The sequence below is a fragment of the Rutidosis leptorrhynchoides genome, chromosome 1 (genome assembly GCF_046630445.1).
Source record: "Rutidosis leptorrhynchoides isolate AG116_Rl617_1_P2 chromosome 1, CSIRO_AGI_Rlap_v1, whole genome shotgun sequence".
NCBI lineage: Eukaryota > Viridiplantae > Streptophyta > Magnoliopsida > Asterales > Asteraceae > Rutidosis > Rutidosis leptorrhynchoides.
In genome coordinates this window covers 466887497-466959585 of record NC_092333.1, presented here as the reverse complement: position 1 = coordinate 466959585, position 72089 = coordinate 466887497, and the positions used below count along the sequence as shown (strand labels likewise).

Below are 72089 nucleotides of genomic sequence, written 5' to 3'. Positions count from 1 at the left end.
TTCATTCAAATAAATCCTAAGGAAATCATAACTTCCGGGAAATCCGCTATAAAACTACATTAGAAAATGCGAGCATCCAAGTCAAGTATCAAGAAGATCGTCGATGAAAAGGAGACCTCGAAGAGAAAAGCAAAAGATGCTCGCCAATATATATATATATATATATATATATATATATATATATATATATATATATATATATATATATAGGTTCTGAAGAAAGGAGCAGAACCCAAAGATTTGAGAAAAGTACTCCCGGCAGTCAAGAATAATGATGCTCAGTTTAAAATTCCTGATAAAAAGCTGAAAGGATTACCGAAATCAATCCTTAAAAGAACTCCTATCTATCCAAAAATCATCACAACCCAAACCACCAAACACCATTCCTTCACAAAATAAGCCGAGTATATAACTGAAAATTCTCTCAAATACGTTATGGAGATTTGAGTCTTGATCCACTATTTAAGCACCAATTTGCATCCATTTTCCACACACCTCGTCACACTCTCTCACTACAATAAAATTTCTCTCACTAGAAGCTTGCCTTCTCACCTCCAAGCGAGAAATTAAGTACCGGAGGTGAACGCTGACGATTGTACTAGGAGTGGTCTAGAGGATGTCAGCACTTGTAATGGTCCAGATCTCGTCTGTAAACGGTGAACACCTTCCTTAATTTAATAAAGTTATTTTGTTACTTTAAGTTGCTTTCATCTTGCATGCTTGTCTATCCATTACAAATGTTTATTATATGTTAAATATTTTATCTAAAAGTTATGCTATTGTTATGCTGAAACCTTGACGGTTTAAAAGTCTAATTTACGGACCACCCTTTCCATTTACTTGCGTGGCTATAACATAGTATTAGGACCTGATCAACCCTAGGATACAAGGTAAGCAGTTATGTGTGCTTAAAGTCACAATAGGGAAATAGTACCTACGTATGGTTAATCACTTATCCGTAAAAGAAGAGCTTCCCATTTAGGTTGTGATTAGAGTAGGCAATATAGAGTTCAGTGAACACTGGCTTACTCAAAAAGCATGATTCACGTTAGAAGCAATGTTCTTGAGATGTTTTAAGATGATCTAGAGTTGAGTAAGTGATCGCAAAGGAGAGACCTTTAACCCAATTAGCAGTACCTTAGAATATCTAAGATTGTAGATTTGTTAATGTTAAGACATAACTTCGTATTAAGTGGAGCAATGTTACTGTAGTTAAACCAACTAGGATTAAGAAAAGCTAAGAATTTCCTTTAAGGATATATCACTTTATTCATGTACCTAGGATTCCATCCTCAAGGTTGTTTAAACCCATATGGTTAACGTTCGGAGTAGGGATATCCGTCTTAGCCAGAATCTTCAAAGCCTAAACTCTTAGTGACAAATTCATTAGGTTCTTAACCCGATTGATTTAGTTTTAGTGTTCATTCTAGGAGGTTAAACTCTTTTAACAGCTCTCCATCAGTATCATATTCTCCATTCCTATCCCTTTTATCTTTATATTCCATAATACTTTAGTTAAATCTTTTATATCACCACTTGTCATTGGGGTTAACTATATAGGCACTTTTGTCCCACATTACTGAGCAAACATACAAAAATACGAACTTAAGTTATACTTACCACTTACTCGTTGAAAGGAATACAAGTAGGTGAAATTTAGCTAGGAAAATCTAGTTAAATATAAATAATAAAACCATTACTCCCTTTTAGTAACTAATCCCGAGGTTTTGCGACCTAACGATACCGCATAAATAAAACCGTCTGTTTTGGTCATAGTGGTCATTCAAAGATTTTAAGGTAAAATCTAAACTGGCTAGTTTCTGTGCAGTCTTTTTTTTTTTTGGTTAAAGTGCCAGTAAATTTTAAAAATCTAACAACAAAATATACAATAGAGTTTAGTAGTTGCAAAAGAAATAACTCAACAACTACACTACCAATCATATTGTGACCTTATTCTTATATAAACTATTTATGTAGTCACAATATGATATAATAACACTACCAACCATATTCCTCCAAATTATTTCTTTACAGATGGTGCTTCAACTTCATTGACGGAATAATTGTGTTTTAAGTTTTTTGTATTGTATTAATTTTAAATGTTAATATTATTTGTGTTAGCTATATATAAATTTAAATGTTATTTGATGTTGATGTTTTTTATGCTTCTATAGTAGTTTATCTTTTGTTTACTTTATTTGTATAGTTTACTTATCAATTTGTTTAAGATTTGATGTTAATAATTTGTATAGTACTGTAATAAACCCTAATTATTTGATTGAACCCTAATTAATTAAATTAGACCCTAATTAAACCATAACTACTTTTCTCTGTCTATATAAAAAAACTCATTTCTCCACCTACAAAAAAACTCACATACACCAACATTTCACTATCTTGAAGGTCCCTTTTCTACCAAATATGTTCTAGTCGGATGAAAAAAGAATGAGAATGTAAATCTAGAAACAAGAACTCGCACATGCAAACAATGACAGTTGTCCAGACTACCCTGTGAGTACGTAACGACAAGATATTTTAATCTACAAGATGTTACAGTCTCTTAGAGAGGTATTTCGCCGCTAAGACTTACCAGGTTGTATACGAAGAGTTAATTTAGCCACTAGACCATAATTCTGAAATGTGTGGATCAAAGGAATCTTCAAACTGTCAATGCACTAATAGTTACTAAAAGACAAGCTGGTAGGCCAAATGGGACACAGTGTATTCCCTCGAAAGGAGAAGAGAAAAAAATATCTCAGTGACGCTATAGTCGTTGTTTGAAACCTGTCAAATAACATCGGTTTGCTCGGGTAGCTATGACCAATCAGCTCAACCAACTAAAACAAGGAAGCCAAGGGCAAAATTAAGCATGGAGGGTAAAGTAAAAGCATTAACTTCAATCAAAACCCAATATTACCTAACTCCCAAGTTGAGTGATGATAAAACGTACAACATTGTGAGCTACTTCGTTGTGTGATGCGTTGTGTAATTTGACATGTAATAATGTTATGTTTTAAGACTTTATGCGTTTCTAGATTCATGTGTTAGAAATAAATTGTAGTGTGTGAAAATCCTGATTTCGACATCATTAATTTGAAGGTTTATTGTATTCGAATAAACTTCCTTTCGAACACACTTATATAGTTGTTCAAACATGAATTCGAACAAGAATGTGTTCGAACACAATACATTGTGTTCGAACGCAGTTAACATGTACAAGCAATATTCGTCGATTGCGAAGTCATTTACGGTGTTAGAAAAGCTAACACTTTGTTCAAACAAAATCTTATTTGAAGTGACAATGTATAGACGCAAATTTTGAAAAAATAGGGTATAAAATATAATAAAGTTTTTATAAAAGTGTATTCACTATAAGAAAAATCGTTTGTGACTATATTTTAGTGAAGTCTTGTTATTTAGTCGCTGATAATGTTTTTTAGTTACTACTAAAAATTCATCACTAAATTTTGATCATTATACGATTTTAGTGACTAAACAAATAGTATAGTGACCAATTTTAGTATCTTGGTCTCTAATGATGTTTTGTGACGAATATATAGTGATGAGAAGTCACCAACCTATTTTGGTTACTAATTTGATTTAGTGACCAATTTAGTGTTATTAGTGACAAATAACCCTTGTCAATAAAGCTCATTTTCTCGTAGTGATTTGAGTTAATTACCCGATTGTATTCTACACTATAATAGAGCAATCCTTCTCTAAGTTACATGAAGCTAGCGAGGATCGGACAAGAAATACTAATTGTGCCACGTTTGAGCTTTCGGAGATTGATTTTTTTTACCATCAAAAGAAAATATTTTTATATTGAAAAACCCTCACTAGCAAGGCGCTATAGAGGGAAACCAAACAATTACAATTACAATGGCTTAATAAGTTAACCGTCCCACATAATATTAAACTTTCCTCTATTACAAATGTAACATCCTGACGACGGGCTTTGGTGAAATTCACCTTTTTGCCCTTAGGATTTATAATGTGCGTTTTATATGTTTTTATTTTAATTATATGATTATAATTATTTTATTGTTTAGTTAAGACCAGTTCGTGGCAATAGTCACATAACTGGTTCTTTTGTTAAATTTGGACTTCGTGATGATCGCCTAACGAGGTACGTAAGATTTCAGATAACAGTTAAACACCTGTGTGTTATCGGGTAGGGATTTTATCACATATTTAAATAACAATTAGTTAGGATTCTTTTATTTTTTTCCTTGATTCGTGAATTCTTTCCCCCTCTCCCTCTCTTGTTCACGACACATACACACATCCACAAACCCTAGCCAAAATTGATGAATTTTATGTTGAAATCCAAGCCCCAAATCCGATGTTGTGCATCTCTAACATCTAACAATCAGGTTTGTTCTCTTAATTTCGTTTTGATTCTTGATTATTTGGGGTTCTTGATAAAAGTTAGACAAATTGAAACTTGTGGCTTGAATCTTGAATTTTGGGTTGTTAATTGTTTGATATATGTTAGCTTAGGGTTCTATAATTAATTGTGGACTTGTAATTAGCCAAAAAAATTGGGTCGAACCCGGATGTAGCTGCAGCTCACGGTTGCCACTGTTTATGTTCAATTTCCAGGAGCGGCGCCGCCGCTTGCGGTCACCTGCTGCCACCAGCCACCACCCATTGCCACCACCGACCACCTGCTACCACCACCCCTGCCCTTCCCCTGTTTTTGCTGGTGGCTGCTGGTGCAGCTCACTATTTCTATTTCAGGCACCAAAGCTGCTTCTGCTGCTACTATTTGACTACTGACCGATGCTGCTGGCGGCAGCCGGTGACCATCGGTGGTGGTTGGCGGTCTGTTTGTGGTGGTTGTCGTTTTTGGTACTCAGAACGGTTTATTTTTGTTTGTGTGAACACTGACTCATTTGTATAATTTATATTTGAGTCGTTTTGACCGTGACCCATTTTATTAGTGTTAAATTTGGTTATTAGTTGTAAATGTGGACATTAGAAAGATATTGTTAGTTTTGGTTCGTGACCCGAAAACCGTGGCTCGTGCCTATGATTCGTGTAATTTAAGATATTTGGGTCGCCCGTTTAGCCCTCGACACGTTTGATTAATTTAATTGAATATATATATGTATGTATATATGTATTGGTATATATATATATATATATATATATATATATATATATATATAGTGATTAACTTGTGCCCGTGTTGTTTTTGACCCGTTTATATGATCTTGGTACTGCGTATAAAATATGTATACACTGTATATATATGTATGACAATCTATGTATATATATTAGGATATATATATATATATATATATATATATATATATATATATATATATATATATATATATATATATATATATATATATATATATATATATATATAATACAAATACGTGGATACATATATATGTGTGTAAATGTATATTTATAAACGTGACCGCCCGTATGGACCTTTGACCCGTTTGCATAATATTATGTTAATCGGATCACTCATTTGGTCCATGACCTATTTGGGTGATATTGTATCGTTATAATTATGTTTATAAATATATGAATATATGTATATATTTATATGTGTATATGTGTATATATATGTGTGTATGCATATAGGTTTATATATATATATATATATATATATAGTAAATAATATTATATTGTTAGTAATTGGGATACGAATTACTAACTGTGAGTATCGTTCTCAGGTGATTCAGACAAGGTGAAGACTCAGTAATATTAGACCACTGAGTTCTGCTAGTGTCAGTGAGTTGGCTTATCTTTACGGATATTGATATATAGGAACAAGTGTAGTTACTGCTCGCCTTTATACTTAATATAGAATGTGATAATCTATGAATGCATGTTGATTACTGTTATAATGATATGTACTAGGTTATACTACAGTATGCCTAATTAGATTGCTTTGTGGTTTTGGTAGCCTTACCAACTAAGAGGGTTGTAGTTGGTCCTTGTGCACATAGGAGACGAAGAAGGTCAACTGTAACTTGAAATGATGGTCTCTAGTTATTATTACCGGTATACCGAAGTTGACACATTTATGTATCAGAAGGGGTATATAGATCGAAGTTGATACAGTGTCAGATGAGGTATATGTGTGACAATATATACCAAAGTTGTAACAACCCTAATTTTTTCGTTACCTTCGTTAACTGTCTGTTAATTATTTTAACGGTGATTACTTGACTTTATATGCGTTTAAGTATATTAAATGCATACTTGATCCTTAGTGGGTTACTTGAATTAATATGGGTTAATATTAATTGATAAACTTATTTCGAATAGTGATATACGATAAAAACGCAACGGTTTGAATAACTGCAAAAAACTATTTTTCGAGAACACTCGGGTTTATTTTATAATTATTTTAATAATAATTATTAACTTTGAAAAATATTTAATTTATTAATTGTTTTAATAAATTAGACTACTTGGTTGCGTTTTAACGATCGGTTTAGCGTTCTGGGACTTCGGTACGTTTAAACATCACTTGAAACAGACCACAAGTACACGAAATTGGAGAACGCGAGCCCGGGAACACCCCTTGGGCCATGTTCGGCCGCCCCCTTTCCCATGAGCCTTATTGGACTACTTGTTGGACTTGTGCTTAACTAGTGTACTTATTAGGCCCTAAATTATATACTAGTAATCTAAAACACTACACATAATAATCCCTAAACCTAAACAGTCGATCCTCTCCTCCTCCTTCTTCCCTCTTGTCGTCGATCACCATCCCAACACCATCACCGCTCAATTTTAATTTTTAGCTTTTGCATTCAACACTATGATTACAGAAACTTGAACTTGTTGAATGTTAAATATTATTACATATTCAGAATTCTCTCGAAGAACTAATAATTTTAGGCTTTGAAATTGCGTATTTCCGTTACCATATGTGCAAGATATGTTTAATTGAAGTTTTGTTGCAAATCTGTGATATAATTCGAATTCTGGACAAATGACTAATGAATTGAGCTATGAAATGATTTCCATTGTGTAGATAATTTAAAAAACATTCAATTTAGACTAGGATATCATGCTATTTGGAGTTGTAAAACTCATTTTATGCCTAAATGATTGTTCTTGGTAAAACTAGTTTACCCGGTAGCTTAAAGCAAATTCTAAAAGCAATTTGAAATGTGTTATTGAATCAAGTCTTTTCATTTCTTTAAAATTCATATGTTTTAGATAAGTTTTCATCTAGGCCTTGTGATAATTAGATATGTATAGCTTACGTAATGTGTATGTCAAAAAGACAACCTGAATTCTGTCCGAATCTGCTAAGTATGCACCTTTAGCTCTATAAGTTGAGTTGTAGATAGTTTAAGGACTTGAACTTCTGGATACTTACACTTTATATGTTATAGAGAAAAAGTCTTGTTTATGTCAAACCTTGTAACCTGATACATTATGCACAATGAGGCCAAAGATGATAACTACTGACTTGGACTGAAACAGAATGTTTGACATGCCGGAATAAACTGTACCAAAAGGCTAAACCAAATAACCTAATCTTTTGATATGTGTTGGTTTAGCTTGTCCTTGAAATTTAGCCACTGACCTTGATTGATTTTCATGCTCCTAGCTGTAACATCCCGCCTTTTTCCGTTTACTTTTCCGTTATACTATTTTAAACTCCGTTATATGTTTATAACATTTCCCGTTAATACGCGTTTCAAATTATCTTGTTAGGTAATTTAACGCACCCGATTGGAAGTAGAGGGACTTGTTTCGCCAAAACACCAAAGTGGTGACTAGCACTTGACTAGTCAACCATCTTTCACCTCCCTTTTTCATTTTCTTTTCTCTTTTCATTTCCTACTTCTATATTTTCTCTAAATTCTTCAAAAAGTAAATCATCATCCATATTAAATCGATCAAGCTTCGAGCCAAACAAATTACATATTCGGAATCCTCGCATCTTCCTCTTCGATTCCATACCGATTTCATTGCATTTGGGTAACTTTCTAAAATCACTAATTTTATGTGTTCTTGAGATTTTTGAGTTATAAGGTTGTTAATTAGTGTCTATGGCTCAAGTCTAGTATGATTATGTGAATTGTATGCTTACTCTTGCTATTTTGATGTAACTAGTTCATATTGAAAGATGACATGCTTAATCTTGTGATTTAGGTGTTCATATGTTGTTTGATGATGAAAGTTCATGTTTTAATTGTGTTCCTAACATCACTAGCTTCAATTTGGTATGTAGGTTGACATGGATTAGTTTCATAAGCATGATTGTTGAATTTGTGATTTTGGGTTAGGGTTTGATAGAAGTAAATTGAATATTTGTTGCATTGAATGCTTGCCATGTTAGCTTGTTAGTGTTTAGTTGTATTATATGCTTGATTATCTACAAAACGGTATGTAATATGTATGCATTAAATGCCCGATTCATAGATGTGCACTTGTCAAGTTGAAGCATTAAATGTGTGCATTGATTGCTCATTTGATTTGAAAACTCGATTGTTATAAATGATGACTTTGGTTGATGAATTGTGTTTAGTTGCACTCTACGTCAAGAGAGCTTTCTAACGATATAAGGTGCGAGTCCTAAGTGTTTGCGGTTTGTGTTTTATGCTTAATTGAAAGTTTGATCAAGTTTGAACAAGTGAAACAGACCAAGTGCCAGCACCCGGCCATTGCCGCGGCGCGGCCATTTCCTGTCGCGGCGCGACACAAAGGGGAGCCAGATTCTGTCTCCCATGTTCCAAATACGAAAAATGTTTGGCACGTTCTAGACCTCCAATTCACATGCAACTTGTTCTAACATGCTTATATATGAATAATTAGCATAGAAAATTTGTCCGGGACCCGACCCGAACATGTTGACTTTTTCGTTGACTTTGACCGACCAAAGTTTGACTTTTTGTCAAACTTAACCAATTAATTATGCAATCTTCCTAACATGATTCTATACTTGTATCTTGCATGAAACTTGACAATTTGATTCACATGCTACATAATCGAGTCGTGTCGAGCCATAGGACTAATTGAACATCTTTGGCCCTTCGTGACTATCGTTATTGATACAACCTATTTGTTTAGGTCAAGACTAGCATTGTCCTTGCACACGTTACTTGTCGAAGTACTTATTTACTCTTGCAATCAAAGGTGAGATCATAGTCCCACTTTTACTCTTTTGAACTTACATTTGGGATGAGAAAACATAAACGATTCTTTTAACTAAGTGAACACAAGTACATGAAAACAAACATTCTACATACGAGTTTGAACACAAATCCTCAATTCGATTATCATTAGTTACACTTGACGGGTGTAAGCGAGAACTTATGTTATATGGCCATATGGGTTTGACAAACCTCACTTCGGACGGTTCGCTACCGTCTACGGGTGAAATATATTTTCGAGAAACAGTGTATGTTCTAACACTATTATGATGGGGTTCAATGGAAGGAAACGTTAAGTCTTGATAATTGAGTGCTCGTGAATATTAACTTTTAGAATGTATTACTACTTTATCAATGTTGCAAATCTTGTGGTTCGACTTACCTTTACTCACTTACTTACTTAAACCTATGATTTCACCAACGTTTTCGTTGACAGATTCTCTATGTTTTTCTCAGGTCCTTGAACTTAGGTGATACATGCTTCCGCACATACTTTTTGATACTTGCATTGGATGTCGAGTATACTTGCATACGTGGAGCGTCTTTTTGGCTACTTTAAACTATGTCGCACGTGTTTCATATGAATTATAACAATTTGTTATGTACTTGTCTTGGGAATTACTTTTGTAAACATTGAAACATCCTTTTATGAAATGAATGCGACTTATTTTCGGTCAAACTTTGTTATAAAGACTTATGACCATGTAATGGGACCATACGTAGATGACGCCGTCATTTGACGATTTGTCGGGGTCGCTACACTAGCTCCGGTTATACTCAGTTTATAACTGATGCGCAGATTGAAACTGATTTCGTGCAATGTGTATTGTGAATGCGATTATGTGCTTCGTGCTAAGGACATAATTATGAACTTTTGAATGGTTATAGGTTGACTACTTATCATTAGCATGTGTTGAGTCCCCAAAGTAATTAAGGATTTAATTATGACAAAACAAAATTTATTTGCACTAAAATGTTATGTGCATCCAGCACAAGTTTGTTTATGTATAGACAACAAATATTGCTATGTCAAGTGTTTAGTACGCTGCCTAGTCTACCAGCACAAGGTAGAGAGTATTCTTCGAATCAACACAGGATGTGTACCCAACAATTCAAGAATATCAAGTGACTCAGCATAGAAGAACCAGTATATCTGGTAAGCAGCATACAACACTAGACAGCTATGCTCCATTACAAGCATAGTGGTTTCCTGAGTGGTCTACATCAGCTGTACTATTCAACAGAAGTCAAAGACAAAGTTGAACAGAAAAGGACACGCGTCAGCGGCTGACAAGTGACCTTACAAGACCACGTGGGAATGCAGAAGTTTAATGCATGTGCAGACATGGGTTATCCTTTGTCAACGCCTAGGGAACACAACATTCTATTTATTTAAACAAATAGTGGTGCCAAACTGAATTGGGGTGTTCCTGCAAATAGCTACCAAAGAGGAAAGAAGGGAGCACGCTCTCTCACACAATTGTCCCCACAAGTACAGACATCCTATGAACCAGTGGACAATGAAACAATTACACGGATAATAGGACTACTATAAATTGATGTATCCACTATTGTAATAACTAGTGGTGTGGGTTTTATTATTTAGAGTCCAAAACGTGTAATAGCTTTAAGTTTATCCTCATAGCTATAATCTAGGTAAATCTGTATCAACCAACTATCATTCCTCCAAGGATAGTTGTAATTCTTTGTGATTCAATCAATAAAGAATAAACCGTTGAAAATTACCTGTGACTCTACTTAATTTACTTACTTGAATACTAAATCGTGTTTAACTGTTAAGTTAATTAAAAGGAATTGTATTCACCCCCCTCTATAATACTCCTGTTGTTTATCAAGGGACCAACAGCATGTGACAAGTGAAGCTTGATATGTCCATATGTGTCTTTAGTTGCACACTACTTAACATGCGTTATGACAATGAAATCGATAATCGATCAAACTTGAAACTGAAAATGAATGATATGAACCAAGTTTGACTATTTGACCAACATTGACATGAACCTACTGATGTGTTGACTTTGGTTCACCACTTTGACCAAGTTTGACTATTGTTTGACTTTGGTTGACTATTGTTGACTTGCATGAACTAGTTGACTATGTGTTGACTTTTACATTGAAACGTGTCGGTCTGAGCAATTAGGAAAACTTACTCTATGAAATAACTATTTTATAAGATACAAGTATTGACCAACCTAAATACGTATATCTAGGTTGCATTACTCGGCCGTAAACCGTACATTTTTGCTTACTTTTCTTACAGAGCTTTTCTAAGGAGAGTCTACAGTCCCGCTTTTTATATATTTTCTGGGATGAGAATGCACACTGGTTACATTTACATTTTTACATATGCTTTTACTTTTGACACGAGTACTATTATACATGTTGAGTAATTGTTCACAAAGCCCCTAGCTTGAATACTTTAATTACCTTCGGGTAAGCACAAATTAGATGGACGGATCCATTAGGTTAGATAAACCTCACACTACTATAACTGTGGTGCATTTACTTTGAACTATAAGTACACTCGAACAAGTGTATACGATTTATGGGGTAAAGGATAGTGTATTTGATATGCCAAAATCGGATGGTTTATTTATACGGTGTCGTTAGGTCGCAAAACGTCAATTCAGGATATCAACAGAAGAAGCTGATTGTTTAATTTATATATGATGGGCCTAAATCTATTATTCCTTCCTATGGTTTAGCAAGGGCAAATATGACCTAGGGTCGTTCCTTGAGCGGTCGAATTTGAAACGGAGCTTGTTCAGATAATTTAGTAATTAAGATTGGGTTTGTGCACAATTTAGTATCCAAGAATAGTGGCCAGGTACACCTTGTGTGGAGAGACATGATCTTTTTGGTCCCAATAAATTGGCGACTGTTCGGAAAATCCAACAACCAAGTCCAACCGGTTTATTCTAGACACCACCGTATCCGAAATATCAAATTGTGTAAAAGCTATAGTTGAGTTGATTTGATTTATAATTCTATTTAAAATATTAAAGAAATATAATTAAAATAAGCTAGCTATCATGCAATAGCTAAGGACAGAGAAGACATGGTTCACCATGATTTAAGATAACGTAGTGTCGGGATGATTGCGAGATACTCATTGGATAGATATATCTTGGTGTAAACACTAGATTCCCCACTAATTGATTTCTCGATTAGCATATCACGAGGAACAAGGCTATCGTGACTCTGATCGGATGGATTATGCTCAACTCCCGACGCTTTATCTGGTTTAAGGATAAAAGCGGCCCATCTTCGATGCAATGCATACCTTGGGCGCACGAATAAAGTAGCATAGCCATATATATATATATATATATATATATATATATATATATATATATATATATATATATATATATATATATAATATCTAACCTTTCTTAACACCTTAGTGTATCACCCGAGTGAGTGGTTATGATTGTGTTTTGAAATCCTTCCTGTCAACGATTTGGTAAAATCTAAGGGTTTGTAGACAAATTAGAACCTCTGATAGTTCTCAGCCATCCTAAATAGTAGGTATACTCGAAAAGCTTAGTAAAATTTTAAGTTAAGAACATTTTCCGAGCATCCCATAGCTAATTACGGTGTACTACACCGCTATCCCACACTTAGAGGAACATTGTCCCTAATGTTCATTCTTAGATTTAGGGAGCTAAAATCCCACACTTGGTGTTTAAACATGTCAAAAAATGTATCTAAGCTCAATATTGGGTTGGAATCTCACACTTAGTGATAAGCTTAGGATATGGCATAGTTTAAGGATATAACGAAGCAAAATAAACAAATGAAGAGAAAGAATCGAATTACTCCCCTTGGGTGCGGTTGTGAGCTAAGGATCTGAAGGTAGACGGAGTTTGAACCATCTTCTGCTGGATCTGAATTGGGCTTCTTGAAGTGTACTCGAGCTCATTAGGGCGTTCTCATCCTCCATACACCATCCACCAATAACTTGCAATGAAATAATCAACAGGTTTCTTTGTCGTTTCATCATTATTCAAAGAGTCTCCACCACATGCATCAATTAATGTATGTTACTTGTAAAAATGGAAAAGATCGAACATAGACAGGTGATTAAGCTTTAGGCCATATACTCACTGATTTGCGTTTTGATGATGAAAAAGTTATTTGAAAACTTGAGGGTTTCAAAATTAGGTTTTTGAAAATTCAACAAATCAGTTTATGAAAAAAAAAGCATAATCCCACACTTATTTAATTTTAAGACTTTTGAAATAATGTAGCAAATAATTCACTTAAGCCCAAGATAAGTAGGAGAAGTGAATTCGTCCTGAGAAACGTTGAAAATTTTATTTTGAGTTTCATTTTTCACTTATTCAATTAACCTAATTATCTTAATCTAACTACTACTAAGCTATAGAAAAATAAGCACACGGGTTGCATCTAGAGAAACGCTTGTTTTTGTTCGAGTCACGAGCCTGACTCTAGCCTTATTTCTCAAGAAATCTAGAAGGCTCCCTTGCATCTATCAGTAGACACAAGAGGTAATATTGGAACATACCAATGAGATTGAAGCGGACATAGTATACGGTATGTCCAATAAGAGGAGAAGGTAGTTTGAAGTGAATGCTTTGCTTAACTTGAGGTATAACAAATCTATCAACTTCTTTTACCTCCTTTGTTTGAATGGGATGGTCAAAGGGGTCCTCATCGCTCCATGATGTGTATGCCATTATGTAGTGCAGTGATGCTTTATAGGGTAGCCCTCTCGCAAAACCCGTATTTCTTCTTTGTGACTTCAGGTTGGTCGTAATGTTGTACTCTAAGGATGGAGGTGGGACGATGTCCATTGATGTCTCTAATATGGTTGCAACATTAACAACTACTTTGGTGCTAGAATCCTCCATCTCTTTCTTCTCATCTGGGCTTTCCATTTCAATTTCTTCATCCACCTCCTCGTCACTCTGGTCGTGAGATTCAAGTATAATTGGTTCAGAGGGTTCTTCTAGAACGAAATCTTCTCCAGTCATTAAAAGATCAAAATAAGGTGGGAGTGAAGATTGGGTTGGTGTGGAGTGGTTATTCTTCTTGTCTTCTACTTCTATCTTCTTCTCTTCATTCTCGGAATAAAAGGTGACTTTCCTAGTGGAGATGGTATTTATTTAGCCGATATCAGTAGTGTATACTATACGCAGGTCTTTATGCTAGTATTCAAGTGCTCATGGTTGTATGTACATTTTTGCAACGCTTGATTTGTGCTTATTGAAATCTCGTGGTCAAATGCAAATGAACTATTTTTCTGAATAATGTTTTTCAGATACTATTTTATGTTACTTAGAACTGTGGTTTACAAACAAGAGAAATAAAAATTAACATGGTATTGTCTACGAACATTTGAAACTTGACATGATATTGTCTACAAACATTTGAAACATGACACAATGCTGTCTACAAACTTTAAATATGAAACCTTTGTAGTCTCATACGTTGCAATTGGTTACTTAAACTTGTGTTTTACAAGCAGGAGAAACAAAACATTTTTGAATGTCATACACAGCTGAAACTTGACATTGATGTTCACAAACAGACTAAAACTTGACAAATGTTGTCTACAACTTTTAATATTAAACCTTGGTGGTCTTTCGCTAATAAATGTTTTCTGAAAATTGTTTCTTAAATATATTTTATTGTTTACTTAAACCTTTAGATTCACTCAACATTAATGTTGACCCGTTTTACGTGTTATTTCTCAGGTATTAATTGTTTCTGCCGTAGAACATTGTTGTTGCGTAGAAGTCAAGCCAAGCACTGGACCAGAGTTAACACTCCGTTAATGGATTTGACGGGGTGTTATAGAAGTTGACACATTTATGTATCAGATCGGGTATATAGACCGAAGTTAATACAGTGTCAGATGGGGTATATGTGTGACAATATAAATCGAAGTTGACACAATGTCAGATGGGGTATATGTGTGATAATAATGGAGGGTCGTCGATACCACTCTAGCTTGATCCGCTAGTAGTTGTAAGACCTGGCATGGTCAACGATCCTCTGGGGATTATAGCCGTAGTGTTATGTGAATGAATAGTTGTGTAGAACTATTGTTACCTTTGGAGATAGCAGTGTAAACTATGATTAGATAGTGCCGTTAGTGCCTATAACAGATAGCTGGATGTTGTTATTGCTGTTCTGATATGCATATTTCTGCATAGTATTGCATGTTATAGTTGTGTAATGCTATGAATTGTGTTATGTTTGACATGACTATGTTAACCTATGCCTCTGACCAATGCATGAACCCAATAGAATAGACTTGGTATTATATAGTGATATATGTAATGGTATCCCATTCACTTAGCGTTGTGCTAATCCCCCACATTTCTACCCTGCAAATTATATTATTTGGTATGCTGGGATGGGAGAAGATAGTTATGTCTAGACTATGCTTGACACACTAAAGAACTCTGATGTTTAATATAATAAAGTAAAACTATTTTTGAACATAACACTAGTTGGATTGTAATGTATATCAATAATATGTTTTATATATACTTATACTACGATGTAATAAATGCTTTCCGCTGTGTATTTAAAAAAAGTATGGTGTTTCAACTTGGTATCAGAGCGTAGGTTTGGCAACATGTACACGTGAGTGCCATGTTCCCAAACTCCGATTTGTGTCAAACATAGCAAATGGGGATGTGCTTAAGTGAATGAGAGGTCCACTTTTGTTAGTTGATAGGTACTAACCGATTATCGACTAAGCTATTGTGTGAGATGTTGTGGTAAGACAGGTAAGGCAATCGATCAAACCCTGCTGATATACCATTGGCCCTCAGCATTGTTAGAGTTCTGTTCGATGATTTCAAGATTGAGTTTGACTAGTCAGGAGCATCGTTTCAAAGTTTTGGGTTGTAAAAAGATTGATATAATTTTCAATGACGGAAGGAATCATAAGATATGATGGAAAAGATATGTGAGATGGAACTGTGACAACTGAAGCTGATTTCGACTGCAGCCGCTTCAGTAATGAGAATATAGTATTGAAGTGGGGTCAGGGATGCAGGAAGGATCAATGTTTTGATAATGGGATAGACAAGAAGATGTCTTCTAGTTCCTAAAGGTACGATCTTATTACATTATTGTAACTCGTAGTGTAGCGTTGGATTATGCGTATGTGTCGTCTGTGTGTTGATAAATCTGTTGCGATTAGTTGAGATTACATGTGACATGATTGCTACTTCCTTTAAAGGAAGGTAGCCGATGGCTATCGCCGATGGTCTGATAGCTCCAGTTACCACAACCGTGTCTGGAGATACCATTGACACTGTCGAGATCTTATTCCCTTTTATTGATTGTTAGACCTTTGATGACTGCTATGTTTTCTGTGAATTATCAGATATACTCCATGTGTTAGGTTTACCATGCCTGGTGAGATTGTTGGTTATATATTGCGTAGAATACCGCATGTGACTTAGGGCCATGTTTCGTATGAAACGAATGCCTTGTTTTATTGGCTTCTCTGTTGATATCGGGCAAAAAGTCACGTTTTTACCCCCTAAATCAAGGCCTAAAACAATAAAGATTAAAACTTTGTCGGCAAAATTATCGTTTTTTTCGGTTGGTTTTGTAGATTAAGTAATTACAAAGGAGATGCAAAAAGAATCAAGAGAAACGGAGCTAAAACGAAGAATCTAGAGCGAAAACGGTGAAAGTCAAGAAATCAAGTTACGATCCAGGAAACAAGGGCTGACCAGGCACGGATCCGGCTTGCCATACGGCTTGCCATCCGGCTTGCCGTATGGGTCCGGCCTGCCAAATCCGCCCCACCATGCGACGTGCCAACCCGGATCCGGCTTGCCAAATCCGGCTTGCCATCCGGCTTGCCGTACGGCTTGCCGGCCGGATTTGGCTGAATTTTGAGCCTATTTAAAGGGGCTCCCTCCACTCATTTTCAACACACTCAACTTACAACACAATTCATATTTTTAATTTTCTTAGGTAGTTTTTAGTAGTAGTTAGTTAGTTTCTACTTTTCGGAGGATAATCCGAGTCCCTCGGATCCCGGGGCAGATTAAGTTCGGCTTTTCAGGCTTTTATCCGGTACACCTATCTTTTGTATTAAACATGTATCCTTACTTTTATTGTTTAATAAAGCATTCTGATATTGCCATAACTGCTTAATTTATCTGTATGTTGCCATGATAGAAGTTTGGGTTAGTGTAATTATGTTAATATAGTACGGTTATTGTTATACTGCTAAACTTGGAAGTCTGATAGATTTGTATGCTAGCATCTTAAGGATTGACCAACTTAGGTTGTGATCAGGACTTGTCCACCCATATGAAATTAGCTACTTCATAGGATTAAGACCCCTGGTTATACTGTATCTGAAGATTCTATGAACTCGGTATGGCCAGAGTTCCCGAGAGGCATCCAATGCGCTTTTAGGACACGGAACCTAGGAATTGAGACATGAATGACCTAGTATGCCTATTGACTGTTCCGAAGAGACCTCTTAGGAGCTGTTAAGATCTAGTTAGTGCCTTTACTGTATGACCCAAGCCTATTGCATGTTCTTGTCTGATTGTTGCCTTAGGACTTAGTCATATCAACTGTTTAGGTACTCGTTAGGTTTCTATCTGCTTTACTATCAGCCTGTTAACTATAATGCTGTATAATGTTTGTTTTGTTGTGATCTCACTAGTATGAAGTAACGGTAGTTAGTTATCATCTAAGGTTTTGCCAACTTAAACCAACGGACTCCTTTCGTTTGTGATCAGTGTTCAATCAACACGGCACGCTGTTATTCAGTTATCTAAACTGATAACGGGGGTTAGGATTAGAGCTCAACCCACTAACATACCTAGTGCCTTACTTAGGATAACCTTCGAGGTATTGTACGCTTCAGTTATACGACCAAGTGACATACTTCTCACTGCTCAAAGAGAACTCCGAGAGTCAGAGACAAGTAGGTCTGTGTAATTGGCTCATCCAACCAGATCTACACCAGTCCAAACATAGCCTTAACATAAGCATAATTACCTCAACCTAACCCAATACTAATATCTTGGTCAACATTTCCCTGATCTGCATACTCCGGATATCCTCCCACCTTGTTTACTTTTCCGCATTTAGGGCCTTTAGTTAAAAACCAACTACTATTTTTAATCCAGGTAATTTAACTAAAAGACAATTATCCGTTTGATCTTCAATTCGTTAATCAGCATAAAAATTCGACACTAGGTTAACTTACACTTCTACACCTTAGAAAGTAAAGTAATTTAGGCCCCGCAAAATATAAATAAACGAAGACACTGTGTGCTGCCGAATCGGATACCCTGCGACCTAACGACACCGCAGAAATAAAACCGTCCGTTAGTAGCATATCAGTAGCCTTTCTTCTTTGGCGCCGCTGCCGGGGATCGAATATTTTGATCGAGAAAGATTTTAAGCAAACAAAGTATTGTTTGGTGGTGTCTAAGAAAGACAATTATACACGGACGTTGGTTATTGGATTTTCCGAACAGTCTCCAATTATATTGGAACCAAAAGGATCCTGCCTCTCCGTAGTCGGCCTGGCCACCTCGATACGAGTAATCTGTGAGAAGTCCTATCAGTCAAGATATCCGATCTGGTTAGCGACCAAATTTCAAGAATAATTGTTTTTATTAAATTATCGATCCTTTTAGTAAATTAATATTTTCTAAAAGTTACTTTTAAGTCTTTTTCTTTTTATAAAATTTAAAATCAAAAAAAAATATGGAACAACAAGACACCCTTGCTTCTATGCATAAATCGTGCTTAGAGGAAAGAGGAGGACCAATCACCTTAGGAACCGAAGGAATTCCTGAAATCAGTTCACACATGATTAAACTAGTCAGTATGATCTGTAAATTTCAAGGATTACCGACTGACGATCCTAACTTTCATATAAACAAATTTATCAGTCTGGTTGACTCTTTTAAGAAGGACGTAAACGAGAAAAACATTTTAAAACTACATCTTTTTCAATATTCGCTTTCTAAACACGCTTCAGCATGGTTTGATGCACTTAACCCGAATTCAATTCATACGTGGGAGGATTTGGCCACTAAATTTCTAAACAAATATTATCCACCCTCCCTGCAAACCTGTTTAAGAAATGACATCACTAACTTTTCCCAAAAAGAGAATGAGTCATTGTGTCTAGCATGGAATAGAGTAAAGATGATGCTTAAAAGATGTCCGGATCATTCGTTAAGTCGGGCAGACATAGTCTGTACGCTTTACAATGGTTTGACCAAGGATGATAAGTCTCTCCTAGACATGGCCTCGCAAGGCAATTTCATATCTCGAACAGCAGATGAAGCATGGGATCTCTTGGACACGATAACCACACAACAGGAAAGCTGGAACAATGAAGCTGCTGAGAAGGATGAAGTCTTTGCGCATACGGTAAAAATGTTGGAAACCAGGTTACAAGATCTCACCCTCACTCTTCAAAGTTTACAAATTCCTAATAAATCCGATGCTACTAGAACCAATCTAAGGTATCCTTACCCTAGATGGGCACACAAACAGCACAATAGCTCGGATCATAATATAATATTTCCAGTACACAAACCTACTCTCCACTCTAAGGAAATTTTAGCTGAATTTATGAAAAAGCAATACATGATAAACCTTCAAGTCATAGAATGCCAAAACAAGTTTGATACTTTGCTAAAGACTTTTGAAGAATTAATCACGAATTTTCAGCTTACGCTTAAAAGTTTAACCACTAAAATTGAGTTAGAGTGTAGTGAGTTTGATGCCCGCGCAATCACTCGAGGAGGAAAAGAAACAACTGTTAATATACCCATACAAGATTTTTCCGATAAGGAACCTGTGCCAATTGACCCAGTCGTCAATCCACCGGAACCTATCTCTCCTAAGGCCCCGGAAATCATTCCGCGCGCCCGCATACCTTTCCCAGGTAGGCTTAGGAAGGAAAAACAAGAGGCACAATTTGCCAAGTATTGGGATATTATCAAGAATTTACATTTGAATGTACGTCTAGTAGATGCTTTAGTAGAAATGCCAAACTGCGCTAATTTTTTCAAAGAACTGCTTTCAAACAAAGAGAGATTAAGAGAGATAGTTAGCTTGCCCTTAAGTGAAGAATGCTCATTAGTGTTACAGCATGAAATTCCCCCTAAGTTAGGAGATACAGGAAGATTTACGGTACCTTGCTACCTGAAAGATGTCCAGAGTAGTAATGCGTTAGCAGACTTAGGAGCCAGTGTAAACCTAATGCCCAATTCATTATTCAAGAAGCTAGGATTAAACGATTTAAGACCAACCAGGATGACTATCCAACTCGCGGACAGATCAGTTAAGATTCCTAAAGGAATAGCTGAAGATGTCCTAGTTAGAGTGGATAAGTTCGCATTCCCCGTTGATTTCGTCATTATGGATATTGAGGAAGACACGAAGGTCCCACTCATTCTTGGCAGACCATTCCTAAATACTGCCAAGGCCGTAATTGACGTTCACGAGAAATCATTAAAGTTAAGGGTTGGAGAAGAAGAAATCACATTCAATGTTGATCGCCTCATGAACCATCCTAAGGAAGAGGATGTGAATCTTTCTGATTCTTTTCAAGAACTCGTCAACGAATACCTGGAAGAGACTATGGCTATTTGCAGTCAAGATCAAATTTCTAAGGATCTGTTCTTTACACATCCTGAAGAAAATCTTGACGATCACTCCGCCATAGATCTTAGTCGACACACATCTCCCCTCTCTGGAAGCAACCTTATTGGCAATACTATTCAAATAGCACCGCTAGGACAAGGCATTCCCTTACCTCTACTAAGGAGAATATCGAATGAAGAGTCAGATTTCATTCCGGTATATCAGGAACCCCAGTCAAGGGAAGACTGTGGGGATTTTCCCGAACCTACCTTCGAAACTAAAGAAGAAGTTTCTGAAGAGGAAGCATTGAGAAGGACAATTTCCAGAAATGAAGAACAGATAGCATCCGTGACCGCTACTGAAGAATCAGAATTCCAGGGGAGATACGACTCGTTAGATCGAGAGGAAATAGCTAGAATGAAGCCATCTATCGAGGAGCCTCCGGAATTAGAGTTGAAGAAGTTACCCGACAATCTGGAGTATGCATTCTTAGAAGGAGAATTGCAACTCCCTGTGATCATATCAAAAGACCTCAAGCCGCAAGAGAAGGCTAAATTGATTCAAGTGCTGAAATCACATAAGAAGGCAATTGCTTGGAAGATCTCCGACATCAAAGGGATCAGCCCCAACTATTGTACCCACAAGATCTTCATGGAAGACGATTTAAAGCCATCAGTTCAGAGGCAAAGAAGGGTAAACCCTATGATTCAAGAAGTCGTCAAGAAAGAAGTAATAAAACTTCTGGACGCCGGTCTGATCTATCCGATCTCCGACTCACCATGGGTCAGTCATGTTCAAGTGGTACCCAAAAAGGGAGGGACGACCGTCATTCAAAATGAGAATAATGAGCTTATTCCAACTCGGGAGGTCACCGGTTGGAGGGTTTGCATAGACTATCGTAAACTAAACGATGCAACCCGGAAGGATCATTTTCCGTTACCTTTTGTTGATCAGATGTTGGAACGTCTATCAGGGAACGAGTACTACTGTTTCCTAGACGGTTTTTCCGGCTATTTTCAAATTCCCCTCGACCCAAAGGACCAGGAGAAAACAACCTTTACTTGTCCTTATGGAACATTCGCCTATCGTCGTATGCCATTCGGGCTATGCAATGCACCCGCGACCTTTCAGCGATGCATGGTGGCAATATTCCACGACATGATTGAGCGTTGTATGGAAGTCTTCATGGACGACTTCTCGGTCTTTGGAAGTACCTTTGATTCATGCCTGTCAAACCTTGACAAGATGCTCACCCGGTGTGAAGAGTCAAATCTAGTTCTCAATTGGGAAAAATGTCACTTCATGGTAAAAGAAGGGATAGTTTTAGGACATAAGATCTCCAAAGCAGGAATAGAAGTTGATAAGGCCAAGATTGAGACTATCTCAAAACTTCCAGAACCCACCACAGTAAGAGCGGTGAGGAGTTTCCTGGGACACGCCGGTTTCTACCGATGCTTCATTAAGGATTTCTCAAAGGTCACCCGACCTCTCACTCATCTTCTAGGGAAGGAAGTCTCGTTTGTGTTTGATGAAGAATGTAGAAAAGCATTCAACTTTTTGAAAGAGCAGCTAACACATGCACCGATCATGATAGCTCCTGACTGGAGTCTACCATTTGAAATCATGTGTGATGCAAGCGATTTCGCAGTTGGATCAGTGCTTGGACAACGGGTAGATAAACACTTTCATCCAATCTATTACGCCAGCAAAACCTTAACCGGAGCTCAAGATATTTACACTACCCCGGAAAAGGAGCTGCTAGCCGTAGTATTCGCCTTCGACAAATTCCGTTCCTATCCTATCTTGTCCAAGACTACGGTCTATACAGATCATTCAGCCCTCAAATATCTTTTCACAAAGCAAGACGCAAAGCCAAGACTCCTACGATGGATCTTACTCCTTCAAGAATTCGACATCGAGATTAAAGACAAGAAAGGAGCCGAGAACGTCGCAGCAGATCATCTTAGTCATTTGGAGAATCCGACGATGGAAAAGCTTGCAGAACAAGATATCAGAGATAAGTTTCCGGAAGAACAGCTTATGAGTTTAGGACAAACTCACATAGGATCACAGTTTACAGATACCCCGTGGTATGCTGACATGGCCAACTATTTAGTTGCCGGAGTAGTACAGAAATGGATGAGTACCTCCCGAAGAAGGAAGTTCTTCAGGGATACAAAGTACTACTACTGGGAAGATCCTTACCTGTTTAGAATTTGCCCTGATCAGATAATCAGGAGGTGCGTAGATGAGAAACAAGCAGCAGGGATTCTTCACCAATGTCATCATGGACCAACTGGAGGTCATCATGGAGCGAACTTAACAGCAAGAAAGGTCTACGAATCAGGATTTTACTGGCCATCTATATTTCGAGATGCGCAAGAGCTTGTAAAGCGTTGCGACACATGCCAAAGACAAGGCAATATCTCTATGAAGAACGAGATGCCTAGGACTAATATCCAAGCTTGCGAAATCTTCGATATATGGGGATTAGACTTCATGGGCCCTTTCCCAAAGTCTAACGGGAAAGAATACGTCCTCGTAGCAGTCGATTACGTCTCCAGATGGGTGGAAGCTCAAGCATTTCCGACAAACGATGCCAAAGTCGTCACAAATTTTCTGAAGAGACTATTCTGCAGATTTGGAGCTCCCCGTGCGATCATTAGTGATAGAGGCACACACTTCTGTAACACTCAGTTTATGAAGGTGATGCAGCAATACGGAGTTACCCACAAGATGTCCACTGCCTATCATCCGCAGACCAATGGACAGGCAGAGGTCACGAACAGAGCACTTAAAAGGATATTAGAACGCACTGTCGGCCATCATGGAAATAAATGGGCCGAGAAGTTAGACGATGCTCTGTGGGCATTCTGGACTGCCTACAAGAATCCTCTAGGAACTACACCCTACAGAATGATCTATGGGAAAGCTTGTCATCTTCCATTAGAACTTGAATACAAAGCTCTCTGGGCGCTGAAGACCTGCAACCTCGACCCCTCAGTTACCGGTAAACACAGAAAGTTGCAATTAAACGAACTCGCCGAATTGAGAGACCAAGCATATGAAACGTCGTATATCTACAAGGAACGAACGAAACTTACGCATGATGCCAAATTAATTCCTACAAAGTTCGCCCCTGGAGATAAGGTTCTTCTCTTCAATTCTCGGTTTAAGATGTTCGCGGGAAAATTTAGATCAAGATGGAGTGGCCCATACAAAGTTGTACACGCTTTTCCACACGGAGCTGTGGAGTTGGAAGGACCTACGGGAAATTTCAAAGTCAATGGCCACCGGTTGAAGGCATATCTAGAAGACCACGAGAAGGAGGAACACCTTTTCTCCTTCGATCCATTTTGAAGATCGGAAAAGTCGAGCTGTAACGACTTGATAAACAAAGCGCTCTTGGGAGGCACCCCTTGCTTATCCTTTTTATTTATTTATTTTCTTTCAAATTATTTTCAGTCTTAAGATATTATTCCTGTACTAACCAACTAAGTGCCATACTTGCGCTTAGTGCTCACAGTTTTGTTTAATGTGTTTTTAGGCAATATTATGCCAAGTTCAGGAGCATCAGCTAGCTTACCTGTACGCAGGAGGAGGACTCCTGTAGTATATTCATCAGGGAGCAGTGCCGGCCAGCACATGCCGTCTACAGGGCAACTAGGCCCCAGAAGATTGGTACTACAGAGCATCGAGGAAGATATCAGCACAGCGCCACCATCTCCCCCGGTCAGACGATCCAGACGTCTAGCCAGGAGACCGGCCGAGCATTCGCCACTGTCAGATTCATATGAGCCGCCGATATCTATCCACAATGGAGCTACACTGAGCGACCCAGATGTTGCGTGGGCATTACTTAGGGATCAGCGGAGCCTTTATACAGCTCTGCGAGCATACTTCCGTCGTGAAGAGATGCCTCGTTCTACCCTAGGCCCATCATCGTATACGCTAGTGCCTCGTGATCAGTCGACACGACGGTCTACGCCTGGGCAGTCTACGCCAGCATCGGTTCACTCTGTTGCTATGCCACCACATGCTACTGCTACGCCTACTATGCCGCCTGCCCCAGTTGAAGAGCCGACTCCAGCTACAGCATTGCCAGACGGTTGTCATCTAGTGACCATTCCGATTTCAGTGGAGCCGCCAACGGCCCAGGTTTTTGAGATCACGGGAACCATACCCGATGAGGATCCTCTCGCAGACCTATCTCACCTGGAGTTACCATCAGACTTATGTCTAGATTCTTTGTTGGGACCTGATTTGGATACGGGAGACACGTTTGAGCGCATGCCGAACTTGGACTTGGATGAGGAAGATTTCAGATATCTTTTAGAGACTACACACCAGGATAGTATCCTCTAGACTACCTTTATTTTATTTTTATGTTTCAGTTTTTATCTTTTGAAAAGTATTGTATTGAAAAGTTGTTATATAGTGGAAATGCTGCCTTTCTCTTTGTTTTTCATGCAGAATTATTATACAAGAGACTGGTGTGTAGGAGATGGACCCTAGGAGGCCAACACTAGGAAAGTAACACGACCATAGGGAAGTAATTGTTCCTCAACCTATTTCAATTATAACACACTAAAATCTCTAAGTGTGGGGTTACCCCCGCAACCAACTTAGAATTTTAGGAGTCATGTCCTTAATTTATAAAGTATTAATATTCTTCTAAGAGAACATTAGGGACAATGTTCTTCTAAGTGTGGGGTAATGGGTAAGGTTTTTAAGGTCGAAATTTCAAGACAAGTAACCATAAAACGCCAAGTTTTTGAAAAATTCTTTTGTCCAAAAGTAATTAAGCCATGGATATTGGGTAATTTTGAAAAATTCTTACTTTGTTTTTGCCCAAAAGATCAAATAAAATTGCTAGAAATCGGTTTTCGGAACATTTATTAGAACGGAACGATTAAGCTAGAGCTAATGTTTTGTGTCAAAAGATTTCTTTTAAGAAAGTATGTTAAAGGCTACGCATGATCAAGCACGACCCCTACTCTTAAAAAGTGAGGACTTTGGACCCAAAGTATCTGTACGACCCATCAAATCGGCAGTACTTTGTTATTTCAATTGATGAGCGTGCCGGTGTACGGTTCAAGTTAGAACTTGGTTCAGACATACGTTTCGAGGCCAATGGTTAGTGAGCGCCATACGTGGTGCAGGTGCGATACTCCTTCCGAAATCATTCCGAATAGAGAAGACAATAAACCATCCGTTTCCGTTTCCACTCCACGTAATGTCAACCAGACCAACTCACGACAAGAGTTGATGAATCAGAAATATTCACCCCAAATTCACTCCCAAATACACCATACACCATTTCATTCCCCTTTCCATTTACACCAAAGATTCAGAGATCAATGAAGAGATAGATCGATAAAATTCGCTTCAAAAGCACTAGTCTAAAGATTCTGAAACCCTGATTGTTTTTGATAGGTCAAAGACCTATTTTCTGTGGATTATCACCTCCTCTCTGGGCACCAGGAACAAAAGACAAAAGTTATGAAGAAAGGGTATGCTTAAAAAAAAAAAATATTTTGAAGAGCAAAGTCTCTAATAAGGCAAAAGAAACCCGAGGAAATGCCCTGAAGAAGAATGATGGAAGAGCAAAAGAAAAATTCTAGACAAAGTCTTAGCAAAATCCGCCTCTTCCAAAGAAAAACCTCTACGGAATTCTCAGCCATTATCTATCCAAAATGGATACTCTGAAGAATCAAAGTCTATCAATTCTCTCAAAAAAAATCGAAAGATCTGGATCCCTTTCACCAACATTCATAAATTTCCAACCAAACCCTTTAACCCGTCTTCCTCTTGAAAGAATGCCTAGGAAAGGAGATCAGTGCCGTCCTCATCTAACCGGTGGAGATATCGATGCTTTACCAAGCCTATGATGCGAACTGTTACACGACTGGCTTCTGAGTGACAATACAAGTAGAATAGGACACCCTAAACACTTGAGTGATATGAGTGATCCGTCTGTGAGGAGCCTGATCATGTATACTCTACATCTGAGAGTTGGAAAGTACGCCTTTTCCACTATGGACGAAACTGAAATCTGAAAGACCAAATCATCGAAGTTCGAAACTTTTTCTAATACTTTTGAAAGATGAAACGACTTCCGATGAAGGCATAATAAAAAGATCTACGGGTGGGGCGAAGAAGAATCCATTAGGAAGATCCCGATATTCCCGCTTTCTTGCTTGAGGACAAGCAAAGCTAAGTGTGGGGTATTTGATATCGGGCAAAAAGTCACGTTTTTACCCCCTAAATCAAGGCCTAAAACAATAAAGATTAAAACTTTGTCGGAAAAATTATCGTTTTTTTTGGTTGGTTTTGTAGATCAAGTAATTACAAAGGCGATGCAAAAAGAATCAAGAGAAACGGAGCTAAAACGAAGAATCTAGAGCGAAAACGGTGAAAGTCAAGAAATCAAGTTACGATCCAGGAAACAAGGGCTGACCAGGCACGGATCCGGCTTGCCATACGGCTTGCCATCCGGCTTGCCGTATGGGTCCGGCCTGCCAAATCCGCCCCACCATGCGACGTGCCAACCCGGATCCGGCTTGCCAAATCCGGCTTGCCATCCGGCTTGCCGTCCGGCTTGCCGGCCAGATTTGGCTGAATTTTGAGCCTATTTAAAGGGGCTCCCTCCACTCATTTTCAACACACTCAACTTACAAAACAATTCATATTTTTAATTTTCTTAGGTAGTTTTTAGTAGTAGTTAGTTAGTTTCTACTTTTCGGAGGATAATCCGAGTCCCTCGGATCCCGGGGCAGATTAAGTTCGGCTTTTCAGGCTTTTATCCGGTACACCTATCTTTTGTATTAAACATGTATCCTTACTTTTATTGTTTAATAAAGCGTTCTGATATTGCCATGACTGCTTAATTTATCTGTATGTTGCCATGATAGAAGTTTGGGTTAGTGTAATTATGTTAATATAGTACGGTTATTGTTATACTGCTGAACTAGGAAGTCTGATAGATTTGTATGCTGGTATCTTAAGGATTGACCAACTTAGGTTGTGATCAGGACTTGTCCACCCATATGAAATTAGCTACTTCATAGGATTAAGACCCCTGGTTATACTGTATCTGAAGATTCTATGAACTCGGTATGGCCGGAGTTCCCGAGAGGCATCCAATGCGCTTTTAGGACACGGAACCTAGGAATTAAGACATGAATGACCTAGTATGCCTATTGACTGTTCCGAAGAGACCTCTTAGGAGCTGTTAAGATCTAGTTAGTGCCTTTACTGTATGACCCAAGCCTATTGCATGTTCTTGTCTGATTGTTGCCTTAGGACTTAGTCATATCAACTGTTTAGGTACTCGTTAGGTTTCTATCTGCTTTACTATCAGCCTGTTAACTATAATGCTGTATAATGTTTGTTTTGTTGTGATCTCACTAGTATGAAGTAACGGTAGTTAGTTATCATCTAAGGTTTTGCCAACTTAAACCAACGGACTCCTTCTGTTTGTGATCAGTGTTCAATCAACACGGCACGCTGTTATTCAGTTATCTAAACTGATAACGGGGGTTAGGATTAGAGCTCAACCCACTAACAGACCTAGTGCCTTACTTAGGATAACCTCCGAGGTATTGTACGCTTCAGTTATACGACCAAGTGACATACTTCTCACTGCTCAAAGAGAACTCCGAGAGTCAGAGACAAGTAGGTCTGTGTAATTGGCTCATCCAACCAGAACTACACCAGTCCAAACATAGCCTTAACATAAGCATAATTACCTCAACCTAACCCAATACTAATATCTTGGTCAACATTTCCCTGATCTGCATACTCCGGATATCCTCCCACCTTGTTTACTTTTCCGCATTTAGGGCCTTTAGTTAAAACCAACTACTATCTTTAATCCAGGTAATTTAAATAAAAGACAATTATCCACTTGATCTTCAATTCGTTAATCAGCATAAAAATTCGACACTAGGTTAACTTACACTTCTACACCTTAGAAAGTAAAGTAATTTAGGCCCCGCAAAATATAAATAAACGAAGACACTGTGTGCTGCCGAATCGGACACCCTGCGACCTAACGACACCGCAGAAATAAAACCGTCCGTTAGTAGCATATCATCTGTTATGCTATGTTTTGAGGTAGTTTATGCATGACCTGATAAAACTGTACAGAGTTTAAGTGATGTGTATTCCCATTTCCTTGGACCGACAAGACACACGTCGTGGCTCTTAAGGATTGGAATATTGTAGTAGTGTCATTGTTTATTGATACATGACTCAGACATTGTAGGCTGCTGCCCGATATACCTAGTTTGTAGGTCGTGTATGAAGTTGATCTTGCTGTATTGATGTACGTGACCGGTCTAGATAAGTGAGACCTTAGTAAGACCTTGGGGGAATTTTTTCCCTTCTATAAACTCATATGAGTTTGTGGTGACCTTTTGAAGGTAGACTTTAAAAGTTAGACTTGAGTGGAGCTTTCCATGTTGTCTTGATAGGACAACTCCATTTTGTTGCCATGCGATGAGTAAGACTAACCTTACAGTACCGTTACTGGATTTTGGGTAGTGGTGCAGGAACTGTAGCGTCGTCCTAAGAAGCGTGTGCCGCCTATGGACCTATGTGACCCATAAATATAGGTGTGGGGGACGTTATTTTACTGGTTTCTTTGTAAGTTAGAAGAAACATTGACCTGAATAGGAATTCGTGTCGCTTTAGATTATGATGAGTCTTGGTAATATCCGTAGACATGATTAGAGCTGTTATCAGAATACGATTAAGATAGAATTATTAATCAGGTAGTTCGATAACGACCTTGTGATCATTATGACCTTCGAGAATTCAAATAGTAATTTCAGGAAAAATAATGATGTTGCGAAAGAAGATATAATATAATTGAGATTGAACCAGGATCGAGTTTAGGTGTTTACTTTCTAGACTTTGTGGACTTGATAGTCTTGGATAGTAAAATGTATTGGTTTGAGATCTATTTATTATTATTGGGTTATAACTGCCAATGACTAGAGAAAACAGAATTTGATGGATTAGTGAGCTCGATTAGGATCTTGCTCCGAAATACTCGAAATGAAAGTGTGAATGTAAATGATGTATTACGCCTGGCCATCGGGAATACATTGTGGTAAATCATAAGTAGTTTCGGGAGTCGTAGAAAATATAGTTATTGATGGAGCAAACGTGATTGACAATTTATTGTGATTTTCGGAAGATTTTCATCGAAAGTTGACATTTCTGACTTGGTGCTGACGGATGTAATGTACCTAGACTGTGTAATTATTGATTAAATAGGTTTGAATTGTAGATTCTGACGGAATTTTAATCGAATTTTGACATTTATGAAGTAACTTTAGCGATGTTGGGCAAATGAATTAAGGTTACTTGCGGGAAATAACCAGTAGAAGATTACTTCCGGTATAGGATGACGGTTATTCTATACTCGGGATCCGTAATGTAGTGATTAGATTTGACTTGAAAATGTGTTTGTAAGCGGTTATATAATGGATGAGTGGACCAGAAATGCGATTTATTCATTGAATTAGTGTGTGAATATCGACACGATTGAGCGAATTTCGATGAAATTTTTTAATATCAAGATTGAAACAGGTATTAAATTACGGAATTTGGGTAACTTAGTGTAATCTGAGTTGACTTAGGAATATTGTAGTGATAAAATTAGCTAAGTTTGTGTGTTCTAAGGTAAATGATAGCCATTAATCAGTGTTTTAGACTGAGTTGATTTGGGAAATTCGATGAATATGACTCGGGGATAACCCCAAATCATGATTGACAGATATCATGTAGTGGGTCATTAGTGGTGACTCGAGAGTTAGTGTGTAAACCTAGACCAGAGTGTGTGGGGAATGTTCCGGGTATCGTGAATTGTAAGTAAACTTGCAGAAGTTTTGACCATTGGGTGGTAATCTTAGCGGACATTGTGTTTGACTTTTGAACCATGAGTTTACTCTTGACAGACGAAAAATGGACCAAACTTTGTAACGTTTGTGGTTGTAGCACATGTTGTGACTTAGGTCTGATTGTGACCCGTTGTGGTGGTTTGTAGTACCCATGACTTTTGTTGACTTTGACTGACTAGATTCCGAGGACGGAATCTCTTTAAGGAGAGTAGATTTGTAACATCCTGACGACGGACTTAGGTGAAATTCACCTTTTAGACCTTAGGATTTATAATGTGCGTTTTATATGTTTTTATTTCAATTATATGATTATAATTATTTACTGTTTAGTTAAGACCAGTTCGTGGCAAAAGTCACAGAACTGGTTCGTTTGTTAAATTTGGACTTCATTATGATCGCCTAACGAGATACGTAAGATTTCAGATAACAGTTTAACACCCGTGTGTTATCGGGTATGTATTTTATCACTTATCTAAATAACAACTAATCAGACTTCTTTTATTTTTTCCTTGATTCGTGACTTCTTTCTCCCTCTCCCTCTCTTGTTCACGACACACACACACATCCACAAACCCTATCCAAAATTGATGAAGTTTATGTTGAAATCGAAGCCCCAAATCCGAAATTGTGCATCTCTAACATCTAACAATCAGGTTTGTTCTCTTATTTTCGTTTTGATTCTTGATAATTTAGGGTTCTTGATAAAAGTTAGACAAATTGCAATTTGTGGCTTGAATCTTGTATTTTGGGTTGTTAATTGTTTGATATATGTTAGATTAGGGTTCTATAATTAATTGTGGACTTGTAATTAGCCAAAAAAAATTTAGGTCGAACCTGGATGTAGCTGCAGCTCACGAATACCACTGTTTATGTTCAATTTCCAGCAGTGGCATACGGTCGCCTGCTGCCACCAGCCACCACCCACTTCCACCACCGACCACCTGCTACCACCACCCCTGCCCTTCCCCCTGTTTTTGTTGGTGGGCTGCTACTGCAGCTCACTGTTTCTGTTTCAGTCAGCAAAGCTGCTGCAACTACTGTTTGACTGCTGACCGCTGCTGCTGGCGGCATCCGGCGGCCAGCAATGATGGTTGGTGGTCGGTTTGCGGTGGTTGACTTTTTTGATACTCGGAATGGTTTATTTTTGTTTGTTTGAATTCCGACTTATCTGTATAAATTATATTTGAGTCGTTTTGACCGTGACCCATTTTATTAGTGTTAAATTGGGTTATTAGTTGTAAATGTGGACTTTAGTAAGATATTGTTAGTTTTGGTTCGTGAGCCGAAAATCGTGGCCCATGCCTATGATTCGGGTAATTTAAGATATTTGGGTCGCCCGTTTAGCCCTCGACCCGTTTGGTTGATTTAATCGAATATATACATATGTATACATGTATTGGTGTGCATATATATATATATATATATATATATATATATATATATATATATATATATATATATATATATATATATATACATATGTATATGTGTATATGTATATGTGTATATGTATATGTATACATATGTATATGTGTATATGTATATGTATACATATGTATATGTGTATATGTATAGGGTAGAGATCCACTGAGAACTATTCTACTGTGAGAACCTGAGAACTCAAATTCGAGCAAAAAAGTGACGCGGCCGAACAATTTTGAATGAGTCGAACAAAAATCAAAAGCACAAAATCAATTTTCGTTCTACATTTCTGTTCTACATATATCATGTTCTACATATTTTTGTTCTAATTTCCTAATTTTTGTTCTAATTCCTCCATGTTCTACAAAAAAGTAGAACCTAAAATTGTTCGAATTTCACAAAATTTGTTCGAATTTTCCGTTTTTGTTCGGTTCTACAATTATTTTGTTCGCTTCTACAAAATTGTAGAACGAAAATTAGTTCCAATTGAAGCATTTATGTTCGAATTTCACCTTTTTGTTCGAATTTCACATGTTTTTTTTTTAAATCAAACTTTTTTTTTGATTTAGCCCGATTTAGAGTTTAGGGTTTAGGGTTTTCGGGTTTACTCCGTAAACCCTCAACCCTAAACCCTAAACCCTAAACCCTAAACCCTAAACTCTAAACCGTTCGTGTAAAAAACTCATTCTAAACCCTAAATCTAAACCCTAAACCCTAAAATCTAAACCCTAAATCCTAAAATCTAAACCCTAAAACCCTAAATATAAACCCTAAATCTAAACCCTAACTTAATTTGATGAAAATTGATGTAGAACAAGTGTAGAACAGCATGTTCTATAAGCTGTTCCACATCATGTTCTACATAAAAGCAAACAATGCATCTAAAGACAAAAAGATAAAAATTGCTCGACTATGGCTATTTTTGTTCGGCCGCGTGATTTTTTTTGCTCGAATAGGATAGTTCTCAGGGTTCTCATTCCTAAAATGTTCTCATTTGATCCCTCTATATATATATATATATATATATATATATATATATATATGTATATATATATGTATATATGTATATATGTATATATGTATATATGTATATATGTATATATATACGTGGATACATATATATGTGTGTAAATGTATATTTACAAACGTGACCGCAAGTATGGACCTTTGACCCGTTTGCATAATGTTATGTTAATCGGATCACTCGTTTGGACCATGACCTATTTGGGTGATATTGTATCGTTATAATTATGTTTATAAATATATGAATATATGCATATGTTTATATGTGTATATATATGTTATGTATATATATATGTGTGTATGCATATAGGTATATATATATATATATATATATATATATATATATATATATATATATATATATATATATATATATATATATATATATAGTGGTAGGATCAAGAGGGAAGTAACCATTCGGTGGGAAGCGGGGGGAAGCAAAAACTTTTTTTTTTTTTCGTTTTTTTAAAAAACTTTGTTCACGAACATTATAGATGAGATGAAAATATGAACATTTAGTAGAGACACTTTGTGATAAATGTTTTTATTTTGGCGGGAAAACGCTCGAAAAGTAATATATAACAATTATCGTGTTTTTCGAGCGTATTTTGAGGTTTTAGCTATTGGGGTTTAGATATTAGGGTTTAGATATTAGGGTTTATAGGGTTTAGATATTAGGGTTTAGAAATTTAGGGTTTAGGGTTTAGATTTAAGGTTTAGATTTAGGATTTAGATTGAGTTTTTAACACGAACGGTTTAGAGTTTTAGGGTTTAGGGTTTAGGGTTTTGTTGTTTTGGGTTTATGAAATAAACCCAAAACACCAAACCCTAAACCCTAAACCCTAAAACTCTAAATCGGGCTAAATTTTACTTCACAAAACATGAAAAAAAAACGTTCATATTCTTCACGAACAATATTATATTGAATGTTATTTTTGTCGATCGTTTTCCCGCCTAAATAATAACATTCATCACGAAGTGTCTCTTCTGAATGTTCATATTTTCTTGTGATCTTGATGCCGGAAAAAAAAAAATTTAAAAAAAAACGAAATTTTTTTTTTTTGCTTCCCCCTGCTTCGCCCCGAATGGTTACTTCCCCATTGATCCTGCTCCTATATATATATATATATATATATATATATATATATATATATATATATATATATATATATATATATAGAATAGATAATATTATGTTGTCAGTAATTGGGATACAAATTACTAACTGTGAGTATTGTTCTCAGGTGATTCAGACGAGGTGAAGACTCAGTAATATTAGACCACTGAGTTCTGCTGGTATCGGTGAGTTGTCTTATCTTTATAGATATTGATATATAGTAACAAGTGTAGTTACTGCTCACCTTTATACTTAGTATAGAATGTGATAATCTATGAATGCCTGTTGATTACTGTTATAATGATATGTAGTAGGTTATGCTACAGTATGCCTGATTAGATTGCTTTGTGGTTTTGGTAGCCTTACCAACTTAGAGGGTTATAGTTGGTCCTTGTGCACATAGGAGACGAAGAAGGTCAACTATGACTTGAAATGATGGTCTCTAGTTATTATTACCGGTATACCGAAGTTGACACATTTATGTATCAGATGAGGTATATAGACCGAAGTTGATACAATGTCAGATGGGGTATGTGTGTGACAATATATACCGAAGTTGACACATTTATGTATCAGATGGGGTATATAGACCGAAGTTGATACAGTGTCATATGGGGTATATGTGTGACAATATATACCGAAGTTGACACCGTGTCAGATGGGGTATATGTGTGATAATAATGGAGGGCCATTGATACCACTCTAGCTTGATCCGCTAGTAGTTGTAAGACCTGTCAGGGTCAACGATCCTCTTGAGATTATAGGTGAACAAAAAAACCGGATCCGAAAAAAATCCGAAAAAAAATCCGAAACCGGATCTTGTCAGATCCGGATCTTGTCAGATCCGGATCTTGTCAGAACCGGATCCGGTTCCTGGATCCGATCCGGATCCGACCGGATCTAGCCGTTGCCCCAGAACCGGATTTTTTCCGGATAAAAACCGGATTTTATCCGGATTTTTCAGAACCGGATCTTGTCCGGATTTTTTGGCCTGTTCGAAATTCAAAAAAAAAGAGCCGTTTTGTACCGTTTTTTTTGCAGTTTTTTGAAGTTTTATGGACCATTTTACCCCTTCAAGTGTAGTATAAATAGATGGTATTGGGTTTTGGTTGAAAACACACCATCTAATTCTCTCTATTCTCTCTAAATCTCAAAAAAACTATAATTACACTATAATTACTCACTAAACTCTACTTACTAATCCTATAATGGATAATTCACAAGCATCCGCTTCCGATGCCGCTTCCGTTGCCCAATCTTCACAACGTTATACCAACAACGATATTCGTACGATTAAAAATACGAGTCGTAAAGGCGACGTTTGGTCTAATTTCGACTTGTGCGTGATGACCGATAATCAAGAAAGAGCTCGTTGCAAGAGATGTGGTAAGTTCCTAGGTGTTACGGGTAACTCTACTTTAAGAAAACATCTTGCAAAAAGTTGTTCGGGGGCCGCTCAAGACCCGACACAACCTACACATGGTCGGGATGGTTCGATTTTTGTATACGATCAAGAAGCTCTTCGTCAAGATTTGGCAAGGTTTGTCATTCAACAAGGGCTTCCTTTCAACCACTTCGACAATCCAAAGCTTACGGAGCTAATTCGCAACCGACTACAACCGCGATATGACAATGTAAGTCGTACTACTCTAAGACGTGACGCTTTTAAATTATGGAAAAAAGCTAAAAATGATATAATTGAAGGTTTTCGAACATATAAACATAAAGTTTCTATAACTTGTGATGTTTGGACCGCACCACACGGAACGGCAAATTCTTATTTAGCCGTTACCGCTCATTGGTTCCATCCCGATTCGTGGTTATTAATGAAACGGACTATCGCTTTTAAATTATTTGCTTATCCGCATAATGGTAATAATTTAAGAAAAATTATACAAGACACTTTGACTGAATATAATTTAATCGATAAAGTTTTTACTATTTCGCTAGATAATGCTTCTAATAATACTAGTGCCATGGATATGTTAAAAATACGAATGCAACCGGTTTTAAATGGTGCGTTTATACATACACGTTGTGTTGCTCATATTATAAACTTGGCCGTTCAAGATTGTTTAACTTATTGTAGTTCGTTAAAAGATAAATTTAGAAAATTATTAGTAACGATATATCGTACGAGCAACGAACGACATAAAAACTATAAAAATTTTGTTAAAAATTGTAATGGCACTTGGTTAGGTCCTTATTTTGATAATAATACTAGGTGGAATTCTACTTGTCTTATGTTTGAAAATATATTACGACAAAAAGAAACTTTAATCGGTTTTAATAATAGACTAATTAGAAAGGGATATTCCGAACCGATTGATAACGACGAATGGGATGACTTGGAAGCATTAACAAATTTTTTACAAGTTTTTAAAGAGGCAACGACAAAAGTTTCGGGTGTTTATTACCCAACTAGCTCACTAGTTTTACAACAACTTTATATAATGACGGAAAAAATTAACGAATTTGCGAACTCAAATAATCGTATTTTTAGACAAACCGTTTTTCACATAAGAAAAAAACTAAAAAAATATTTTGGAACAATACCCAAAGTTTTTTTATTTGCGGCCGCACTTGACCTGAAAATCAATTTTAGTGGGGTGGAACTTTTGATGACAACAATATATCAAAATTTGGATTGTATTCATGGTCCCGAAGACGACGAACCCAACTATATAAACAACCAAATATTCGCATTTAATAACACCTTTGAGCAATTATTTTCAATTTATGCAACAACTTATGGTCGACAATCAAACCCAATTGTTGACCAATTTGAGAGCGGATCATCTTCTCGAAGGGCCCGAGACCTTAATATTACTCTTTTTAACCAATTACGTGAAGACGCTTCAAAACGTGCCCGAACATCGGCACCCACAAGCGAGTTGGGAAATTACAAAATTGGAAACTTTGCACTAAATATGAATCCCGAACAATTTCACAACTTTGATGTTTTGGCTTGGTGGAAAACAAAAGAAGACACCTATCCAATATTATCCGCTATGGTTCGTGACTTATTAGCCGTTCAAGCCTCAACCGTAGCTTCCGAATCGGCTTTTTCTCTTAGCCGTCGAATTATTTCGGAAAGAAGGTCAAGACTTACCCCCCAAGCCGTGGAAGTATGCGTATGTTTGAAGGATTATTTGGACGGGGTAGATAGGATACAAGATCAAACGTCATTAGAATGTCCGTTAGATAATGACGTTGAAGAGTTTATAGAGATGGAAGAAATAGAAGCGGGATTATCACCTTCATCAACCGAAGGAAATACCGAGACCGAAGTGGAGGAAGGTGAATATGATCCCATTAACATGGAAGAATATATTGCAAATTACCAACGAACATTTGCGGTTGATGACCCCGAATTTGAAGCAAGTGAAGATTATTTCGAACGACGAAGGCAAGACGAGTAGTCGAGTAATGTATAATGGGTGATGGCAATGCCGAAGCTCAATATACTTTGCTCGTAATACATTATCGGGTGATGGCCATGCCGAAGCTCGAATAATGTATTAACTTTTGTATACTTATAGTTGTAACTTGTATCGTTCAAATAAATGTATTGTTATTGTTATTTATATTATCTTTAGTGGTTAATCATTTGAATAAAAATGTTGTTGTATTATTTATAATTGTTTAAGCGTTATACATTTTGTTTATATTGATTATATTATTGTTGTTCAAAAGTTATAAAAATCGAACCGGTAAAAATATAACCGGTAAAAAACAAATTCCGACAAAGATCTTAGTCCGAAAAAAATCCGGTCGAGATCCGAAAAAAATCCGATTCCGAAAAAAAATCCGAAAAAAACCGACCCCGAGAACCGGATCCGGAACCGGAACTGGATCCGGAAAAATCCGGTTTTTTTTGTCCGGTTTTTTTAAATCCGGATCCGGTCCGGATCCGGTTTTTGTGCACCTATACTTGAGATTATAGCCGTAGTGCTATGTTAATGAATAGTTGTGCAGAACTATTGTTACTTTTGGAGATAGCAGTGTAAACTATGATTAGTTAGTGCCGTTAGTGCCTATAATAGATAGCTAGATGTTGTTATTGCTGTTCTGATATGCATATTTCTGCTTAGTATTGCATGTTATAGCTGTGTAATGCTATGAATTGTGTTATGTTTGACATGAGTATGTTGACCTATGCCTCTGACCAATGCATGAACCCGATAGAGTAGACTTGGTATTATATAGTGATATCTGTAATGGTATCCCATTCACTTAGCGTTGTGCTAATCCTCCACATTTCTACCCTGCAGGTTATATCATTTAGTATGATGGGATGGGAGAAGATAGTTATGTATGGACTATGTTTGACACACTAAAGAACTCTGATGTTTAATATGATAAAGTAAAATTGTTTTTGAACGTAACACTAGTTGGATTGTAATGTATATCAAGAATATGTTTTATATATACTTATACTGCGATGTAATAAATGACTTTCCGCTGTGTATTTTTTAAAAAAAGTATAATAAATGACTTTCCGCTGTGTATTTTTTAAAAAAAGTATGGTATTTCAACAAAGCCAATTAAATGAAAAAATACCAACGGAATCGAACAAAAACGGAATCGAACAAAAACGTCTTCTTCATCGAATGGGCACGAACAACAAATCGTTATGAAATGTTCAAATATGCCAAAAAAGCAACGACACAATCGCGTATAACTTGTCTTTCAAACTGGAAGTAGCTTGCCACGATTCGAACCACTCTATCAAATCCGACCAAGAAGAAAAATCACCGGATATTTATTTCATGTTTTGTCAAACTAGTTTTTAATTATTGCATTATTTATTTCATGTAACTAAATAATTTCAATTTAAAAAAATCACAAACAATATCAACTAGTATGTTTTTTAAACAAACTCACAGATACTATTATTTACCATGAATTAATTCACAAAATATATACAAAAAGGATTCGAACCTTCAACTCTATTTTCAGCTTCAAAGTTCAACCATAAATCAATCTTCATATGAGTCGTAAAAAAATATGAGCTCTCAAGGATAAAAGTACAAGACAATTAGTTCAAATTCTTGTGGACCAAATGATGTAATGGTCAATGATTCCTTCCTGTTTTTTCTCAAAATGTCCATTCTTATATTCTGATAACCTAATAAACAAATTACTCCATCTTAATTTTTATCTGTTTTGATTTTTTATAAAAATAAAAATACACGGAGTAATGTAATAAAGAATATTAGAATATTGAGATGAGTTGACCAAAATTACTTTTCGAAAAGATAAAGTCATCCTACGCTTTACACTTTGACTACTTTTGATTTTTATAATTACCAAATTAAGTTTAAATTGTATCTTATGTACTGTACTCCGTATGGACCGTATTAATTTAAATTCTATAATATATATTAAATCTCTAAAATGATGATTTTATAAATAAATATTTTTAATAAATAAAAATAATTCAAAATTAAATTTTTTTTTTAAAACATCTTTGACAATGTCATTATTTTATGTTAATTCAATTAAAAAATAATACGAAATCTTTAATAAAAGAAAAAAATGTTAATCTCACATAAATTGTTCAATCTTCTACAGAACAACCAATGAACAAATTTATAAATTTTAAAGCATATTGTACAACTTTATATTATAATTGTATTTTAATTTTTTAAAAAAATTCAAAAAGTATTTATTATTACTAACAATTATTATTAATAATATAAATACTCAACTTTGAACAAATTTTATTATTATTATTATTATTTATTTATTTTATTATAATGATTATATTATAATATTTAAATATATATTCTCTTTACGAGATTAATTACGTTACATATGTATACGAAAATATATGTCTATATATATTTGTAAAAACAACGAAACGTTCTTTGTCAAACGTGCCATTAAAATAAATAACTTTATCATTTACATTAATTTAAGACTTAGAACATGTTATTAAATTGTTTCGTTTAAAAAAACACGTGATTCTACAGGTCATGTTACTATTTAAGTTTAATATAACCAGATGCTATAATGCTTTTTTTCTGAAAAACGTTATCTTTAAATTAAGTTACCTTTTTGTTCTTCGTAAAAATACTGAATATTTTGTACTCCTTATTTATTTGAAAAGGAGGACAAGATAGTCGAGTGGGGTCAAACTGTTGGAAAGAGTACTTAACATCCAACTCATCACAAGGTAATGAATATCTACTTTAGTTGGTTAGTATCTACTCTATTTACATCAATTAATATTAACATTTTAGGGAGCAACATGTAACATATATTAGTATGGTGTGGGGAAATGGGTGATGGTGTTTCGCCAGGCTCCAGTGGGCTATCAGAGATCGCTGGATGAGTTGACAAAGTCAACACAGGGCTAACATGTCATAACCCGTCCTTAACCATAAGAACGTGTTAGATAACGTATGATTTCATTGCGAGGTATTGACCTCTATATGCGACATTTTTAAAAGAAAAACTGCATATATTATACATTACAAACCATAACCGTTATTTTTGATACAAGCTTTAGACAATAAAAAGATGATTATCGTTTAGCGATAATCTTCGACTTACAAACTTTACAAATAATGACAACAACACGATTTCGAGCATATTTTACAACACAAATCCTTGGGTATGCAGTTTTATTTTTGACACATATATGCGTACGCAAGATCCTGCTCAAATTCAACATAATGCAGCGGAAGCTTCTAATTATCACCTGAGAATAAACATGTTTAAAACGTCAACATAAAGTTGGTGAGATATAGGTTTAATGCCGGCAGCAATATATATATATATAGACCACAAGATTTCGTATATAAACAGTTTAATAAAAATATTCTAAGTGGTTGAGCACTTGGTAACCATACTTAACATTCAATCACGTCGCATATTCCCTTTAATATGAAATCTTACTACACCGTACCAAGTGTAGTCACAAAACGAAGTACTGTGCAACCGTTGAATACTGGTCGTCCAGTCCGGTTGGGGTTGTCAGGCCCGATAGATCTATCAACAGGATTCGCGTTTACAATACCGCTGTAAATATTAGTTACCAAGCTACAGGGAAGTATGCCAGTGGTACAACTCAACGTAGAATATATTTTTCAGTTACTTGTGTCCATAATGTAAAACATAAAATACATGTATTCTCATCCCGAAATATTTAGAGTTTAAAAGTGGGACTATATACTCACTTTCGTCTTGAAGATATATATAATTTGACTTGGTCTCCGGTTGATATCACGAACCTATCCATATATAATATATCAATACCTTTTCTTTTTAAACAAACGTCACATATATATACTTGTTATACTTTTAATACTTTGAATAATTCCTTAGTCCGTAGTTAGCAGTTCGTTGTTAGTAATTCAATTTTAATGGTTCATTTTTAGATGTTTAATATACCCGCAATGAAATAATTAAAACCCCCAACGAAATAAATAAAACCCCATCGTATATGTATTGGTCGAGATTAATCTTGACCCACGGTACCGGTGTTGTCAAATGACGTGTTGCGTACATAAAGTACCGGTGTTGTCAAATGACGTGTTGCGTACAATCATGGGATCTTATGATTAATCTTCTCGTGTTGTTTACGGGTGATCCTGAACCATATAAAATTGAATTATAAGTACATATATATAAAATATCATGTTATCTTAGAAAGATGTGATTTTATTTAATTTTTCCCAATTAATCCCGAAGTTAAACTAGTCTTGGATAACCAATTTTGTTTCGGTCATAGTTTCTTCGTTACAACTCCGTTTTTGTTGATTCAACTTGCCATCTCCTTGGATCGAGTCCCTCTTTAAGACTATGAACTGTAAATACCTTAGTTTGTATTCAAAATCATACGGCATAGGTGAAACTTTAGTGAAACTTATGAAGTTAAACATTTTTGTTACAAAAATATCATTTAATGACTATTTTTCTAAAAATACTTATACTTTGAATTAAATCATGAAATTTTTATGTGTTATCATATTCATAGTAAAAATCATTTTTCCAGAACATAAACCTTCAATTCAAAGTTTAAGATGGTTTTTAATTATCCAACCCAAAACAGTCCCCGGTTACACTCCGACGTCGTAAAAACAGTTTTTAAGGTATTCTTTGAAAAACCAAGTTAAACCTTGTTAAGTTAACATATAATTAAGTTATATTACAGGTCTTGAAGTATTTTAAAAGTTAAGTTAGAAGGATCTATTTAGTTTGCAAACAAGTTTGAAAACATTCAAACTATGTTCTTGTTGTTAAAGTTTTATACCACAAAATAAGATAGCTATATATATATGAATCGAATAAGGTTATGAACATAGATTCTATCTCAAGTTCCTTGGACAAGGTTGCTGTAAAAGAGAAGTAAAAAGCTAGAACCAAAAGGGTGATGGAAGTGGATGAAAGATTGGAAGTAAGTTTGTGTTCTTGGAAGGATTTCTTGAAGTGTTTTTGTATGGTTTTCTTATGGTGATTAAGTAAGGTTTTTGAAGCTAGATCTTTATGGAACTTTGCTGGATTGTTATGGAGTTTAAAGGGTAAGAAAGAGTGTGTGTTTTTAGCTAGGAAAGTTGAAGTAAAATGAATCAAAATGATGATCCATGGTACTCCATATAAAACGTGTTTAAGGGGTGTATGGAGACAAAATCTTTAACTTGTAATATTGTGTATTTGGCAAACAATCATACAAAAGTAATTACCTTATACATAAGGCATGAACAAGGGCTGGTTAGGTGGTGATTTGATGTGTATATACCAATAGTAAATACGTATAGAAGCTAGGTATGATACGAGTACAAATACTCTAGATATACGTATAGAAATTTTGTGAAAATGGAATGAGGATTCAAATATAGCTATCTTTTGTGAATACACTTATATGGTTTTATGTATTTAAGTTCTTAAAAGTGATTAAATACATTACTTATACGATATATGTATAAACATTATAGGTTATAAGTATTTAAGTCAAATAACGTTACGTATGGTTATCGTTTTGAAAACTTAAGTTAGTAGTTTCAAAATATACTTATAACTTATTGTTATTGATACAAAATGAGATATTAAAACATTCATTAATCATGTTAAATATGTATATATACATATATATATACAAACGTATAATTATCATATATTGTATAGTTCGTGATATCATCGGTCAAACTAGACGGTCAAACGTTGTGCAAAACTCTTTTCGGAAACATAAGTCTCAACAATTTGGATTGCTTATGATGTTGGTAAGGTTTAATTTATGTAAATATTAATCTTATAAGTATAGAACGATCGAAAAAGTGCGGGTCGTTACATTACCTCCCCGTTAAATAAATTTCGTCCCGAAATTTTAAAATTGTACCTATTTTGCGTCATCGAGAAACAAGTGTGGATACTTTTGTTTCATCTGATCCTCTCGTTCCCAAGTAAACTCGGGACCTCTTCTAGCACTCCAACGAACCTTAACGATCGGTATGTTGCTCTGCTTGAGCTGTTTAACTTCACGATCCATGATTTCGATTGGTTCTTCGATGAATTGTAGTTTCTCATCGACATGGATTTCTTCAAGAGGAATGGTGAGATCTTCCTTTGCAAGACACTTCTTAAGGTTTGAGACGTGGAAGGTATTATGTACTCCGGCGAGTTGTTGCGGTAACTCGAGTCGATAAGCTACCGGTCCAATGCGTTCGATGATCTTGAACGGGCCTACGTACCTTGGGTTCAGTTTACCCCTTTTTCCAAAACGTATCACACCTTTCCAAGGTGACACCTTTAGCATAACCATGTCCCCGACCTGAAACTCTAATGGTTTCCTTCGGACATCGGCGTAGCTCTTTTGGCGACTACGGGCTGTTTTCAATCTCTCCTTGATTTGTACTATCTTCTCAGTCGTTTCGTGTATGATCTCGGGACCAGTTAATTGTCGATCTCCTACTTCATTCTAACAAATAGGAGATCTACACTTCCTTCCATACAATGCTTCGAATGGCGCAGCTCCAATGCTCGCATGATAACTATTATTATACGAGAATTCTGCTAACGGTAAATACTTATCCCATCCGTTTCCAAAATCGATCACACATGCCCTGAGCATGTCTTCAAGAGTCTGAATTGTTCTTTCACTCTGCCCGTCCGTTTGTGGATGATATGCGGTACTCATATCCAAACGAGTTCCTAGTGCCTCCTGTAGTGATTGCCAGAACTTTGAGGTAAATCTACTATCACGATCAGATATAATGGAAATAGGTATTCCATGCCTTGAAAAAATTTCCTTTATATATAATCGTAATAGTTTTTCCATTCTATCCATTTCCTTTATTGGCAAGAAATGTGCAGACTTGGTGAGACCATCAACAATCACCCAAATGGTGTCGTATCCCCAGGCAGTCTTTGGTAACTTCGTGATGAAATCCATGGTAATACCATCCCATTTCCATTCTGGGATTTCTGGTTGTTGAAGTAACCCTGACGGCTTTTGGTGTTCTGCTTTGACCTTGGAACAAGTTAAACACTCCCCAACATATGTTGCTACGTCTGTCTTTAAATTAGGCCACCAATAACGTGTCTTAAGATCTTGATACATCTTTCCAACTCCAGGATGTATCGAGTATCTTGTTTTATGTGCCTCATTCAATATCAACTTCCTTAATCCACCCAACTTCGGTACCCAAATACGGTTTGCAAAATATCGAATTCCGTCTTCCCGTATAACGAGTTGCTTCTCATACTTCTTCATTATTTCCTTTCTTATGTTTTCTTTATTAAGTGCTTCTTGTTGGACTTCTTTGATTTGTGAGTTGAGATTCATGCGAATTTTTATGTTCATCGCTCGAACTCGAATTGGTTCTCGTTCCTTTCTGCTTAAAGCATCGGCCACCACGTTCGCTTTCCCGGGATGATAACGAATCTCACAATCATAGTCATTTATTAACTCGACCCACCTACGTTGCCTCATGTTCAGCTGTTTCTGATCAAAAATATGTTGAAGGCTTTTATGATCAGTAAACACAGTGAATTTAACCCCATACAAGTAGTGTCTCCACATCTTTAATGCAAACACGACTGCTCCCAGTTCTAGATCGTGCGTCGTATAATTCTGCTCGTGAATCTTCAATTGTCGGGATGCGTATGCAATCACTTTCTTCCGTTGCATAAGAACACAACCAAAACCTTGTCGCGAAGCGTCACAATATATTTCAAAATCATCGTTCCCTTCTGGTAACGATAAAATAGGCGCCGTAGTTAACTTCTTCTTTAGTATTTGAAATGCGTTCTCCTGCTCCGAGGTCCATTCGTATTTCTTCCCTTTTTGCGTTAACACTGTTAACGGCTTAGCTATTCGGGAAAAATCTTGAATAAACCTTCTATAATAACCGGCTAAACCCAAAAATTGGCGTATCTGTGTTGGTGTCTTAGGAGTCTCCCATTTTTCAATGGCTTCAGTTTTTGCTGGATCGACCTGAATTCCTTTGCTACTAACAACGTGGCCAAGAAATTGCACTTCTTTCAACCAGAAAGCACACTTAGAAAATTTAGCATATAGTTGTTCTTTTCTCAACAACTCTAATATCAACCTTAAATGCTCTTCATGCTCTTTCTCACTCTTGGAATAGATAAGAATATCATCAATGAAAACGATAACAAACTTATCTAAATACGGACTACAAACTCGATTCATGAGGTCCATGAATACAGCTGGCGCATTCGTCAATCCAAACGGCATGACCAAAAATTCGTAATGACCGTAGCGTGTCCGAAAAGCAATTTTCGGTATGTCCTCTTCTTTGACGCGTAGTTGATGATAACCCGATCTTAGATCGATTTTCGAATAAACACATGATCCTTGCAATTGATCAAATAAGTCATCAATTCTCGGTAGTGGATACCGATTCTTGATAGTCAACTTATTTAATTCACGATAATCTATACACATCCTAAAAGATCCATCTTTCTTCTTAACAAACAAAATTGGAGCTCCCCACGGTGAAGTACTTGGTCGTATGAATCCACGGTCCAGTAATTCTTTTAACTGACTTTGAAGTTCTTTTAATTCGGACGGTGCAAGTCTATATGGCGCACGAGCCACTGGTGCAGCTCCGGGTACTAAATCTATTTGAAATTCTACAGATCTAAATGGAGGTAATCCCGACAACTCTTCCGGAAATACTTCAGGAAAATCTCTTGCCACAGGCACGTCGTTGATGCACTTTTCTTTCTTTTCGGCTTTATTAACATGTGCTAAAATAGCATAACATCCCTTTTCTAAACACTTCTTGGCTTTCAAACAGCTAATGAGTTTTAGCTTTGAATCACCCTTCTCTCCATAAATCATCACCGGCATTTTATCCTTACAAGGAATACGAATTGCCTTCTTGGCACACACAACTTCAACTCCTACTTTGGACATCCAGTCCATGCCGACTATTACATCAAAACTTCCTAATTCTACGGGTATTAAGTCGATTTTAAACGTTTCTCCGGCTAAATTTATTTCACAATCACGACAAATTTTATCGGCTTCAATTAGTTTACCATTAGCTAACTCAATCATGTACTTAGCATCTAGAGGTAATGAGGAACAATTCAATTTAGTGTAAAAATTTCTACACACATAACTTCTATCGGCACCAGTATCAAATATAATAGAGGCTGATAAGTTATTAATGGTAAACGTACCCGTAACAAGCTCCGGGTCTTCACGTGCCTCTCTAGCATTAATAACAAATGCTCTCCCACGTGCAGGTCCAACATTCTTCTCTGGATTCGGGCACTGGCTCTTATAGTGACCTTGTTTTCCACACCCAAAACAAGTAACGGTAGCCAAAGCAGTTCTATTTGCATTGGTGGCAGGAGTCTTGGTACCATTTGCATTTGTAACGAGAGCCCTACAATCTTCAGCAAGATGACCCTGTCGATTACATTTGGTACATACCACACTACAGTAACCAAAGTGATGTTTGTGACATCGGTTGCATAAAGGACTTTGTCCTTTGTAACCAAAGCCTGAACCACTACCCGCACCTTTCGTGGTTTCTGGTTTCTTAAAAGATTGTTGTTGGTTACCTCGATCATAATTTCCGTTCCACTTTCTTTTGTTACTCGATACCTTCACATCAGTAGTGAATGCTTTCTTATCCAAGATGACTTGATCCATTAGCTCGTTTACCATGGTTATAGCTTCATGAATTGTCCTAGGTTTTGATGCTGTAACGTTTGCCTTAACCTTTGAGGGCAAACCATCTTTGTACATTTCAATCTTCCGTGCTTCGGTTGGAACCAATTCAGGACATAGCAAAACTAATTCCATGAATCGCTGATTGTAGTTGGTAATTTCAGTACCAACAACCTTCAAACTTCGTAACTCATCTTCTAACTTCCTAACCTCGTTCCTTGGACAATATTCGTGAATTAACATTGTTTTGAACTCCTCCCATGGAGTATCGTAAGCTACATCTCCTCCTACCGCCTTCACATAATTTTTCCACCACGTGAGTGCACTATCTTGTAAAGTGCACGATGCATACTTGGTCATGTCTTTTTCAACACAACCGCTGATTTTAAACACCGTCTCCATCTTTTCTATCCACCGGGTTAAACCGATCGGCCCTTCCGTTCCACTGAATGATGAGGGCTTGCAAGCTTGAAACGTCTTGTAGGTGCATCCTACACGAGGATTTGGGTTAACTGCAGCAGCTCTTGCAGCTTCGACCCATAACATTCTGTCGTTGACTCGCTGGTTGATGAATTCCTCGACTTCTTGTTCCGTCATTCGATTCAATCGCGCCATTTCCTAATGAAAGAAAATAATTATTCACATGGAATATTATAGATGTAGTGTGTATTTATAGTACATTATAGCTTGTTAATAATATGAACCAGGTATTATTATAAAAGCCTTTTCTTCTTATTAGCATTTTATAATTATATCTAGGGTAGTACCTACCCGTTAATGTTCATACTTAATAGCTTAGTACATAACCAATTACTACAATCTAAATAATACTTAACCATGGAAAATTATTGCATTTCATACTTCACTATTTTACATATGCTTATCTTACATTGAACATTAAGCAAACCACACTAATAATATTATACAAAACATTATATGATCCCATGGTTTAATACGGCAGTGCATCGTTTGGTCTATTTTCTAGGACGTTTAGTTCCAATGAATGGCCTAACGCTTATCCTAGCTGTCTGCCTATATTTTGGCGGTGGGGCTGAAGAACTGGATGCCGGGATAGCACGAATAGGAATAGCGGGAATAGGGGTGGTAGTGTCTAGTGGAATTGGTGCCACAACATCCTCACTAAACTCGGGATTTGAATTTTCTAATTCACTAGCTTTTCGTTTCTTTCCTTGATCGAACTTTTCTTTCGTAATTTCTAGTATTTCTTCCTCGGGTTCACTTTCTTCCTCGGGTTCACTTTCCGATTTTTCTATAGTTGGTTCATCCGGAATTTGTGAGTCTTCCCCAAAGATACTACTTTCGTCATCGGATAAGTTAATGACTGGAACACCATATGAAGGTTCTGATTCGGAGTCGCTGAATGTGATAATAAGTTTCGAGCCCGACATCTATCACACAACAACTAACCCATTAGTACTTACATAATATTTACATATAAATTTTAACCAACAATGATAAGCAATGATTTTCGAAATCAGACCCGGTCAAAGTCCAGACTTACTAATGTATCCTAACGACTTATCGGTTAGACACACTAATGCAAACCTGGTTCGCTAAGACCACCGCTCTGATACCACATGTCATAACCCGTCCTTAACCATAAGAACGTGTTAGATAACGTATGATTTCATTGCGAGGTATTGACCTCTATATGCGACATTTTTAAAAGAAAAACTGCATATATTATACATTACAAACCATAACCGTTATTTTTGATACAAGCTTTAGACAATAAAAAGATGATTATCGTTTAGCGATAATCTTCGACTTACAAACTTTACAAATAATGACAACAACACGATTTCGAGCATATTTTACAACACAAATCCTTGGGTATGCAGTTTTATTTTTGACACATATATGCGTACGCAAGATCCTGCTCAAATTCAACATAATGCAGCGGAAGCTTCTAATTATCACCTGAGAATAAACATGTTTAAAACGTCAACATAAAGTTGGTGAGATATAGGTTTAATGCCGGCAGCAATATATATATATATAGACCACAAGATTTCGTATATAAACAGTTTAATAAAAATATTCTAAGTGGTTGAGCACTTGGTAACCATACTTAACATTCAATCACATCGCATATTCCCTTTAATATGAAATCTTACTACACCGTACCAAGTGTAGTCACAAAACGAAGTACTGTGCAACCGTTGAATACTGGTCGTCCAGTCCGGTTGGGGTTGTCAGGCCCGATAGATCTATCAACAGGATTCGCGTTTACAATACCGCTGTAAATATTAGTTACCAAGCTACAGGGAAGTATGCCAGTGGTACAACTCAACGTAGAATATATTTTTCAGTTACTTGTGTCCATAATGTAAAACATAAAATACATGTATTCTCATCCCGAAATATTTAGAGTTTAAAAGTGGGACTATATACTCACTTTCGTCTTGAAGATATATATAATTTGACTTGGTCTCCGGTTGATATCACGAACCTATCCATATATAATATATCAATACCTTTTCTTTTTAAACAAACGTCACATATATATACTTGTTATACTTTTAATACTTTGAATAATTCCTTAGTCCGTAGTTAGCAGTTCGTTGTTAGTAATTCAATTTTAATGGTTCATTTTTAGATGTTTAATATACCCGCAATGAAATAATTAAAACCCCCAACGAAATAAATAAAACCCCATCGTATATGTATTGGTCGAGATTAATCTTGACCCACGGTACCGGTGTTGTCAAATGACGTGTTGCGTACATAAAGTACCGGTGTTGTCAAATGACGTGTTGCGTACAATCATGGGATCTTATGATTAATCTTCTCGTGTTGTTTACGGGTGATCCTGAACTATATAAAATTGAATTATAAGTACATATATATAAAATATCATGTTATCTTAGAAAGATGTGATTTTATTTAATTTTTCCCAATTAATCCCGAAGTTAAACTAGTCTTGGATAACCAATTTTGTTTCGGTCATAGTTTCTTCGTTACAACTCCGTTTTTGTTGATTCAACTTGCCATCTCCTTGGATCGAGTCCCTCTTTAAGACTATGAACTGTAAATACCTTAGTTTGTATTCAAAATCATACGGCATAGGTGAAACTTTAGTGAAACTTATGAAGTTAAACATTTTTGTTACAAAAATATCATTTAATGACTATTTTTCTAAAAATACTTATACTTTGAATTAAATCATGAAATTTTTATGTGTTATCATATTCATAGTAAAAATCATTTTTCCAGAACATAAACCTTCAATTCAAAGTTTAAGATGGTTTTTAATTATCCAACCCAAAACAGTCCCCGGTTACACTCCGACGTCGTAAAAACAGTTTTTAAGGTATTCTTTGAAAAACCAAGTTAAACCTTGTTAAGTTAACATATAATTAAGTTATATTACAGGTCTTGAAGTATTTTAAAAGTTAAGTTAGAAGGATCTATTTAGTTTGCAAACAAGTTTGAAAACATTCAAACTATGTTCTTGTTGTTAAAGTTTTATACCACAAAATAAGATAGCTATATATATATGAATCGAATAAGGTTATGAACATAGATTCTACCTCAAGTTCTTTGGACAAGGTTGCTGTAAAAGAGAAGTAAAAAGCTAGAACCAAAAGGGTGATGGAAGTGGATGAAAGATTGGAAGTAAGTTTGTGTTCTTGGAAGGATTTCTTGAAGTGTTTTTGTATGGTTTTCTTATGGTGATTAAGTAAGGTTTTTGAAGCTAGATCTTTATGGAACTTTGCTGAATTGTTATGGAGTTTAAAGGGTAAGAAAGAGTGTGTGTTTTTAGCTAGGAAAGTTGAAGTAAAATGAATCAAAATGATGATCCATGGTACTCCATATAAAACGTGTTTAAGGGGTGTATGGAGACAAAATCTTTAACTTGTAATCTTGTGTATTTGTCAAACAATCATACAAAAGTAATTACCTTATACATAAGGCATGAACAAGGGCTGGTTAGGTGGTGATTTGATGTGTATATACCAATAGTAAATATGTATAGAAGCTAGGTATGATACGAGTACAAATACTCTAGATATACGTATAGAAATTTTGTGAAAAATGGAATGAGGATTCAAATATAGCTATCTTTTGTGAATACACTTATATGGTTTTATGTATTTAAGTTCTTAAAAGTGATTAAATACATTACTTATACGATATATGTATAAACATTAAAGGTTATAAGTATTTAAGTCAAATAACGTTACGTATGGTTATCGTTTTGAAAACTTAAGTTAGTAGTTTCAAAATATACTTATAACTTATTGTTATTGATACAAAATGAGATATTAAAACATTCATTAATCATGTTAAATATGTATATATACATATATATATACAAACGTATAATTATCATATATTGTATAGTTCGTGATATCATCGGTCAAACTAGACGGTCAAACGTTGTGCAAAACTCTTTTCGGAAACATAAGTCTCAACAATTTGGATTGCTTATTATATTGGTAAGGTTTAATTTATGTAAATATTAATCTTATAAGTATAGAACGATCGAAAAAGTGCGGGTCGTTACATAACATGTCCCTGCCGATACACATGTTTTTGAAACAATGAAACAATGTAACATATATTAAAATGCATGCCAAACTTCTAGTTTCAGTTCAATCGGATTGTCGTTTTGAGTTTGCGTTCACACTACAAACGATCCCTCAACTTCGGCTCAATTTACACAACGGCCCCTCAAGTTTATACTTTTTCAAGGGTAAAAGCGTAAATATATAATTTTATTAAAATAAAAGAAACTAACTCCACCCGATTTTTTAACGGGCCATATCTTCTCGCTCGGTGCGAGTTAAATTTTTCCGACTCCACCGTTCAACTCAAAAAAATCAGAGGAATCCAACGAGACTAACTATACGCGAAACGGACATCGTTAAAAAAACACTAGATAACGGGCCCTATATTCTCGCTCGGTGCGAGTTACATTTTTCCGAGACCACCGTTTAACTCGAAATAATTTTAAGAACACAACGCGACTAACTATACACGAAACGGACATAGTTAAAAAACACTAAATATTTCGGACTATATCACATACATATACATACACGTCCAACACACAACCCAACCTACTAGATATATTAGGTACCAAACACCGTATATTCAAATTCGACAGCGTGTCGAATACAACCGCAGCAACGCGCGGTCGAATTTTTTTCTAGTATATACTAAATGTGGTGAGAATCATTGTAGTTTTAGTTATAACCGATTGTAATTTTGAGTTTGCGTTCACATTACAACCGGTCCCTCAACTTCGGCTATATTTACACAACGACCCTTCAAGTTTACACTTTCTCAGGGGTAAAAACCCTTGTATACTAAATGTGGTGGGAATCATTGTAGTTTTAGTTATAACCGATTGTAGTTTTGAGTTTGCGTTCACATTACAACCGGTCCCTCAACTTCGGCTATATTTACACAACGACGCTTCAAATTTACACTTTCTCAGGGGTAAAAAATGTAAATATATAATTTTATTAGCATAAAAGAAAATAATTTCACCCAAATTTATAGCGGGCCCTATCTTCTCGCTCGGGCGAGTTAAATTTTTTCGAGACGACCGTTCAACTCGAAAAAATCTTACGAACGCAACGGGACTAACTATACGCGAAACGGACACTTTTTAAAAAATGCTAAACAAAACGACAGCCCGTATCTTTCCGCTCGCCGCGAGTTAAATTTTTTCGACATGAGCGTCATACTCGAAATAATTTTATGAACAAAACGATAAAATGTACGTTTGAAACGGACACTTTTTAAAAAACGCTAAAAACAACTACAGCCCGTATCAACCTGCTCGCCGTGAGTTATATTTTTTCGCCAGCACCGTCGGACTCGAAATAATTCTATCAACAAAACGAAACTAACTACGTTCGAACCAGACATATTTTAAAAAACAGTAAAGACGACAACACCAACAACGACGCTTAACACATGGATCGTTTTCCTTTCTGTAAATACATAAAGCTACGTTAAATATGAATACGCAGGCCGAAAATCCCCGCCGCATCGCGCGGGCCGGATCCGAACTAGTTAATCCTATATACTAATTGCAATGCAATTTTTGATCATTTGCGGGATGAAAAACGACATTCAAAAAAAGAAACAAAACGCTTTCCCAAACTTTTTCCACCTTACATTTCTAACCCCCAAAACAAGGGGTAAAATGTAAATTCATAATTTTAATAAAAAAATCTTAAATAAACTCGACCCAAATTTTTAACGGGATCTATCTTCTCGCTCGCTATACGTTAAATTTATTCGACATCACCGTTCAACTCGAAATAATTTTACAAACACAACGCAACTAACTATACTCAAAACGGACGTATTTTTAAAAATGTTAAATATTTCAGGGTAACTTTCTTACATATACATACAAGTACAATAAACAACTCAAACTAACTACATCATATCGACGGTTGTGTTTTTCTTTTTAATGCAATCTTCCTATCGTCAAAATCGCGCAGACCATTATGTATACTAGGTACTAACTACGTGTATCCAAATACACTCGTGGTAACACGTTTTTTATCCTGTAAATATATAACGCTACGTTAAATATGAATATTCAATCCGAAAAGCCCGCTGCATCGCTTGGGCCACTTTTTCTAGTAAACTATAGAATGACGTGGTTATGCCTTCTTTTATTTTAGAATTTTCGTACTATTGGCGTAACGGAATGGACGTTAAAGCGATTAAGTATTGGAGTTTTAATTTGTCCGATTAAAAATGCTAGGAATAGAGCTTTATTTTATTAGACGATTATAAGGTCCGAGTCCGTATGTGGACTTAGGGTACATTAGAATTTATTTAGACTTGAGGATTATTTACTCTATAAATAACGCACTATGATAATTGATATCGGGAAAAAAGTCACGTTTTTACCCCCTAAATCTAGCCCTAAATTAATAAAGATTAAAACTTTATCGGCAAAATTATCGTTTTTTCGGTTGGTTTTGTAGATTAAGTAATTACAAAGGCGATGCAAAAAGAATCAAGCGAAACGGAGCTAAAACGAAGAATCTAGAGCGAAAACGGTGAAAGTCAAGAAATCAAGTTACGATCCAGGAAACAAGGCTGACCAGGGCACGGATCCGGCTTGCCATACGGCTTGCCATCCGGCTTGCCGTATGGATCCGGCCTGCCAAATCCGCCCAACCATCCGACTAGGCAACACGGATCCGGCTTGCCAAATCCGGCTTGCCAAATCCGGCTTGCCAAATCCGGCTTGCCATCCGGCTTGCCATACGGCTTGCCGGCCGGATTTGGCTGAAAACTTTGCCTATTTAAAGGAGCTCCCTCCACTCATTTTCAACACACTCAACTTGCAACACAATTCATATTTTCACTTTTCTTAGGTAGTTTTTAGTAGTAGTTAGTTAGTTTCTACTTTTCGGAGGATAATACGAGTCCCTCGGATCCCGGGGCAGATTAAGTCCGGCTTTTCAGGCTTTTATCCGGTACGCCCATCTCTTGTATTAAACATGTATCCTTACTTTTATTGTTTAATAAAGCGTTCTGATATTGCCATGATTGCTTAATTTATCTGTATGTTGCCATGATAGAAGTTTGGGTTAGTGTAATTATGTTAATTTAGTACGGTTATTGTTATACTGCTGAACTAGGAAGTCTGATAGATTTGTATGCTAGCATCTTAAGGATTGACCAACTTAGGTTGTGATCAGGACTTGTCCACCTATATGAAATTAGCTACTTCATAAGATTAAGACCCCTGGTTATACTGTATCTGAAGATTCTATGAACTCGGTATGGCCGGAGTTCCCGAGAGGCATCTAATGCACTTTTAGGACACGGAACCTAGGAATTGAGACATGAATGACCTAGTATACCTATTGACTGTTCCGAAGAGACCTCTTAGGAGCTGTTAAGATCTAGTTAGTGCCTTGACTGTATGACCCAAGCCTATTGCATGTTCTTGTCTGATTGTTGCCTTAGGACTTAGCCATATCAACTGTCTAGGTGCTCTTTAGGTTTCTATCTGCTTTACTATCAGCCTGTTAACTATAATGCTGTATAATGTTTGTTTTGTTGTGATCTCACTAGTATGAAGTAACGGTAGTTAGTTATCATCTAAGGTTTTGCCAACTTAAACCAACGGACTCCTTCCGTTTGTGGTCAGTGTTCAATCAACACGGTACGCTGTTATTCAGTTATCTAAACTGATAACGGGGGTTAGGATTAGAGCTCAACCCACTAACACAACTAGTACCTTACTAAGGATAACGTCCGAGGTATTATACGCTTCAGTTATACGACCAAGTGACATACTTCTCACTGCTCAAAGAGAACTCCGAGAGTCAGAGGCAAGTAGGTCTGTGTAATTGGCTCATCCAACCAGATCTACATCAGTCCAAACATAGCCTTAATATAAGCATAATTACCTCAACCTAACCCAATACTGATATCTTGGTCAACATTTCCCTGATCTGCATACTCCGGATATCCTCCCACCTTTTTACTTTTCCGCATTTAGGGCCTTTAGTTAAAACCAACTACTATATTCTATCCAGGTAATTTAAATAAAAGACAATTATCCACTTGATCTTCAATTCGTTAATCAGCATAAAAATTCGACACTAGGTTAACTTACACTTCTACACCTTAGAAAGTAAAGTAATTTAGGCCCCGCAAAATATAAATAACAAAACGACTGTGTGCTGCCTTGATCAACCGAATCAGACATCCTGCGACCTAACGACACCGCGGAAACAAAACCGTCCGTTTCGGCCATATCTTTGCGGCGACATCAAGTTTTCTGGCGCCGCTGCCGGGGATCGAATGTTTTGATCGAGAAAGATTTTAAGCAGACAAAGTATTGTTTGGTGGTGTCTAAGAAAGACAATTATACACGGACGTTGGTTATTGGATTTTCCGAACAGTCTCCAATTATATTGGAACCAAAAGGATCCTGCCTCTCCGTTGTCGGCCTGGCCACCTCTATACGAGTAATCTGTGAGAAGTCCTATCAGTTAAAGATATCCGATCTGGTTAGCGACCGAATTTCAAGAATAATTGTTTTTATTAAATTATCGATCCTTTTAGTAAAATTAATATTTTCTAAAAGTTACTTTTAAGTCCTTTTCTTTTTATAAAATCTAGAAAATCTAAAAATGGAACAACAAGACACCCTTGCTTCTATGCATAAATTGTGCTTAGAGGAAAGAGGAGGACCAATCATCTTAGGAACCGAAGGAATTCCTGAAATCAGTTCACACATGATTAAACTAGTCAGTATGATCTGTAAATTTCAAGGATTACCGACTGACAATCCTAACTTTCATATAAATAAATTTATCAGTCTGGTTGACTCTTTTAAGAAGGACGTAAACGAGAAAAACATTTTAAAACTGCATGTTTTTCAATATTCGCTTTCTAAACACGCTTCAGCATGGTTTGATGCACTTAACCCGAATTCAATCAATACGTGGGAGGATTTGGCCGCTAAATTTCTAAACAAATATTATCCACCCTCCCTGCAAACCTGTTTAAGAAATGACATCACTAACTTTTCCCAAAAAGAGAATGAGTCATTGTGTCTAGCATGGAATAGAGTAAAGATGATGCTTAAAAGATGTCCGGATCATTCGTTAAGTCGAGCAGACATAGTCTGTACGCTTTACAATGGTTTGACCAAGGATGATAAGTATCTCCTAGACATGGCCTCGCAAGGCAATTTCATGTCTCGAACGGCAGATGAAGCATGGGATCTCTTGGACACAATAGCTACACAACAGGAAAGCTGGAACAATGAAGCTGCTGAGAAGGATGACGTCTTCGCGCATACGATAAAAATGCTGGAAACCAGGTTACAAGATATCACCCTCACTCTTCAAAGTTTACAAATTCCTAATATATCCGATGCTACTAGAACCAATCTAAGGTATCCTTACCCTAGATGGGCACACAAACAGCACAATAGCTAGGATCATAATATAATATTTCCATTGCACAAACCTACTCTCCACTCTAAGGAAATTTTAGCTGAATTTATGAAAAAACAATATATGATAAACCTTCAAGTCATAGAATGCCAAAACAAGTTTGACACTTTGATAAAGACTTTTGAAGAATTAATCACGAATTTTCAGCTTACGCTTAAAAGTTTAACCACTAAAATTGAGTTAGAGTGTAGTGAGTTTGATGCCCTCGTAATCACTCGAGGAGGAAAAGAAACAACTGTTAATGTACCCATACAAGATTTTTCCGATAAGGAACCTGTGCCAATTGACCCAATCGTCAATCCACCGGAACCTATCTCTCCTAAGGCCCCGAATACCATTCCGCGCGCCCGCATACCTTTTCCAGGTAGGCTTAGGAAGGAAAAACAAGAGGCACAATTTGCCAAGTATTGGGACATTATCAAGAACTTACATTTGAATGTACGTCTAGTAGATGCTTTAGTAGAAATGCCAAACTGCGCTAAATTTTTCAAAGAACTGCTTTCAAACAAAGAGAGATTAAGAGAGATAGTTAGCTTGCCCTTAAGTGAAGAATGCTCATTAGTGTTACAACATGGAATTCCCCCTAAGTTAGGAGATACAGGAAGATTTACGGTACCTTGCTACCTGCAAGATGTCCAAATTAGTAATGCGTTAGCAGACTTAGGAGCCAGTGTAAACCTAATGCCCTATTCATTATTCAAGAAGCTAGGATTAAACAATTTAAGACCAACCAGGATGACTATCCAACTCGCGGACAGATCAGTTAAGATTCCTAAGGGAATAGCGGAAGATGTCCTAGTTAGAGTGGATAAGTTCGCATTCCCCGTTGATTTCGTCATTAAGGATATTGAGGAAGACATGAAGGTCCCACTCATTCTTGGCAGACCGTTCCTAAACACTGCCAAGGCCGTAATTGACGTTCACGAGAAATCACTAAAGTTGAGGGTTGGAGAGGAAGAAATCACATTCAATGTTGATCGCCTCATGAACCATCCTAAGGAAGAGGATGTGAATCTCTATGATTCTTTTCAAGAACTCGTCAACGAATACCTGGAAGAGACCATGGCTATTTGCAGTCAAGATCAAATTTCTAAGGATCTGTTCTTTACACCTCCTCAAGGAAATCTTGATGACCATCCCGCCATAGATCTCAGTCGACACACATCTCCCCTCTCTGGAAGCAACCTTATTGGCAGCACTATTCAAATAGCACCGCTAGGACAAGGCATTCCTTTACCTCTACTAAGGAGAAGACCGAATGAAGAGTCAGATTTCATTCCGGTATTTCAAGAACCCCAGTCAAGGGAAGACTGTGGGGATTTTCCCGAACCTACCTTCGAAACTAAAGAAGAAGTTTCTGAAGAGGAAGCATTGAGAAGGACAATTTCCAGAAATGAAGAACAGATAGCATCAGTGACCGCTACTGAAGAATCAGAATTCCAGGAGAGGTACGACTCGTTAGACCGTGAGGAAATAGCTAGAATGAAGCCATCTATCGAGGAGCCTCCGGAATTAGAATTGAAGAAGTTACCCGACAATCTGGAGTATGCATTCTTAGAAAGAGAATCGCAACTCCCTGTAATCATATCAAAAGACCTCAAGCCGCAAGAGAAGGCTAAATTGATTCAAGTGCTGAAATCACATAAGAAGGCAATTGCTTGGAAGATCTCCGACATCAAAGGGATCATCCCCAACTATTGCACCCACAAGATCTTCATGGAAGACGATTTCAAGCCATCAGTTCAGAGGCAAAGAAGGGTTAACCCTATGATTCAAGAAGTCGTCAAGAAAGAAGTAATCAAACTTCTGGACGCCGGTCTGATCTATCCGGTCTCCGACTCACCATGGGTCAGTCCTGTTCAAGTGGTACCCAAAAAGGGAGGGACGACCGTCATTCAAAACGAGAATAATGAGCTTATTCCAACACGGGAGGTCACCGGTTGGAGGGTTTGCATAGACTATCGTAAACTTAACGATGCAACCCGGAAGGATCATTTTCCGTTACCTTTTATTGATCAGATGTTGGAACGTCTATCAGGAAACGAGTACTACTGTTTCCTAGACGGTTTTTCCGGCTATTTTCAAATTCCCCTCGACCCAAAGGACCAGGAGAAAACAACCTTTACTTGTCCTTATGGAACATTCGCCTATCGTCGTATGCCCTTCGGGCTACCTTTCAGCAATGCATGGTGGCAATATTCCACGACATGATTGAGCGTTGTATGGAAGTCTTCATGGACGACTTCTGGGTCTTTGGAAGTACCTTTGATTCATGTCTGTCAAACCTTGACAAGATGCTCACCCGGTGTGAAGAGTCGAATCTAGTTCTCAATTGGGAAAAATGTCACTTCATGGTAAAAGAAGGGATAGTCTTAGGACATAAGATCTCCAAAGCAGGGATAGAAGTGGATAAGGCTAAGATTGAGACCATCTCAAAACTTCCAGAACCCACCACAGTAAGAGCGGTGAGGAGTTTTCTAGGACACGCCGGTTTCTACCGACGCTTCATCAAGGATTTCTCAAAGGTCACCCGACCTCTCACTCATCTTCTAGGGAAGGAAGTCCCGTTTGTGTTTGATGAAGAATGTAGAAAAGCATTCAACTTTCTGAAAGAGCAGCTAACACATGCACCGATCATGATAGCTCCTGACTGGAGTTTACCATTTGAGATCATGTGTGATGCGAGCGATTTCGCAGTTGGAACAGTGCTTGGACAACGGGTAGATAAACACTTTCATCCAATCTATTATGCCAGCAAAACCTTAACCGGAGCTCAAGAGAATTACACTACCACGGAAAAGGAGCTGCTAGCCGTAGTATTCGCCTTCGACAAATTCCGTTCCTATCTATCTTGTCCAAGACTACGGTCTACAAAGATCATTCATGAAATGTCCCGTTCTTATTGATTAAAAACGTTCCATATTAATTGATTTCGTTGCGAGGTTTTGACCTCTATATGAGACGTTTTTCAAAGACTGCATTCATTTTAAAACAAACCATAACCTTTATTTCATCAATAAAGGTTAAAAAAACTTTACGTAGATTATCAAATAATGATAATCTAAAATATCCTGTTTACACACAACCATTACATAATGGTTTACAATACAAATATGTTACAACAAAATAAGTTTCTTGAATGCAGTTTTTACACAATATCATACAAGCATGGACTCCAAATCTCGTCCTTATTTAAGTATGCGACAGCGGAAGCTCTTAATAATCACCTGAGAATAAACATGCTTAAAACGTCAACAAAAATGTTGGTGAGTTATAGGTTTAACCTATATATATCAAATCATAATAATAGACCACAAGATTTCATATTTCAATACACATCCCATACATAGAGATAAAAATCATTCATATGGTGAACACCTGGTAACCGACATTAACAAGATGCATATATAAGAATATCCCCATCATTCCGGGACACCCTTCGGATATGATATAAATTTCGAAGTACTAAAGCATCCGGTACTTTGGATGGGGTTTGTTAAGCCCAATAGATCTATCTTTAGGATTTGCGTCAATTAGGGTGTCTGTTCCCTAATTCTTAGATTACCAGACTTAATAAAAAGGGCATATTCGATTTCGATAATTCAACCATAGAATGTAGTTTCACGTACTTGTGTCTATTTTGTAAATCATTTATAAAACCTGCATGTATTCTCATCCCAAAAATATTAGATTTTAAAAGTGGGACTATAACTCACTTTCACAGATTTTTACTTCGTCGAGAAGTAAAACTTGGCCACTGTTGATTCACGAACCTATAACAATATATACATATATATTAAAGTATGTTCAAAATATATTTACAACACTTTTAATATATTTTGATGTTTTAAGTTTATTAAGTCAGCTGTCCTCGTTAGTAACCTACAACTAGTTGTCCACAGTTAGATGTACAGAAATAAATCAATAAATATTATCTTGAATCAATCCACGACCCAGTGTATACGTATCTCAGTATTGATCACAACTCAAACTATATATATTTTGGAATCAACCTCAACCCTGTATAGCTAACTCCAACATTCACATATAGAGTGTCTATGGTTGTTCCGAAATATATATAGATGTGTCGACATGATAGGTCGAAACATTGTATACGTGTCTATGGTATCTCAAGATTACATAATATACAATACAAGTTGATTAAGTTATGGTTGGAATAGATTTGTTACCAATTTTCACGTAGCTAAAATGAGAAAAATTATCCAATCTTGTTTTACCCATAACTTCTTCATTTTAAATCCGTTTTGAATGAATCAAATTGCTATGGTTTCATATTGAACTGTATTTTATGAATCTAAACAGAAAAAGTATAGGTTTATAGTCGGAAAAATAAGTTACAAGTCGTTTTTGTAAAGGTAGTCATTTCAGTCGAAAGAACGACGTCTAGATGACCATTTTAGAAAACATACTTCCACTTTGAGTTTAACCATAATTTTTGGATATAGTTTCATGTTCATAATAAAAATCATTTTCTCAGAATAACAACTTTTAAATCAAAGTTTATCATAGTTTTTAATTAACTAACCCAAAACAGCCCGCGGTGTTACTACGACGGCGTAAATTCGGTTTTACGGTGTTTTTCGTGTTTCCAGGTTTTAAATCATTAAGTTAGCATATCATATAGATATAGAACATGTGTTTAGTTAATTTTAAAAGTCAAGTTAGAAGGATTAACTTTTGTTTGCGAACAAGTTTAGAATTAACTAAACTATGTTCTAGTGATTACGAGTTTAAACCTTCGAATAAGATAGTTTTATATATATGAATCGAATGATGTTATGAACATCATTACTACCTCAAGTTTAGTAGGTAAACCTACTGGAAGTGACAAGAAATGATCTAGCTTCAAAGGATCTTGGATGGCTTGAAAGTTCTTGAAGTAGGATCATGACACAAAAACAAGTTCAAGTAAGATTTTTGCTCGAATTAAGATAGTTTATAGTTATAGAAATTGAATCAAAGTTTGAATATGAATATTACCTTGAATAAGAAAGATAACCTACTGTATATAACAAAGGTTTCTTGATCTTAGATGATTACTTGGAATGGATTAGAAAGCTTGGAAGTAAATTAGTAAACTTGAAGGGATTTTTGAAGTATTCTTGAAGTGTTCTTCCTATGATGATTATAGCTTGATTCTTGAAGTGATTTTTGATGAAGATGATGATTAACTACTGGAAAAATACGTTCATAATAGTGTGGGTGTGTTGAGAGAGAATTAGAAAGAGATTTGTAAGTGAAATGGAGTTAATGATGAGTGTTAATTAGTGAGTGGTGAGTGGGGTTAAAAGGAGTTCTAGTTAGTTGACTAGCTCATGGTAGAAGTTAAAATTGATTACTCATACATGACATAATCAAGAGTGGAATCCCATGCTAGTTCCTATTGGTATATACCCATAGTAAGTACGTTTTGAAGCTGTGTATAATACGGGTAAGAATACGACTAGAATTCTTGATGAAAGAAAAGAATGGGAAAGTAACTGTAACCATTTTCGTTAAGTATGAGTGTTTTGGTATATGTCTTGAAGTCTTCCAAAAGTATTTTAATACATCTAAATACACTACATGTATATACATTTTAACTGAGTCGTTAAGTCATCGTTAGTCGTTACATGTAAGTGTTGTTTTGAAACCTTTAAGTTAACGATCTCAATTAATGTTGTTAACCCATTGTTTATTATATCTAATGAGATATTAAATTATTATATTATCATGATATTATGATATATTAATATATCTTAATATGATATATATACATTTAAATGTCGTTACAACGATAATCGTTACATATATGTCTCGTTTCGAAATCCTTAAGTTAGTAGTCTTGTTTATATGTATATAACTCATTGTTAATATACTTATGGAGATACTTACTTATCATAATCTCATGTTAACTATATGTATATCCATATATATATATAGCCATGTCGTTTTTACAAGTTTTAACGTTCGTGAATCGCCGGTCAACTTGGGTGATCAATTGTCTATATGAAACATATTTCAATTAATCAAGTCTTAACAAGTTTGATTGCTTAACATGTTGGAAACATTTAATCATGTAAATATCAATCTCAATTAATATATATAAACATGGAAAAGTTCGGGTCACTACAGTACCTACCCGTTAAATAAATTTCGTCCCGAAATTTTAAGCTGTTGAAGGTGTTGACGAATCTTCTGGAAATAGATGCGGGTATTTCTTCTTCATCTGATCTTCATGCTCCCAGGTGAACTCGGGTCCTCTACAAGCATTCCATCGAACCTTAACAGTTGGTATCTTGTTTTGCTTAAGTCTTTTAACCTCACGATCCATTATTTCGACGGGTTCTTCGATGAATTGGAGTTTCTCGTTGATTTGGATTTCATCTAACGGAATAGTGAGATCTTCTTTAGCAAAACATTTCTTCAAATTCGAGACGTGGAAAGTGTTATGTACAGCCGCGAGTTGTTGAGGTAACTCAAGTCGGTAAGCTACTGGTCCGACACGATCAATAATCTTGAATGGTCCAATATACCTTGGATTTAATTTCCCTCGTTTACCAAATCGAACAACGCCTTTCCAAGGTGCAACTTTAAGCATGACCATCTCTCCAATTTCAAATTCTATATCTTTTCTTTTAATGTCAGCGTAGCTCTTTTGTCGACTTTGGGCAGTTTTCAACCGTTGTTGAATTTGGATGATCTTCTCGGTAGTTTCTTGTATAATCTCCGGACCCGTAATCTGTCTATCCCCCACTTCACTCCAACAAATCGGAGACCTGCACTTTCTACCATAAAGTACTTCAAACGGCGCCATCTCAATGCTTGAATGGTAGCTGTTATTGTAGGAAAATTCTGCTAACGGTAGATGTCGATCCCAACTGTTTCCGAAATCAATAACACATGCTCGTAGCATGTCTTCAAGCGTTTGTATCGTCCTTTCGCTCTGCCCATCAGTTTGTAGATGATAGGCAGTACTCATGTCTAGACGAGTTCCTAATGCTTGCTGTAATGTCTGCCAGAATCTTGAAATAAATCTGCCATCCCTATCAGAGATAATAGAGATTGGTATTCCATGTCTGGAGACGACTTCCTTCAAATACAGTCGTGCTAACTTCTCCATCTTGTCATCTTCTCTTATTGGCAGGAAGTGTGCTGATTTGGTGAGACGATCAACTATTACCCAAATAGTATCAAAACCACTTGCAGTCCTTGGCAATTTAGTGATGAAATCCATGGTAATGTTTTCCCATTTCCATTCTGGGATTTCGGGTTGTTGAAGTAGACCTGATGGTTTCTGATGCTCAGCTTTGACCTTAGAACACGTCAAACATTCTCCTACGTATTTAGCAACATCGGCTTTCATACCCGGCCACCAAAAATGTTTCTTGAGATCCTTGTACATCTTCCCCGTTCCAGGATGTATTGAGTATCTGGTTTTATGAGCTTCTCTAAGTACCATTTCTCTCATATCTCCAAATTTTGGTACCCAAATCCTTTCAGCCCTATACCGGGTTCCGTCTTCCCGAATATTAAGATGCTTCTCCGATCCCTTGGGTATTTCATCCTTTAAATTTCCCTCTTTTAAAACTCCTTGTTGCGCCTCCTTTATTTGAGTAGTAAGGTTATTATGAATCATTATATTCATAGATTTTACTCGAATAGGTTCTCTGTCCTTCCTGCTCAAGGCATCGGCTACCACATTTGCCTTTCCCGGGTGGTAACGAATCTCAAAGTCATAATCATTCAACAATTCAATCCACCTACGCTGCCTCATATTCAGTTGTTTCTGATTAAATATGTGTTGAAGACTTTTGTGGTCGGTATATATAATACTTTTGACCCCATATAAGTAGTGCCTCCAAGTCTTTAATGCAAAAACAACCGCGCCTAATTCCAAATCATGCGTCGTATAATTTTGTTCGTGAATCTTCAATTGTCTAGATGCATAAGCAATCACCTTCGTTCGTTGCATTAATACACAACCGAGACCTTGCTTTGATGCGTCACAATAAATCACAAAATCATCATTCCCTTCAGGCAATGAAAATATAGGTGCCGTAGTTAGCTTTTTCTTCAATAACTGAAATGCTTTCTCTTGTTCATCATTCCATTCAAATTTCTTCCCTTTATTCGTTAATGCAGTCAAGGGTTTTGCTATTCTGGAAAAGTCTTGGATGAACCTTCTGTAGTAACCAGCTAGTCCTAAAAACTGGCGTATGTGTTTCGGAGTTTTCGGGGTTTCCTACTTTTCAACAGTTTCTATCTTTGCCGGATCCACCTTAATACCTTCTTTGTTCACTATGTGACCGAGGAATTGAACTTCTTCCAACCAAAATGCACACTTTGAAAACTTAGCGTACAATTTTTCCTTCCTCAATACTTCTAACACCTTTCTCAAATGTTCACCGTGTTCTTGGTCATTCTTTGAGTAAATAAGTATGTCATCAATGAAAACAATGACAAACTTGTCAAGGTATGGTCCACACACTCGGTTCATAAGGTCCATGAACACAGCTGGTGCATTAGTTAAACCAAATGGCATGACCATAAACTCGTAATGACCGTAACGTGTTCTGAAAGCAGTCTTTGGAATATCATCTTCTTTCACCCGCATTTGATGATACCCGGAACGTAAGTCAATCTTTGAATAAACAGACGAGCCTTGTAGTTGATCAAATAAGTCGTCGATTCTCGGTAGTGGGTAGCGGTTCTTGATGGTAAGTTTGTTCAACTCTCGGTAGTCGATACACAACCTGAATGTACCATCTTTCTTCTTGACAAACAAAACAGGAGCTCCCCACGGTGATGTGCTTGGTCGAATGAAACCACGCTCTAAAAGTTCTTGTAATTGGCTTTGCAGTTCTTTCATCTCGCTGGGTGCGAGTCTGTAAGGAGCACGAGCTATTGGTGCAGCTCCTGGTACTAGATCGATTTGAAATTCAACGGATCGATGTGGGGGTAATCCCGGTAATTCTTTCGGAAATACATCGGGAAATTCTTTTGCGACGGGAACATCATTAATGCTCTTTTCTTCAGTTTGTATTTTCTCGACGTGTGCTAGAACAGCATAGCAACCTTTTCTTATTAGTTTTTGTGCCTTCAAATTACTAATAAGATGTAGCTTCGTGTTGCCCTTTTCTCCGTACACCATTAAGGGTTTTCCTTTTTCTCGTATAATGCGAATTGCATTTTTGTAACAAACGATCTCTGCTTTCACTTCTTTCAACCAGTCCATACCGATTATCACATCAAAACTCCCTAACTCTACTGGTATCAAGTCAATCTTAAATGTTTCGCTAACCAGTTTAATTTCTCGATTCGGACATATATTATCTGCTGAAATTAATTTACCATTTGCTAATTCGAGTAAAAATTTACTATCCAAAGGCGTCAATGGACAACTTAATTTAGCACAAAAATCTCTACTCATATAGCTTCTATCCGCACCCGAATCAAATAAAACGTAAGCAGGTTTATTGTCAATAAGAAACGTACCCGTAACAAGCTCCGGGTCTTCCTGTGCCTCTGCCGCATTAATATTGAAAACTCTTCCGCGGCCTTGTCCATTCGTGTTCTCCTGGTTCGGGCAATTTCTAATAATGTGGCCCGGTTTTCCACATTTATAACAAACTACATTGGCATAACTTGCTCCGACACTACTTGCTCCGCCATTACCTGTTCCGACACCATTTGTTCCTTTCGTTCTATTAACCCCTGGTCCGTAGACCTCACACTTCGCCGCGCTATGACCATTTCTTTTACACTTGTTGCAAAATTTGGTGCAGAACCCCGAGTGATACTTTTCACACCTTTGGTATAGCTGCTTCTGATTGTTGTTGTTGTTGCGGTTATTATTGTTATTGGGATGATTGTTGTAGTTGCTGTTGTTGTTGTTGTTGTTGTTGTTGTTGTTGGGCCGTTTGTTGTAGTTGCGATTGATGTTGCGATTGTTGGGATAATTGTTGCGATTATTGTTGTAATTGCTGTTGTTGTTGTATTGGTGATTCTTATCACCGTTTTCCTCCCACTTTCTTTTGACTTGCTTCACATTGGCCTCTTCAGCAGTCTGTTCTTTAATCCTTTCTTCAATCTGGTTCACTAGTTTGTGAGCCATTCTACATGCCTGTTGTATGGAGGCGGGCTCGTGTGAACTTATATCTTCTTGGATTCTTTCCGGTAATCCTTTCACAAACGCGTCGATCTTCTCTTCCCCATCTTCGAATGCTCCCGGACACAATAGGCACAATTCTGTGAATCGTCTTTCGTACGTGGTAATATCAAATCCTTGGGTTCGTAACCCTCTAAGTTCTGTCTTGAGCTTATTGACCTCGGTTCTGGGACGGTACTTCTCATTCATCAAGTGCTTGAATGCTGACCACGGTAGTGCGTACGCATCGTCTTGTCCCACTTGCTCTAGATAGGTATTCCACCATGTTAACGCAGAACCTGTGAAGGTATGCGTAGCGTACTTTACTTTATCCTCTTCAGTACACTTACTTATGGCAAACACCGATTCGACCTTCTCGGTCCACCGTTTCAATCCGATCGGTCCTTCGGTTCCATCAAATTCCAAAGGTTTGCAGGCAGTGAATTCTTTGTAGGTGCATCCTACCCGATTTCCTGTACTGCTAGATCCAAGGTTATTGTTGGTATGTAGCGCAGCCTGTACTGCGGCTATGTTTGAAGCTAGAAAAGTACGGAATTCCTCTTCATTCATATTCACGGTGTGTCGAGTAGTCGGTGCCATTTCCTTCAAAATTGTCAAATGGAACAAGTTAATCATACAGAATATTAAGAGTAGTTAATAGTATTTCGTAGCATAATATGAACTCATTTATAAAAGCTTTTTCTTCATATTAGCGTTTTATAAGTTTAAATTCGGGTAGTACCTACCCGTTAAGTTCATACTTAGTAGCTAATATACAATTCAACTACTACAATTCTATATGAAAAACTGATTATAATAATATTTCGCGTTCAAACTTTTATACAATATTTTACAAACTTACAATACCGCTTATTTTACATAAAGCATGAAATATAGCACACAATAACTTTGATACAAGATAGTTGTGAAGATAATTCTAGCTAGTACACAAGTCGTTCAGCAAAGGCAATAAAGACACGTAATTCATACGTCCAGAAACAAGTCATGCATTCTGGTTTTACTAGGACTACTTCCCATCCTTGGTCTTGTGGAACATAACCGTTATGGCCGTTGATAAGACAGCGTGTTGTAACGTCGTCAAAGGGACGAGGGTTACGTAATGTCCAACAGTCTCGTAACAATCTAAAAACCTCATTTCTTACCCCAATTACCGACTCCGTCACTTGTGGGAACGTTTTGTTTAATAGTTGTAGCCCGATGTTCTTGTTCTCACTTTGGTGAGAAGCGAACATTACTAATCCGTAAGCATAACATGCTTCTTTATGTTGCATGTTAGCCGCTTTTTCTAAATCACGAAGTCCAATATTCGGATATATTGAGTCAAAATAATTTCTTAACCCATTGCGTAAAATAGCATTTGGGTTCCCCGCAATATATGCGTCAAAGTAAACACATCGTAACTTATGGATTTCCCAATGTGATATCCCCCATCTTTCGAACGAAAGCCTTTTATAAACCAAGGCATTCTTGGAACGTTCTTCGAATGTCTTACAAACTGATCTCGCCTTAAATAGTTGTGCCGAAGAATTCTGACCAACTCTAGACAAGATTTCATCAATCATGTCTCCGGGTAGGTCTCTTAAAATTTTGGGTTGTCTATCCATTTTGTGTTTTTATACTGTAAAATAGACAAGAGTTAGATTCATAAAAAAGATACTTATTAATACAAGCAATTTTTACATATATCATAAAGCATAAGCACACTATATTACATATATTACACCACACGAATACAACTATCTTATTCCGACTCGCTTGTTTCTTCTTCTTTGGTTTTGGTTCGTTTTGCCAAGTTTCTAGGGATATATGATGTTCCCCTAATACGAGCCGTTATTTTCCACATTGGTTTAGAAAAACCTGGTGGTTTAGAGGTTCCCGGGTCATTGTTACAACTTAAGGACTTCGGGGGTTGACGATACATATAAAGTTCATCGGGGTTGGAATTAGATTTCTCTATTTTTATGCCCTTTCCCTTATTATTTTCTTTTGCCTTTTTAAATTCAGTTGGGGTAATTTCTATAACATCATCGGAATTCTCGTCGGAATCCGATTCATCGGAGAATTGATAATCCTCCCAATATTTTGCTTCCTTGGCGGAAACACCATTGACCATAATTAGCCTTGGTCGGTTGGTTGAGGATTTTTTTTTTACTTAACCGTTTTATTATTTCCCCCACCGGTTCTATTTCTTCATCCAGTTCCGATTCTTCTTCCGGTTCCGATTCTTCTTCTGGTTCCGACTCTTCTTCCGGTTCCTCTTCGGGAACTTGTGAATCAGTCCACGAATCATTCCAATTTACATTTGACTCTTCATTATTATTAGGTGAGTCAATGGGACTTGTTCTAGAGGTAGACATCTATCACATAATATCAAACGCGTTAAGAGATTAATATATCACATAATATTCACATGTTAAAAATATATAGTTTCCAACAAAATTTGTTAAGCAATCATTTTTCAAGTAAACACGGTCGAAGTCCAGACTCACTAATGCATCCTAACAAACTCGATAAGACACACTAATGCAAAATTCTGGTTCTCTAAGACCAACGCTCGGATACCAACTGAAATGTCCCGTTCTTATTGATTAAAAACGTTCCATATTAATTGATTTCGTTGCGAGGTTTTGACCTCTATATGAGACGTTTTTCAAAGACTGCATTCATTTTAAAACAAACCATAACCTTTATTTCATCAATAAAGGTTAAAAAAACTTTACGTAGATTATCAAATAATGATAATCTAAAATATCCTGTTTACACACAACCATTACATAATGGTTTACAATACAAATATGTTACAACAAAATAAGTTTCTTGAATGCAGTTTTTACACAATATCATACAAGCATGGACTCCAAATCTCGTCCTTATTTAAGTATGCGACAGCGGAAGCTCTTAATAATCACCTGAGAATAAACATGCTTAAAACGTCAACAAAAATGTTGGTGAGTTATAGGTTTAACCTATATATATCAAATCATAATAATAGACCACAAGATTTCATATTTCAATACACATCCCATACATAGAGATAAAAATCATTCATATGGTGAACACCTGGTAACTGACATTAACAAGATGCATATATAAGAATATCCCCATCATTCCGGGACACCCTTCGGATATGATATAAATTTCGAAGTACTAAAGCATCCGGTACTTTGGATGGGGTTTGTTAAGCCCAATAGATCTATCTTTAGGATTCGTGTCAATTAGGGTGTCTGTTCCCTAATTCTTAGATTACCAGACTTAATAAAAAGGGCATATTCGATTTCGATAATTCAACCATAGAATGTAGTTTCACGTACTTGTGTCTATTTTGTAAATCATTTATAAAACCTGCATGTATTCTCATCCCAAAAATATTAGATTTTAAAAGTGGGACTATAACTCACTTTCACAGATTTTTACTTCGTCGAGAAGTAAGACTTGGCCACTGTTGATTCACGAACCTATAACAATATATACATATATATTAAAGTATGTTCAAAATATATTTACAACACTTTTAATATATTTTGATGTTTTAAGTTTATTAAGTCAGCTGTCTTCGTTAGTAACCTACAACTAGTTGTCCACAGTTAGATGTACAGAAATAAATCAATAAATATTATCTTGAATCAATCCACGACCCAGTGTATACGTATCTCAGTATTGATCACAACTCAAACTATATATATTTTGGAATCAACCTCAACCCTGTATAGCTAACTCCAACATTCACATATAGAGTGTCTATGGTTGTTCCGAAATATATATAGATGTGTCGACATGATAGGTCGAAACATTGTATACGTGTCTATGGTATCTCAAGATTACATAATATACAATACAAGTTGATTAAGTTATGGTTGGAATAGATTTGTTACCAATTTTCACGTAGCTAAAATGAGAAAAATTATCCAATCTTGTTTTACCCATAACTTCTTCATTTTAAATCCGTTTTGAATGAATCAAATTGCTATGGTTTCATATTGAACTGTATTTTATGAATCTAAATAGAAAAAGTATAGGTTTATAGTCGGAAAAATAAGTTACAAATCGTTTTTGTAAAGGTAGTCATTTCAGTCGAAAGAACGACGTCTAGATGACCATTTTAGAAAACATACTTCCACTTTGAGTTTAACCATAATTTTTGGATATAGTTTCATGTTCATAATAAAAATCATTTTCTCAGAATAAAAACTTTTAAATCAAAGTTTATCATAGTTTTTAATTAACTAACCCAAAACAGCCCGCGGTGTTACTACGACGGCGTAAATCCGGTTTTACGGTGTTTTTCGTGTTTCCAGGTTTTAAATCATTAAGTTAGCATATCATATAGATATAGAACATGTGTTTAGTTAATTTTAAAAGTCAAGTTAGAAGGATTAACTTTTGTTTGCGAACAAGTTTAGAATTAACTAAACTATGTTCTAGTGATTACGAGTTTAAACCTTCGAATAAGATAGTTTTATATATATGAATCGAATGATGTTATGAACATCATTACTACCTCAAGTTTA

At 36.5% G+C, this 72089-nt stretch overlaps 1 long non-coding RNA gene across 1 annotated transcript; it reads left to right on the top strand.

Moving 5' to 3' along the window:
- The first annotated feature begins 31226 nt into the window (after positions 1-31226).
- LOC139874458 (uncharacterized) lies at positions 31227-38785 on the top strand. Its single transcript, XR_011767871.1, has 3 exons — positions 31227-31362; positions 34399-34456; positions 38546-38785. It is a non-coding gene; the product is annotated as an uncharacterized lncRNA (long non-coding RNA).
- Positions 38786-72089: the final 33304 nt, after the last annotated feature.